The sequence below is a fragment of the Salvia miltiorrhiza genome, chromosome 5 (genome assembly GCF_028751815.1).
Source record: "Salvia miltiorrhiza cultivar Shanhuang (shh) chromosome 5, IMPLAD_Smil_shh, whole genome shotgun sequence".
NCBI classification, from domain to species: Eukaryota; Viridiplantae; Streptophyta; class Magnoliopsida; order Lamiales; family Lamiaceae; genus Salvia; species Salvia miltiorrhiza.
The window spans coordinates 7772933-7824075 of NC_080391.1; the positions used below are offsets into that span (position 1 = coordinate 7772933).

General features: G+C 33.9%; 6 protein-coding genes across 12 annotated transcripts; 5 read left to right on the plus strand and 1 right to left on the minus strand.

The window, feature by feature from the left end:
- Positions 1–1803: 1803 nt before the first annotated feature.
- LOC130985677 (transcription factor MYB102-like) lies at positions 1804–3271 on the plus strand. Its single transcript, XM_057908755.1, has 3 exons — positions 1804–1982; positions 2068–2197; positions 2317–3271. The coding sequence occupies exons 1-3, from the start codon at positions 1850–1852 to the stop codon at positions 3056–3058; spliced, it is 1005 nt and encodes a 334-aa protein (XP_057764738.1). The 5' UTR covers positions 1804–1849; the 3' UTR covers positions 3059–3271.
- A 9414-nt stretch (positions 3272–12685) lies between these two features.
- On the plus strand, positions 12686–13557 carry LOC130985678 (protein MOTHER of FT and TFL1-like). Its single transcript, XM_057908756.1, has 4 exons — positions 12686–12886; positions 12998–13059; positions 13216–13256; positions 13331–13557. The coding sequence occupies exons 1-4, from the start codon at positions 12686–12688 to the stop codon at positions 13555–13557; spliced, it is 531 nt and encodes a 176-aa protein (XP_057764739.1).
- A 724-nt stretch (positions 13558–14281) lies between these two features.
- LOC130985679 (uncharacterized) lies at positions 14282–19432 on the plus strand. Of its 6 annotated transcripts, none has more exons than XM_057908758.1 (7): positions 14282–14407; positions 14544–14667; positions 14943–16278; positions 17162–17431; positions 18301–18456; positions 18636–18952; positions 19139–19323. In XM_057908758.1, exons 2-6 carry the CDS (start codon positions 14660–14662, stop codon positions 18753–18755), a joined length of 1890 nt encoding a protein of 629 aa, XP_057764741.1. In that variant the 5' UTR covers positions 14282–14407; positions 14544–14659; the 3' UTR covers positions 18756–18952; positions 19139–19323. The 6 variants fall into 6 exon arrangements, with proteins under 6 accessions (XP_057764741.1, XP_057764745.1, XP_057764743.1 ...); XM_057908762.1 differs by having other exon boundaries at positions 14952–16278; XM_057908759.1 differs by having other exon boundaries at positions 14310–14667; positions 18636–18764.
- Positions 19433–30229: 10797 nt separating this feature from the next.
- On the plus strand, positions 30230–32286 carry LOC130985680 (putative cyclin-D6-1). The gene is made up of 6 exons (XM_057908763.1): positions 30230–30834; positions 30959–31045; positions 31145–31246; positions 31596–31797; positions 31868–31998; positions 32084–32286. The coding sequence occupies exons 1-6, from the start codon at positions 30661–30663 to the stop codon at positions 32228–32230; spliced, it is 843 nt and encodes a 280-aa protein (XP_057764746.1). The 5' UTR covers positions 30230–30660; the 3' UTR covers positions 32231–32286.
- Positions 32287–36319: 4033 nt separating this feature from the next.
- Positions 36320–39351, minus strand: LOC130985681 (uncharacterized). Of its 2 annotated transcripts, none has more exons than XM_057908764.1 (2): positions 38998–39351; positions 36320–38916 (listed from the first exon to the last, which is right to left on the minus strand). In XM_057908764.1, exon 2 carries the CDS (start codon positions 38906–38908, stop codon positions 36524–36526), a length of 2385 nt encoding a protein of 794 aa, XP_057764747.1. In that variant the 5' UTR covers positions 38909–38916; positions 38998–39351; the 3' UTR covers positions 36320–36523. The 2 variants fall into 2 exon arrangements, with proteins under 2 accessions (XP_057764747.1, XP_057764748.1); XM_057908765.1 differs by having other exon boundaries at positions 39002–39228.
- Positions 39352–39365: 14 nt separating this feature from the next.
- LOC131025471 (probable disease resistance protein At5g45440) lies at positions 39366–40481 on the plus strand. The gene has a single exon (XM_057955267.1). The coding sequence runs from the start codon at positions 39366–39368 to the stop codon at positions 40479–40481; it is 1116 nt and encodes a 371-aa protein (XP_057811250.1).
- Positions 40482–51143: the final 10662 nt, after the last annotated feature.

Genomic DNA, 51143 nt, shown 5'->3' on the forward strand with positions numbered 1-51143 from the left:
AAAAATAAAAATAAAATGGGAGACATCCAAAAAAGAAAATACGAATACTAAAATATGAGACGAAGAGAGTACTATTTATTAAATTATGCAATTATTCCCTATCATATTTCAAATGCTATTATTCTCCAAATAAAATTAATTCCAGCTAGCTGTGGCGGCAAATTAATGGATGTGATTTCTTCCATCTCTTTATGTAGAAATGAAAGTAATTTGACAAGAGGCTGATGCTCTTACATGTATTAAATTGAGAAATTGACGATGCACTAAATTTAAAATGGTAGGTCATTTTCTTTGGCGCCATATATATACGTTTGACCACATTAGTATTCTCCACTGTCGCTGATTTTTATGACACCTTTTTTTTTCACTTCCCCAAATTAGTTAACTTGTGCCGTATATGGGAAGATTTATTGCAACTTTTTAATTAATTCAATATCTAGTAGGCAATAGCTTACTGAAAATATGTTAGTATATATCATAAACATACCACACAAGTATGTTGCTTTGATGTATTAATAAAGGAAATATGAGATACAAATTGATCGAGAATGTTAGCTAGGTAATGTGCTATTGCAAAAGAAGCACGTACTTGTGTAAATTAAAAATCACGGGAGTTTGTTTTTGTTTAGTTAATATGATGAAGATAATACATATGTATACTATAAATGCGCCCATATTTCGGCAAAAGCCAAACTCAATTATTGTAGCCCTCAAATTAAATGCAAGCTTCAAGTCCTCCACCCATTTATTATTTGAGATAAAATGTCCAACCATAAAAGAGAGGACCACCTGGCATTTCTAATCCAAATATAAATAATTAATAACACAAATTAAAAGTTGAAGTCAATAATGCCCCTGCCCCCGTACGTCTACACAAATCCAATAGGTTTTGGAGATCCAGGCATGTACAGAATAGTCTTTTAATTGTGAGGGAAGCTACATGGCTCCATGAAGCTGGCTTCAATTTCAAGCCATGCAGTTCCATTGGTTTGAAAACCTATATAGCTTTATTTATATATATATATATATATATATATATATATATATATATATATATATACACACACAATTAAATTACTCCTACATTTATACTTTTGGTGGGGGTTACGTGTCCTTTTTTGTGTGTGTGTTGAAGACAGCTAATGTGAATCCAGAAAGCGAGGAGCCGAAAAATGATTTTTGTTCTATGTACTATACGTGACTAAACTTTGTGGTCAAAATATTAATTAGGCATAATAGTGCATCATTTAGCCATTAATTTTCATATAATATATATACAGAGCGATTTGGTGTCTGGAAAAATTATGTTGAACGGTCCTAATTTACAGCTAATTAACCTTCTTCCCTCTGTAGAAAGAACCCTAATTAACATGACAGATGAGAGTCATACAATTATATATTCCAAGAAATTTCACAAATTGTGAACATTCATACTGAACGCACTAATGCAAAATCATGTAAATGGAGTAGTATTAATATAATGTGAATGGACGGTAATCATAAATGTAATATGAAGGGATGGTAATTAAATTAAAAACCGAATAAGACGCGTATGGTGAAATTGGAATGAGAATGGAACATGTGTAATTAATAAGCACAGTATGCAATAGTTACGTAATTGAGAAGTACGGAAATGTTTTCACCAGCGGATTAATTGGTTTCCCTCAATTTTTTGGGACACGTCGACTATGTGAGTAATAGGGACGGCACCGAATCCTTTTGACTTCAATTTGTTCGCTTCTAACCTTCTATTAATCCTTTCTGACTATATATATACCCTTCTCCAAACCCTGTTTTTATGTTAGGGACCTACACACCTCTCTCCTACTATTTTTCGTACTCACTCGCAATGGGAAGAGCTCCTTGCTGTGACAAAAATGGCCTCAAAAAGGGGCCTTGGACTCCAGAAGAAGATCAGAAACTCATGGATTACATTCAGAAAAACGGTTACGGCAACTGGAGAACTCTTCCAAAGAATGCTGGTTAGTATAAATTCTACTCATTTTTACTGCTTTACACTCCAATTCAATTTCCAACTCAAACTCAAACTCCATTTTTCTAATTTAGGTCTGCAAAGATGCGGGAAGAGTTGCCGACTGCGGTGGACCAACTACCTCCGGCCCGATATCAAGAGAGGAAGATTCTCCTTCGAGGAAGAAGAAACGATCATCCAACTGCACAGCATCCTCGGCAACAAGTACGTTATTTAATTTATCATCAACTAGTAATAAAATACTCCTTAATTAGTTTTATACTCATATATGGAGCTTTCTAAAAGAGGAAAATTATTGATTTTATTGAAATTAATCAACACAGATGGTCCGCGATAGCTGGGCGACTTCCCGGCAGAACCGACAACGAGATCAAGAACTACTGGAACACTCACATTCGAAAGCGGCTGCTCCGAATGGGAATCGACCCCGTCACTCACAGCCCCCGCCTCGACCTCCTCGACCTCCTTAACTCCTCCCTCTACGCCCAACAACAACCCTCCAACATCATCCACTTCTCCAGATTACTAGGAATGCAGCCTTTCATCAATCCCGAATTAATAAGGTTGGCGTCTTCCTTCATCTCCTCCGACCGTCCAAACCACGCCTCCTTTCAAAACCAACCAATCACAAATTGCAACAATCAAGTTTCTCCATCTCCGACCACACTCGCTAATCACAATCAAGATGATCAGTTCCTTCAATACGACGCCCAGAATCCGGCCGGATTTGGGGACTGGCACCAAAATGACGGCTCGGTTTTTGATTATGCTGATCAGCTCCCCAACTATGGGTATTACGGTTCGGATCAGTCGGTGGTGGATCCGGCGCCGTCGTCGGAGACTTCGACCTTTCAGTCTAACAGTAGCAACAACAACTTCAGCTTCCAATCCGTTTTGTCCAACATCTCCACGCCCTCGTCGAGCCCCACGCCGTTGCATTCCGGTTCCACTTACAATATGACCGCCGCCGCCGGCAGCACCGAAGATGAGAGGGAGAGTTACTGCAGCGATATGTTGAAGTTTGAGCTTCCGGCGGAGATCTTGGATGTCGCCGATTTCATCTGAATTTTTTACCATCCGATCCGTGCAAAGCGATGCGGACTTTTTCCTTCTTCTTTGTTTAGTTTGTCCCGTGATGATCTTTCTCAAGTCTCAAGTTCCATGTTTCTTGTAAAAATCATTATCTGTGTTCTAGTATAACTTGTTCAATTAATTTTTCTAGCTAGTGCTCACTAGGCATCACCATCTTTCTTTAACAATTGATATGTTAGAAAATTATTATTACTGATCAAAAAAAAAAAAATGTTAGAAAATTATTATGCCGTCTCAGTTTCTTTTCTGGCTTTCTTGTCTGGATATGATCAATGTCATGATCCATCAATTAATCGAAATTGATTGGACTCCTCTTCAATTATTGATATAATTGTATAGTAAAAAAGAGGGAGCGAGGGGAATACATCGGGGAAAAATAAAAATGCGTAAAATTGATACATCCAAAGAGTCAAAATCACATTAGACTTTCTGTCAATTTATTTATTATATACACGTCATAAAGAACACGAACATTGTTTGTGCTAATATACTGAATTTGGTAGCGGATTATCTATTTAATTATCATGCTTCAATGTATTTCATATTTGCATGGATACCAAAGCGGAGACCACATCATTAATTATTGTGAATAGCTACAACTTTCTTGATAACATTAATTAGTATATCTTGTTATTTTTAGTAACCTCATATCTTTTATTATTAGTTCGCATCATTGTCTGGCAAACTTGCTTAAAGGGGCAAACTAGATCCATAATTTATTGATGACACTTAAACTTAAATTAATCCAAAAGTTGATACGTACAGAAAAAAGGAAGATAGATTTAGCAGCGAGAAGATGGTTTCATTCACCCCGACAGCGGAGTTGCGGCGGCGGTAGCCCAGCCGCCGACAGTGGCCATAGAAGCTGACGCGTGGAGGCGCCACCTGTTATGACTTTACTGTTTACGTAGTAATAAAGTAATGATAATATAATTGTGTAAACAATGTGCATGGGTTAAGCAGGGGTTTGACTAAAATAGGTGGGCACGTGTCAGATGCTGGGGTGGCGCTAGGGACCACTCGAAAAAAATAAAAAAGGGATATTTAGCTTTACTTAAAAATCATGGCGTGGCTCTTGTGCAATTTATCGTCTTTTTTGTCCTCCCACACAATAAATGAGGCGTTCGTCAAACCCTCGGTGACGACAGCGCCGGGACACGTGGTGCCAATGACAGAGACACTGGGCCCCACTCCCGCACGGGTCGCCGGCTGCCCCCACGGCCAATCGGCCACATCCGGTTTAATTTTGCCTCAGTTTTATCCAACTGTTTAACACTAAATTTTTGTTAAATTAAAAATTTTCAGTCATAACTTTTTACATTTTATTTAGTTGAGTCAATTATCTATTTTTATGTCGGATTAACATTTTTGGTGATCATCCACTCGATTTTCAGCTAGTCTTATCGGGGTTTTAGACTATTTAATTTGGGGTACCCCGATTAAATTTTTTTCATTTTAATCCTCCATCTTTTTATTCAATCTATTAATTCAAATCGATCAATCATTTCGAGCTATATATTAATTCACAACCCTAATTGGTATATGTGAGTTGATCTAAAATTCTTCATTACAAACGTTTTAATGTTCAAATCACAGTTCAAGGAAGATATATAATACTCTCTCCGTCCACTAATTGTTGTCCTAGGGGAAGTGTAAACCGTCCACTAATTATTGTCCTAGGGGAAGTGTTAAACAATTAGTGGACGGAGGGAGTACATTAATGCGAGTATATCAGAAAATACATTTTCTGTTTTATAAAAGCAGGAGACGTTAATACAGTATTTGGAAGATTTCGAATGACAAAATCCTCAGTTCTTAATTATTTTTGTACCTCAATGTACTAATTAACAATCATATAGATTATGATATAAATTACAGTAGTATGATGAATAGGTAAGAAGATATTGCTATCGAGGTGTGTATGCATTTTTCAGTAGTCAAAAATATTTATTTTAAAGTATAAAAAGTTTGTGCAGCCTTAACCATCCGAAGGAAGGTGAGAGGGTCTTTGCGGCCATTAAATTTGCGATGGACGTCATTTACATGTCACAAATGCGTCATGCATTGTACAATTTTGAACTTTTCCGTGCCATTCACTCGTGAGGTTGGGTTTCATTTACTCCATTGTAGATCAATATTCTATTTCGAGATACTTCACTTATATACTCATATTACTAATGTTTTAATAATATGGAGTAATTTTTAATTATATATAAATGTATCATATGTTGTCTTGAAGGTTAACAAGTAAATTTAATTACTATATCGTATAATATATCATATTTCTTTATTTGGATGTCCCATTTTAATAGGTCACTTTTTTATAATGAAAAAACAATATCTAACATACATTGCCCACATAACTCATATAATTAAATCTTTTTCACTAAAAAAATAAATATTTTTACTTCCTCTTACTTTTTTGACAAATACACTCTCAAAAAATCTATTTTTTCTCTCTTATTCGTTATTAACTATTCGTACTCAAGTCATGTTGCCTATTGAATTGAGATGGAGTATTATAGATCCTAAATTTCGTTAAATAATACTTCCTCTGTCCTATTAATAATGACTCACTACTTTATCTGAGCATATGAATTAAGCAGGAGATATTTAGGGTGTAAACTGTAACGTAAATGACTTGTAAGGAGGAGGTGTAAAGAAAATTTATGGTGTAAATTAAGTGAGTATCACTTGTTTAGAGTGTAATGTAAATTGGACACGAGAATTAAGGAGAGTTAAGGATCCTAATTATTTTTATTTTTGAACTAAGTCATTATCAATGAGACAAACAGAAATGAAAAGAAGTCATTATCAATAGGATGGAGAAAATATAAGAATGAAGTTTCTCCAATATAATTTTTTTTATATGAATAAAGTTAGTTATTTTACAATTTGCTGTAGTAATAATAAAGGGTTTATATGATAACCAAAATATATAATCTTAGATCAGGGAGAGACAGACTGAGACTATCAATCACTGAACTACGGAAGGAAGTTAATCTATACAAGCTAATCCTTCAGGTTGAGGAGATTTAGTTTGTTATTTTATGATTAATAAAATATATGATTGAGTATTTTTATCCTTAATTTATAAAATTTCTCCATTAATTCTACACTTTTAATGGAATATGACTAAATCAAAATTAATTCAAACCATAGGAATGACCATAGATTAACCTATTCTATTTTTATCTATTTAAATTAAGGGAACATTTACTTTTGATGATTAATTAACCTCGATAGATAAAAATAATAAGACTAACCTTGATAGATTCAGTGCCCCACAATTTTATGTGTGTCAAAATGTCCCACTATTATATCTAGTTATCTAGTATTTTAATACTACTATTTTTTATAAAAATAAAATTTATTATAATTAATAATATTAATCATACTTAATTTTTATTCTATAAAAATAAATTTTTAAAAATTATATACCATACTTTAGAATTTATTAACATATTATTAGTTAATAAAAGTAAAATTAAATTATAAAAATAATTACACACCCTAATTAGATGGAACAAATCCTAGTTAATAATCATAATATTAAATTAAAGCATGCAAAATTAAAATTAAAAAAAAAAAAGAATGCAAGAAAAATAAAATAAAAAATGAGACATCGAATGTGGTACACTGAATCTCAATTTTTGAATAAGTGAGATTAGAAATCTTACTCTTATGAATAAAAATATCCAATCATGCGTTTTATCAATAATACAAAATTAATACTCCTATATTCAAAAGTAATCGCCCGTGAATCCGTAAACACTCAATATAGGATGAAATATTTACCTTAATAGTACTCCATTCTTTAATGAACTGAAAATTGGGTGCAACTGTTTCTTCCGTTTTCTTATAATTCATTTTAAATTGGATAATCAATGTGATTTTAGATTATTAAGTTAATCGATTGAGGTGGGCAAGGTGATTAATAAGCATGATTAATAGGATTAACGTGTCGAAAAATACAGGGTCGAAAATGTAAGGAAAATACATGCAATAGAAGCCGACCATGATCCAAAAATGAAAAGTCAGTGCTTTGCTTGAGAAGGCCTTTCTTTCACTATCTGGCTCGACCGCCCAAAGAAAAAGCACTTTCAAAGTTTTGAATAAACTCGACGACTCTTAAAAGTGTGCTCGTGTCTTTTCCATTTTTCCCCCTAGCCTCGGACTAATTAATCTTGCTTTTTATTTTGTGTTTAATTTGGGTGTTTTCCCCTTTTCACAAAATCTTCGGTACACCTGAGTGTACCGTACAACCGGGTTGACCCGTACTCAGAATAGTATTATTTATATGGGTTGAGTTAGGATATGGGTTCAAATCAGGGCATGAGTTAAAGTTTAAATGAAAGTGTAAGCCCGTTGTACGGTACACTCGAATGTACCAAGACCACCTCTTTCCTTTTTGGCATTATTTAGTCCATCAACCCGAGAAATTGTGCTTAAAAGGATGGAGTTTTTCAACTAAAGAAAGTGTGAAATGGGGCCTGCCTAGTATTTTTATTAATCTTTCTGATTATTATGGTTGACTTTTGGTAATCGTTCTCTCTTGGGATAGCAAATAATTTGGAGGTGAGAATGATTGCAGTGCTGATTAGTTTTACAGGAGTTGTTGGTTGTTGCTTCTTTTGAGACTTAAGTTTGGCAAGACCTAATAAAAGGGTTAACAATTCTATATTTCTATTTGTGGTCTTTAAGTTGGGCTTGAACCTAAGCTTTTTTAATAGTTACACGTCAAGGCTTAATAAGGAAATTGTCGAGAGCAATTTCAACAAGTTTAAGACTAACATAAACGACTGTAAGCAGTAGATTTATGTTAATTAATTATTTCCAGCAAATTATCAAACATTTTATGGGTAGTTGTAACTTGTAAGCAGTAGATGGAAAATTGAAGGAATTAATGAAGATGAAAAGTCCTAAATAAAGTTATGAGTACTTAATTCATGTTTGATCAGTAGGTCCAAATTATGGCAAAAAGAATCACAGCAGTCCCTGCTGTGCCAAATACTGTGTCGTTTTGGACCAATTTGTTCATTATACATTTTATTCTTCAAAAACATAATAGATATAATCAAATCTTAAATAAATGAGTGCCTAGTGTGCGTGTGTTGACCTAGTGGTAGGAGGTTAATGCCCAAGATCTAAAGTTCTGGGTCCCAGTCCTCGATCGCGCGGTCTTTAAAATTTCTTTATTTACTTATTTACTTTATAAAAAAAAAAAATTTGAGTGCCTACAGAATTAAAATGTTGAAAAGATGAAATATTATTAAACTCTAATTATGAACATTCAACCCTAAAAATAATTAACTCAAAATCCTAATAAAATGATTTCTAATTTTGAGTATTTCAAGAGAAAAGAAAATTGTTTTTTAGTTAATCATTTTTATTAGGATTAATTTTTATAATTAGGGTTTAATAGTATTTTTCATTTTCAAAATTTTACTTTATATATGATTATTTATTTAATAATTGATTATATAATAATTATTTTTAATTTACAAGTAGATGGTTGTGCATGTTATTACGAAATTGGTGTATATATCATGGGTGTGTGACGAAACTCTAATTATATGACATGTTATTACGAAATTCATGTACATATATAATTTGCAGTGTGTGACGAATATCCCATAATATTTTTGGCATCATCCCCAATATAATAAAAGTCTTCCAAGAAACTCCACATTTGACAATATGACTATGACAGGCCTATATGTGATAAATATGCTTCTTCTTCTTTTATGATAAATGTGATAAATATGCTTAAAAATTGTAAAAGTCAGTAAAATAAATGTCTGTCAACTCTTTACATAAATAAACCAGCTAATTAGATTTTTGTTCCAAAGCATTTTTAGGTTCTGTTAGCTGGTTTGTGGACAACGTTGTCATTAAGAAATATGACATCTGATTACACAAGAAATTTTTAGTAACTAATTAATAGAACCAAGGAGAAATATTCAACTTTCTTAAACTTTATCTTCGACATGATGTCATGCATTGAAACACTGCCGACATTTTTTGCTCTTAAGAAATATTTAACTTTCTTGAAGTTTACCTCTGACATGAGTAGGACTGTTTAAATGGATATCGAATACCGGTTCATTTGATAATCGAATCTAACCGAATCAGTTGAACTAGAATTTGAGATAATGAGAGATCATTTCATAATAATATGAACTGAAATAAAAGGACTATGTTGAGCTAATGATGCATAATGTATTCCTTTATCTTCACAGTTTGTACCACAGTTCGAATATTGATCATAGCATACAACAATTGCTTTCTTTTTCTTTTTCTCGATTATTCGAATAAATTTTGGGTTCAGTTTCGATTACTAGAATTTATGAAATTTTGTGCTCGAGTAACCAAAATTTTTGGTACGAATAATTCGACACCTCTACGAGGCAGGCATCCATCATCTGTAAACCAAATTACCAATGCCCCTAGGGTCTCGAGACCACCTTATCGCTTTTTGTAATTATTATTACGAATGAACAAGTAAATTTGTTATGCAAAAATTAATGCAAAATCCACAAGGAGACTTTATACATAAGTAACGTACAAGAAGAGAAGCAATACACGATGTAATAGATAGTAGATAGTAATAGGTGAAGCTATGAAATCGGATTTTAAGCGATTCGATCTATATTTTAAAAGGCCCAAAAATAGTTTAGCAAGAGGAAGCCCGACTCTACATATTAGATTTAAGCCTGGCGGTGGCCCAACAAGAAAACTCGATGCTGAATGGACTTCTATCACCCAATTTTTTGGACTAGCCCGGCGGCCCGGCCTGCCCATCTGACACCTCAGCTGACATGCAGTCTATAAACGATTCATGGATTTCGTCATAGATTGGCAATGGGGGATTATCCTCTCACTTTATTTACTATAGTCTTTTATTTTAAAGATAATAAAAAATATTTATAAATTTATTGTCATATCCAAGTTAATCCCAAACCAATACACCCTCCTAAATGGTTATGTAAATTTTCACATTCTCAACAAAGTAACCATCACTGCCACCTCTGATTTATTCGATCGATTCTGTAGATGGTCTGATTGTTCGTTTTTTGTGTTATTGACCATATATTAGTATAGCTAAAAATATGATTCATTCCTCGATTATAATTTCAATATAACATCCATATTCTCTATATTATTTAGTTTGACCAAATGTTATTGACAAATAATGCAAATGATATATATATTCAATTAAGTCATGAAAATAAGGAAAGAAAAATGGTGAACTTCTCTTTTGTATAAAATGTGGGAAAAGAAAAGAGGCATTTAAATGCATAAATTTTTGTTATCCATCATTTTCTCATGATAAATTTATCCATCAAAGTAAATGCACCCTAAAGGTAATTGACTATGATCAAGTGGATCATATAATAGTAAAAATATCATGAACTTTCATAAGTATAAAATTGACACGGACTTACATTCTTTTTAATACGACAACATATAAGATCCGAAGTTTACATGAAATTTTTTAATTTACTTGGAATATTCCTAACGAAATATAAGAGCTCTCCTCTTCTGCGAATCCTAATTTTATACCAATTTTCTCTTATAAAATATTGTTGACAAAATCCACAAGCATAACGATACGAATTTTTTAAACTTTTGGAATCATAGAAACATAGGCTTGTACAGACATATAAATTATGTTGATGGAATTCCTTAACAAAGAAGACCAACCAATATTTCATAAATTATTCACTGGATTCTCACAAGTATGATAACACATTTTTTCTGCGAGAGAAAATAAAATTATCTGTTCGAGGCTAGGGTTAATAGGGGAAAAAAAAGAATTCATATTTATTTGGGAATACACTAGGGTCATGTTTGTTTGTCAGGAAAGTAATCTGAATTGGGATTGTTATTCCCAAGAAAATGATTCCATGGAAAATAAATCCTAATAGATTCATTATCCAATGTTTGGAAATATCAAAATTAATTGTTAGGATTCTGGATTGTATCATTAAATAAATATATTTAATTAATATATGTAAGAATTAAAGTGGTATTTACCCTTAATTTTCAATAATTCAGAATATAATTTTCGAGGTTTAAAAAATTATTTTCAATAATTCAGAATATAATTGATAGTGTGAAAATAGTTCGGGGTTTAAAGTGATATTTACCCTTAATTTTATAGTAACAACAAAGTACAAATGATTTATAATTCTGAAATTAAATTCATTTTTTTTCTTAGATAATAATAATAATAATAATAATAATAATAATAATAATAATAATAATAATAATAATAATAATAATAATAATAATAATAATAATAATAATAATAATAATAATAATAATAATAATAAGTATGATTCATAATTCTAAGAATTAAATTATGATTTCTTAAAATAATTCATGAATTAATTAATTAATTAATTAATAATAATAAGTATGATTCATAATTCTAAAAATTAAATTATGATTTTCTTAAAATAATAATAATAATAATAATAATAATTTTTATTTAATAAAAAAATAATATTGTATATATATGTAAGTAAGAATCCTGAGAATGAGGAAAAAGAATACCTAAGAAAAGCTAGGAATAAGAATCTTGGAAAGTTGTACTACTTTCCTTGTTTTCGGGATTATGATTACTTTCTCTATCTGACAAAAATTTAACCAAACACAGGAATTTAATATTTTGGAATCAGATTACTTTCCCAGGACAGAATCCGTGCCAAACAAACATGCCCTAGGTGAATTTAGATTTCTCATGTAATTTTTATATCAACTTGGGGTATTCCACGCCGTCAATTCAAGGCATTTTTGTATTTGTGAAAGTTTGGGCCGGGATATTTGCTATTTTTTTTAAAGTTCAAATCATTTTTAAAATTAATTTCAAAGTTTCAGATATTTTTTTGTATATTTTAAAGTTCAGCCCATTTTTACAAATATGATTCTAAAGTTTAGGTAATTTTTCACACTTTTTAAAGTTCATAGTATTATTTTTACAAATGACTTCAAACTTCAGGCTATTTTTTTACTGTTTAGGTCCTTTTTACAAATGTCTTCAAAGTTTGGACCGTACTTGAAGTGAGAGATTGAAATATATGGACTAGATTATGGTATATATATTTGATATATTAAATTTGGGTTTAATTAGTTAATTAATAGTTGGATAATTGAACTAATTAATTGGAAATCAGTAGCGAAAGATCGGTTTCTATCAGTGTACTTTTGTAAAAAAGAAAAAAAAAGAAAAATCGATATTGTACCTACGAAATCGGTTTTTCAAGCTACGAAACCACTTTTGAGCAAAAACTGATTTCTTGAATTTCAATAGTTTCTGCTAGAGTAAATTTTTACCATCAAAATTAACTTCATCAAACACTGTTAATTATGACAGATTTTTATGTAACATGTAAGGTGTAGTGATGGTATAACTGAAGAATATTGGAGTATGTAGAGAATCTGTGTCAACACTTGTCCGAACCTTTGCACCACGTAGTTCATCATCACCCCAATTTCACAACGTGTCTTCTCCTGACTCCTTATATCCTCTCTCTCTCCCATACCATTAATTTCACAATTTAGAAGTAATCTGCAAAGGGGCGATCGATCAAGATGCGTAGGGCGTCGCTGGATCCGCTGGTGGTGGGCAGAGTAGTCGGGGATGTGCTCGACATCTTCGTTCCGACGGCGGAGCTGGCGGTGCGCTACGCCACTCAAAAGATCAGCATTAACGGCGGCAAGCTGAAGCCTTCCTCCGCTGCTGAAAGGCCTAAAGTCCGTATCACCGGCTCTCCAAATAACTACTACACTCTTGTAAGCCCCTACTACACTCAAGTCACATCAAAATATTTATGTTCATAATTATAATTGTAATATATGCATGACTCATGATGATGACTTGCTTATTTTTGGGCACATGAGTAGGTCATGGTTGATCCTGATGCTCCTAGTCCGAGTGAACCCGCATTTAGAGAGTGGCTCCATTGGTAACATATTCCAAACTTCACCGCATGTTAAATTCGATCTCTTTATTAATTACAAGATGCTTTGTACGAATCATTACATGCAACACAGCTAGATGATTAGGTGCTCAACAATCAAATTTCATTAATTGAGAGTTGTTCGATCGGTTGTGCATGCAGGCTAGTCATAAATATTCCCGAGGGATCCGATGCCAGTGAAGGTAGTGATGGCGCCATGAACTTAATTATGTATTTTAGTGAGATGGGATACAGTAAGTAAAAATATATGTTGTAGGGAAGGAGCTAATGGCGTACATGGGGCCACAGCCGCCGATCGGGATCCATCGTCACGTATTTGCAGCATTCCGGCAGGCGGGGCTTATGGAGACGGTGAAAGGGAAGCCGGCGGAGCGAGGACTTTTCAATACGCGCCAGTTTGCGAGCGAGAATCAACTCGGTCTCCCCGTCGCTGCTTTCTATTTCAATTCTCAGAAACAACCTGCTGGAAACAAGACACGTTAACTAATTAACTACTCTCTCTCTCTACACTATATATAGTGTTTCTCTCTTTCGTCTTGTGACTTGTCTTGTGCGCCGCCATGTATTTTTTAATTAATACTTATATATTAATTACTGTAGTCCGGTTAAATTTAAATTTAGATACAGTCATTTTGAGCTCTATTCGAAATGAGAATATGTAATCGTTGTTCAGGGATATCTAATTCTCAGATATTATACTAAGTTCTCAATATTTTTGAAGTCACAATATTTTTTGTGTCAGTACTCCTGCCTCGCAATCAAATTCGTTAAAGAGGTAGTGTTTAGTGAAAAAGTGAAATGAAAAACTAGAATGAAAGAGAGAGTAATCATGTGTTTAGGAAAAATAAGGTGTAATTAGTAGCTTTAACTATTTCAAAAAGGGAAATGACTCAACTTCGTTGAGATGACCCAAAAACTCAACTTCATTGGGACAGAGAGAGTATAATATATTAAATTATAATTAATATTTATAATCAATGAGATTTACTTGTCATTTTTTATTTAGACATGTCATGTCTCAATGTCATGCATATGAAAGGAACATCTTAATATATATAGTGAGTTGGCCCAAGACCAAATGGGAGTTTGAGGTTCAACTTAACTTACACAGAGAACCATAAATAAATTTGAATATAGCAAATATTGCAGTAAAGTTTGTTTATTTTCTTCAAATTGCAAATCTTTAGGATATTTTATTAGTATAAGATAATTACAATTATTTTTCAATGGCAAATTAGCGAAACATAGGGCATGTGGATCTAACCTCCTCAACACAATATCGTTCTTCGTCTTCATCATCACAATCATTTCATCTTTCGCCGCATGCGCCTAGGTTAACTTAATAACGATCATTCCCCTAAATTTCTATCTATATCATTGGTTTCCATCTCTTCAGTTTCTATGCTAATGCATAAAATCTCGTTTTATAAATTTCTTATGTTTTTGTGGGAAATCTTGAATTTGTGAAGGGTGTGATTCGTATGGTCGAATCCTTCATTAATCGTTAGAAGATGCTCGTCGAAAACTTACTACGCCTCATGCGCGCGTCATTCTATCAGCGTTTCTTTGCTGCACAGTTTTCGCTATGTCAAGGTTCGTAAAGCTTTATGTATATTTATTGCATCACGTCATTTGTTGTTTTCGCGCGAGCATTTGATCATTCTATGTTTATTGAAAGATACATAGGTTATTGAAAAACAAGTTTTAGAATGATAGAGTTATTCCTTCTTTTATTGACATGTATTAATATGAACATCTCGCGTTGTTATAGTGGAATTCCACATTATACGCTGTTAAAATTTAGATTATGGAAACGTTGTTTGTTTATATTTCTCAAGTATGGGTATTTTGAATTCCATCTCCTTAAGATGTGGCAGATTGTTCGGGAAAGCATCATCGTCTCTCCGGACTTGTCAATCTGGCATGAATGCACATGGGTCAGCCTATGGAGCACCTCTCCGACTCAAGATATGTTCTTCTCGATACACATTGTACTTCCATTACTTGTTTCGCAGCAGAAGACGTGCTTGGGGTGCAACTTGTGAAAATGGAAAAGGTTTCTGTAATAGTTACTCAAGGAGGTATTCAACAAGTCCAGCTCGCAATACCGTAGCTTATCATACCCGGATTGTTTGGAAGAACATGGCAAAAAAGTCCATACAAAATGCCCAAACTCATCTCTCCATAGAGAAGATTGCTCAGGCTGTTAGCTTAGGCTTTAGCTATTCTTACATGGTTGTTCCGAGCATATTTGCTCTCGTGTGTGGGACCCATTTAGCATGGGCAGAGGAAGCTGCACCGACCACAAATACCGTCTACGATCCCAGGAATACTTTATACATGCATGCTCAAGACACCCACAGTTGTGTAACTGGATTAATATTCTCCATATTTGAAGGGATTTTCATGTTGATTAGAACTTTTTATTTGGCTGTTCTGTTTACTCCAAGCATCAGCATGGCACCGTTTGCAGATAGTTTGGGGCCCCATTTCAGGAGATTATGGCTTCAGGTTGTCCATCTAACTCTAGAAAGAGCTGGTCCAGCGTTTATTAAATGGGGCCAGTGGGCAGCCACACGACCTGATCTATTTCCTAAAGACTTGTGCACAGAGCTGTCAAAGCTTCACATGAAAGCACCCCAACACAATTTTGCCTATACAAGAAAGACAATTGAGAGAGCTTTTGGTCGTAAGATCTCTGAAATTTTTGATGATTTTGAGGAAGAACCAGTTGCATCGGGGAGTATCGCTCAAGTCCATCGAGCTTCATTGAGATCCCGATACCCTGGTCATCAGATCGATCCGATTCTAGTTGCTGTTAAGGTGAGGCACCCGGGAGTTGGGGAATCCATAAAAAGGGATTTTGCGATCATTAATGTTGTAGCAAAGATTTCAGGATTTATTCCTGGCCTTAATTGGTTGAGATTAGATGAAAGTGTCCAACAGTTTGCAGTGTTCATGATGTCACAAGTTGATCTTGCTCGAGAAGCTGCCCACTTGAGCCGCTTCATATACAATTTTAGAATGTGGAAGGATGTTTCCTTCCCCAAACCTATATATCCTCTGGTACATCCAGCTGTTCTGGTAGAAAGTTTTGAACACGGAGAAAGTGTTTCACACTATGTTGACGAATACCAGGGGAATGAACGAATTAAAAGATCTCTTGCCCACATTGGAACCCATGCACTACTGAAAATGCTCCTGGTAACTTAATTATATCATGCCATTTTCTCTTTAATTACTTTTTGCTATCTTCCTTGTGCATTTATATCAGTACTGCCTCTTCTCTATGAGTATGAGGAATTCTGGTTTCGTTACGTACAATGAGGCTAGCTCTACCACAATTATTGTATAGCTGGGGTGGCACATAATTGCAATTATCTTCCATCCATAAGCTTTTGATTCCATATATGGATGTTAAATGTGAAGTGGTAACTTAGATTATTTTGTTGATCCACACGGAGAAATTGTATTGTAGAGAACTTCTTTTCTTATGTATGATAGGACACTAATAGAAACATATATGGGACTTGAAGTTCACTCATTCATAAATAAAAAATTTGTCTTGATGCAAGACGCAACAATGTACTCCCTCCGTCCTTGAAAATTGTGACATTTCCTTATTTGGAAATGACCCCACAAACTTTCCCTCTCACTATTAACAAAAAAGTGTGGGATCCAATCTCCAATCAAACACAACTACCACATTTTTTCTTAAAATTAAAACATATGCCATATTCATTGGGTCACAGTTTTTAAGGACGGAGGAAGTATTTACTTGGCCAATGCTCTTGGTTTTGATGCCTGTTAGCTTGAAGCTGCCAATATGCTCATTTTTAGTTTGATAGTCTTTATGTGGGCAATGCAAATGTTTTGTAATGGTAATGGCTTTTATTTGTGTTTATCTCAACATGGTATGATATTACAATTTACACTCTAAGGAAACTTGCATTATTTACTTGTATGATTTATTCATATTTGAAGCTACCTTTCTGTGGGTAAGAGAATGCTTATTCCTATTGTTAACAAATATGATCACTTGCAAAGGATGATTCTGTTTCTTGAAATTTTGACTTTCCTTTGTTAGGTTGATAACTTTGTTCATGCTGACATGCATCCTGGAAACATCCTTGTTCGTGTTGCTCGGAGCAACTCGTCTCGCAAAAAGCTCTTTAAAGCGAAGCCTCATGTTATTTTCCTTGATGTGGGCATGACTGCTGAGCTTTCTAAAAATGACCAGATTAATTTACTGGATTTCTTTAAAGCTGTTGCTTGTAGAGATGGCCGAACTGCAGCAGAGTGCACACTGAGACTATCAAGGAAACAGAAATGCCCAAATCCAGAGGCCTTCATCCAGGTGAACAACTAGCATTTTCATGCAATCAGGTGCATTTTAGATACTGTATGATATTAGAAATTCTTGGATGTCTGATACGATCCGTATCAACGGTGGAGCAATTCGAGTCGCTCAAACTCCACAAATCGAGAGAGAAGAGAGAGATTTGATAACTATCAACCAAAATATTCATTTCATACTCAATAAACTTAGAGATTACATTATTTATACCTAATAATAAAAACCTAATGGGCTAATGGGCTAGAGCATAATAGGGCCAAGCTAGGGGATGGGCTGGGTGTATCAATGTCTCTCTTTGGTTTCGATATTTTCAATATTAGTTTGAACCCTCATATAAGGAAGATTGTAGATAGGCTCCTACTTTGTCCATTATTATATAATTATACTTTGGATTATTATTGATATTGTACAAAGTTCATCACAGCCACCACCGTTGTGGATTCAGCATGTGTAAATGAGACAAGCTAATCCAACTTTGCTATTATCACTGTATAATTGCATAAGCACTCGATAATTGATAGTTGCACTTATCTAAATGGAAAAAGAAGTTAAATGTGATTTTGTATTATGTTGCTTTATCAGGCTAAACTCGTTAGGAAGGAAACCTCTTTCTGTATCACCTCATAATTTGTGGTTGAACAACCCAAGTTTATGTTGGTTTTCATAGAGAATTGTATGATGCTCATATTCCATTCTCATATGGTATCCTCCCACTTGTGAAATGCATTCTCTAGGGAGATTTTAAAATTGTTGTGTTTTACTTTATCTTCTTGTGAAGTAGATGTCATAGCATTGTAGATGTTAGTCTTGTATGGTTAGAGATAATGAATATCTCATCTTGTAACACCTTTTGATTTCTATGGGTGCAGGAAGTGAAAGAGTCATTTGATTTTTGGGGTACCCCTGAAGGAGATTTGGTCCATCCTGCTGATTGTATGCACCAACTACTTGAGAAAGTTCGGCGGCATAGAGTTAATATTGATGGAAATGTTTGCACAGTGATGGTGACTATTTTAGTCCTTGAGGTAGTCTCTTGTTTAATTTTCGTATTTATGCCAAGGTGTGTTTGAGAGCTGCTAGAATGCAGCATAACATGTCATATGTGAATATTTTGATTTACATTCCTGTTGTATAGTTGAGGTTAATGGAGAAATATTGGTTGAGAGGTGATTTTGATTAGCTATGGATGATTTATATCTGATAGGGTTGGCAACGGAAGCTTGATCCAGGTTATGATGTGATGCATACACTTCAAACACTCCTCCTGAAATCAGATTGGGCACAATCACTTTCTTATACAATAGAAGGACTAATGGCCCCATGAGATTCCACAGTATATGGCTCTTCATTTTGTACATTAATTTATCTGCTCATTTATGTGATTTTTTGACATCTTCTGGTGGCTCCCGTGTGTGCCCAGTCACAATTTTGTTACATTTTTAACCACCTCTATTACTCACTAAACTGACCTGCAAAAACCCCTACTCAAGGAGGCTTACCTCACAGAATACTTTGTTTGAGGTAATAAATAAACTCCTCAACTTATTTATCATTGTTTTTGTTACATAATTTAGTCATGACATGTTGGGAATTTTTTCCCCCGTGTTTATATATCGAAGCGAGGCTCAAGAACTTTTCTGAAAATTATTCTACTTCATGTTGTTCCTGATTAATTTAACTAAATTCTATAGAATGAATTTTGTTCAGATTATTATCAAGACCTGGACCTGCTCATCGCTCTTCGGATTATTTGGAGCGCCAACAGATTCAGAGTCAGACCAGCTTTGTTGCTTTCCAAATTTTAGATGGAAAATTTTTGATTAGGTGGAAGAATTATGAGAAACTACACTATGTTTTTATTTATTTGTTTATTTCATTGGATGTTAGATCAGTGGAGATTGAACTCCGGACGTTACCTGTTCCGATGGAATGGGACAGTAAACTAAGTTAGAGTGCATATGTACATCAAGCTATTATTAATGCAATTTGGATATTATAGTATACCCAAGCCAAGCTCAACAATATCTCAATCCTCGAATAGTTTTAGATAGGCAGTAACTTCTTTTTGCCATTATAATGTTTGTCTCGAAGACTCTGAGCCACGTTTGGTTGGGTGTTTTTAGAGGTTAGAAAGGGATTCAATTAATTGAATCCATTATTTATAGTTTGGTTTGATTAATGAGTTAATTAATATCCTTAGAAGGCGTTTAATTTGCATGACTGATAAAATGGATGATTGAGTATTTTTATCCTCAAGAGTAGGATTACTCCAATCCCACCCTTTTGATGAGATAAGAATTAAGCAAAACTAGTTTGGAGGATAAAAATAATCAAGGGCCTTGGAATATCCTAAAATTGCAATCCATCAAAGTAAACAAGGAATTAATCTTAATATTTTTTATTAATCAAGGCTTATTCACCAAAGTAAACACTCCCTTACTTGAAAGTAACACACTCGCTCAATTTGTTACCCCTCAAAATACTGGGGGGGGGGGAAATCCCTTACTTCCTTTATTTGATTTGATTTCATTTCATTTTCATTCATTTACTTAAACCAAACAACCACGGAATATGATCGATCCCCCATGCTTCTTCTAAGGTTACTTGTACGAATGAAGATATAGTGCACATGGATTGTAAGTGAATTTGATCTCTAAGTCTCTTATAAGCTTAATTTGTAAGAAATCAATGCACATGCATGTAGTTTTTAAGTTTATTAATTATAAAGCATTGGTCAATCATTTGGCTCAATCCATTTTATATAACGAGGCAATAAAGTAAAGTAGGAACAATTTAGAATATTAATTCTTACTTCTTAAGGACTTTCTAAATAAAAAGACATTATTATTTATTACCTAGTGTCCCAATATTTTTTGTGTCAATAATTTTGTCTCACAATCAAATTTGTTATTTTAAAATAAAATTTATTATATAATATAATAAATTATAATTAACATTTATAACCGATGGCATTTGCTTGTCATTTTTTATGTAGTCGTGTCATGTATTAATGACATAGGATTGTACTTAAGTAAGTAGTTAAACTTCTGAAAAGGAACATCTTAATTAATATAGTGAGTTGGCCACGACTAAATGGGAGTTTGAGGTTCAACTTAACTTACACAAAAAACCATAAAAACTATAATTATATTTGAATTAATATAGCAAATATTCCAGTAAAGTTTATTTATTTTCTTCAAATTGGAAGTCTTAAGGATATTTTGTAAGTATAAGATAATTACAATTATTTTTCTATGGCAGATTAATAAATAATACAATTCTTAAGTGGACATATACATCTCAAAAAAGTACTCCCTCCGTTCCACTTTAAGTGTCCTTTTTTTTTTGACACAGTAATTTAAGAAAAATATTAATTAAATTATTAAGTGGTGTAGTGTAGAGTTGAAAACGTGACGCGAGTTCCAAATATTCTCACTTTTTGGGACTAACTTTTTCCATAAAGAGAAATATGACATTTGAAGTGGGACAACCAAAAAAAAAAAACAAGACATTTGAAGTGTAATTGACAAATGTATGATACCGTGTGAGAGTTTTATGAAACTCACCTCAAGAAGATAGTGAGTCATATTTTCATATATATAAATACAAATAATTACAATTAATAAAATAGAGAAAATAAAATAAATCTAATTAGCCCTGACGCTATAACTTCTAACTAATCTGACGATACATCTTCCTTTGTAAACGATATGTCTTCCTTAGCAGACAAGGTCTATTAAAGTGGGACGGAGGGAGTATTATATCTCTATGTTGATACATATATATGTAAATAGTTCGGTGGTTTTTTTTTTTTAAGACTATTTGGAAGAGATTGTGCATGATTACATTGCCTGTATGTAATATAGTTCATAAACATATACAAAACCTTCGAATCTTGAGCATTTATGCAGTAAATTTTTTAGCATTTATTACAAAATAGGAGATTAACAAATTGCAGATACGCTGCAACCGTGTTACAGAACCGCAACAACTGAACTGTACAATATGTTGATGGTGACAGGCCAGCTCAAAAGAAAAACGTACGCATCCAAACTAAAACAATGTAGAGAAAGTAACCCAAATCGAAATAATAATAATTTACATATAGGCTATCTTCTTCGAAGAAACGTTTTGCCCTGCGCATCTTCTTCCACAATACGCATAAGCTCATTGGGAGGAATGTGCCTCCAAATCTGCGGTTTCTTGAAGCGATGCCCCATCTGCGCGAATCTATGGGCAGCTCTGTTCCCCTCCCGATAAGTATGCGTGATGAGACAGTTTTGGAATTGCGGTATGATAAAATTGACGCGTTGAAGATGGGTTTGCACTTGGTGGCATTTGGGCTCCCGTTTCTGAGCAATAATGTCGACGAGGCTCTTGGAATCGCCCTCGAGGCACACGTGGGTCCAACCATTCTCGATGGCGATTTCAAGGCCTCGTACGAGGGCTGCCAGCTCCGCTATGGTGCTGTTGCTCTGACCAATGGACTGCGCGTAGCCTAGCACAAACCCGGCCTTATCGTCTCTGAAAATGCCTCCGATGCTGCATTTCCCGGTCTTGCATTTGCACGAACCGTCGTAGTTCAACTTGGTCCACCCTATCTGGGGCTTCTCCCACGTCACCTTGATTGTTTCCTTGTGAAAGCTTCTTGCCCAACACAATTTTAATCTTGAACTTATGCTCATCATCTCTAATTAATTTCTACCAGGATTTCTTAGATTTGAATATTTTGTTGGAGTGGACGATAAGGAAGCTGAGTTTGAGATGGAATTTGATTTAGACAAAGCCAACAAATTAATTCGAGGAATCTGTATCTTCATTTTCTGCAAGCAATCAATATTCTTGCATGCTCTTGTATGAATATATGCATGTTTTTGATATCTGGTTTGCTCCATTACTTTGTTAACCGTCCAAATAACTGTCCTAGTATCTTCAGATTGTACCGCGAATATTGGAGATTAACCGCCCAAGTATCAGAAGCCAAGAACTTAGCTAGGCGTTGGCAGTTTTTACCAATAAAGGAAAGGATACGCAACCACCTTATTTCTATTTATTTTTATTTTTAATGGGGGTGAGGGGATTGGAATTCCTATCATGCTCACTCACTCGCCCTTAAAAAGGAAAGGAACAACGCTAAGCTACAATGCTCTTATCATTGGAAATATCATTCCGTTATAAATATAAACAAATACAATCATATCCCCTTGCATGGTAGGGGATTTATATATTTGATAGGAAATTCAAGCAGAAAAATTTAAGATACACCGTGCTCAGTATATAATTAGGGCTTCTCAAGTCAATTGTTCCATTTCCATTGTTTCAATCTCTATAGTAAGAAATATATGGCCAATTACGTACATTCCATAGGTTAATTTCTTTCACATTTCAAATAAATCATTTGAGTAGTTTTCAAATACAAAGAAGTAATATTGTTTGCCAATAATAACATAATTTTGCTATTAACGTTGGTGTTGTTTAGCAATACAATCTGAGACGCATGCTGTGTTTAAATTATAGTAGTACATGGTTTCTTTTAAAAGACAAAAGAAAAACAAATAATATATATGAACCAGTAAAATATTAATGAGAGCCAATTTTTAAAAAAATGGTATCTTTTTTTAAAAAACTTTTTGGTTGTGCACGTCATAGATAACTTTCTAAAAATATTGACAAATTGATACTCATTTTTTAAGTTTTTAATTTTAATCACATAAGTGCATGAGGAGGATGTTTCAGCTGTGATCAAACTCCAAATACCAATATTCGAGCTTTCTTTATTTTATGTACAATACTTTTTTGGATCCAAAAAATAAAATAAAAAATGTACAATATATTTTCAACCACGCATCCCTAACAACATCAAACGCATTGTAATGTTAATGAACTTCACAAGATAATTGAAAATTATTGCTTCACAATTTGTTCTCCACACATAATTTAAGCACATTTTAAAAAATTATTTCCTAACAACTTGTTCGAAATTTGAATATTATTTATTCACAATTTCCTAATATAATTAAGCATATTATTTCTTCACAATTTGTTCTCCATAAACATTTAGTTATTAAAAACTAACCTCACACTTTTGGGCTTGTAGCTAAGCCCCAATCAAGTGGGTGAAAGATAAAGATGCCTAAAGCCGAAAGTCTTGGGTTCAAATCCCTTGTGATGCGACCTTTAAATTTTTTTATTTAATATTGTTAATTTATAAAAAGAAAAAATAAAGATAAAGATCAGCCCATTATTCTTCCATTTCTTAAGGCCCAAAATATACCATATTGACTGGCCCATTCTTAGTAGTTAGCCTTACCCATGCCTTTCTATTTCTATGGAATTACTCTACGTCCTCCAATAAGTGTTATCAGTCTTCAAAATTTGAATACCAAGAAAACAATTAATTTTATTCTTTTTATCCTCCAATAAGTGTTATCAGTCTTCAAAATTTGAATACCAAGAAAACAGTTAATTTTATTCTTTTTATCTTTATATCGTACTCTGAACATCTTTTTTTTTTCTTTTCATTTTGATTCATTCCTACTATGTTTTTGGAAACAATTCCATTAATAATTATCCTTAATCTTCACAAACTTCAAATTAGAGTCAGACTTTAGAATTAGGGGGTCCATTTTTTTTAAATAAAATTAATAATTAAATAAATAATAAAACTTAAATAAATAATAAACAATAATCATTAGCTTAATTTATAATATCATTTAAATTACATAACAAGTCAAAATATTTCAAAAATCACAACATTTCTCCCCTATTTTCATGTTTTAAAACCTCTGCATAATAGCTTCATTAGTAATATTTACAAATACGTCGTTTTCGATGTAAGATAATAAGCAATCATTCAAAATATTGTCTCCCATATGATTGAGAAGAACTCTCTTGATGATCTTCATTGCTGAAAAGACTCTTTCGACTATAGCAGTGGCAACTGGTAAATACAATGATAACTTAGTTCTAAGAACTTTTCATCCATGCGCACATCAACAATAAAGTTCTCAAGCTGACTTTCAAGTTTATATAAAGCAATTCAGAAAATTCATATGAATAAAACTTTGCAAAAATTGAGAGATTTTCAGAGGTTAGATTGAGAGATGCGAAAATTAACACTAAAATTATTATTTATTATTATTATTATTATTATTATTATTATTTTTAAACCTATTTTTTATTTTTATTAATACATTCATACATACATATATATATATATATATATATATATATATATATATATATATGGGGAGGGCTACGGTATAAACAATTCTTATCAAATAAAATACGAACTAGCTAAAATGTATGAATTCTATGTAATACACGTATAAATTCGTTGTGCAAATGTATGAATTGCGAAAAATAATTTTTTGCTACCTATGAGATTTGAACTTGGGACCATCGGGTAGACGAAAGTGGTGACTCGGAAATGACATAAGTATAGTAGTAAATCACAAGGTGATGAATCAACCGTAAATCTTGATGATTTAATGGTTGAAAATAATTCATACTATTTTATATGGGTGCGTTCTTTTTTGTTGTAAATTTATCATGAGAAAAGAAAGGATAAACAAAATTTCACCCTTTAAATCTTTTCTTTCTTTTTCCACATTTCCTACTTGGCCCCTTACTAAATCCTCATTTACACTACAAATGAGGAATAATATTATCACATCATTTTTGAAGGGATAATATTATCCCTTCTTTATAGTGTAAATGAGGAATGAGTAAGGGTCAAATAGAATATGTGAAAAAAGAAATGAAAGATTTAAAGAGTGAAATTTTATTTATCCTTCCTTTTTTCATGATAAATTTACCATTAAAGAGAACGCATCCTAAATAAAAATACTAAAATATTCCTGCGAAAATTACCAAATTCCAGGCGGGGTCCGCCCCTGGATTCACGGTTCGATTAATCGGACCTAACCAACCAGCAGTCAACCTCATGAAGATTTACTAAATTTTTTATTTTTTGTTATTTTGGGTACTATGTATACAAGAGTAATAAGCATACATTTTTTTATTATAAAGTTATTGTTGATATTAATAGGACAACTGTTTCTTTTGTCCCACATTTATTAGAAAGTGTACAGAAGGAATATAAAAATGCATTTCTCTCTCTGTCTTCTTTTTTTTTTTTTTAGAACCAAAAATGTATTTCGTTTGGTTTATTGTTATTTTACTTTTTGGATATAAATTCGGTCAAAACGAGCAAGAGGGTGTTTGGCCGAGCTTATAAGTTCTTTAAAACAGCTTATAAGTTGTTTAAGAGCTTGTAAGTTCATTCAAAATGTTTGACAAAATAAGTTCATAAACAACTTATAAGCTGTAAAAATAAGTTTCAAGAGCTTATAAGTTCTCCAAAAAATAAGTTCTTCTATCCCAACTTATTTTTCCATTATCTTATAAGCAACACTTATTTTATAAATTTTTAAGAGACTACATTTTATAAATTCTTGAAACATTTCATAAATTTCAAGGGCTTATAAATTCTTTAAAATAAGCTTAGTCAAACACCTTCTTAAGCTACGGTTGGAAAACTAGTTGCTTTACACGGTTTTACAGACTTGTCGGCTGAAGCAGAGCCACCAATGGGCAATGGACTCAAAATCACCAAAAATGGTGCGTAAAATTTTCGTTAGGAATTTTGTTTACTTTTAAAAGTGACTGCCATTTAAATAAAATAATTTTGGCTCAGTTTGCGAATTTTATTTAACTTTTAAAATATATCAAATAAGTATCTAATCTTTTCTTCTTTGTTAGCATTAACTCTCCTAAATTTGTTGAGGTCACAAAGTTTCAAAATTTCATCGTTCAAGACCTTTATTTTGAGAAATCAAAGTTTGAGCTTTACCAATTTTGGGAGAAGTTTCATTTTGACATATGGATTGATCAAAGTCCAACATTAGTGATGATGGCAAATATCGTCAGAGCAATTTCCTAATGTTAACGTTCGATTAAATGTTAAAATTATTCTCGATTAATATGTATCAGACACCGATCCATATATTAAAGTATTTATTTTTCACGAGCCGACTAAAATCCATTTCTATCACCCAATCGTTTATTATTGGATTATATATGTTGCTTCAATCTTGAAGAAGATGAAATCAGCTTCGCGGACAATTCCTTTTTATTAATTCCAATTTCAAATTTACTGCAAATAAAAATATTTATTTTGTTATATGCAATTTTTTTTGAAGAAATATGCAAATATATTCATAAGCTTAAATTTAGAGAAAGGAATATAATTCTGGCAGTTCAAAGACTAAAATTAATACTCCATATAGTAATTAAAAAAAATATTTATATAGTAATAAGTGAATTTCTCAAAATGTGAAGGTGGACCCCATAGAATGAGATTGTACTGGAAAACACAATGATGATGTTGTGTGCAGCGTGAATGCATATAGTCAAGTGTTGAATTCTCATTCTCATTCTCATGTGCGCGCACACACACACACGTATATATATATATATATATATGCTTCATAATTTCCTATCTTTTCCACCGCATAATATTATAGCCCAGCATTGGCGCCGAAGCATATCAACTATTTCCATTATTCCATATAAGCTATAAAAGATTTTGTATTACTCCCTCGCCCCCATTAATAATACTATGTTTTAAAAAAAATCACATTCTCTCACAAAAAATTATTGACACTTTTATCATTTAATCATTCTTTTTTTTAATAATGGTGCCCAACAATAATGCATTATTATTAATGGAGCGAAAGAAGTATTTATGAGTGCATTTTAAATTAATTCGATTTTGATCCCGAAATTATCTACTTAGTGGAAATTTGTATAGGTATACTAGCTGAAGAAACGCATAAAATGAAAGAAGAAAGCACAAATGAAATGAGAAAGAAAAAGTGAAAGTGAAAATTGAGATGAATGAGAGCAAGGCTTTCTCTCGCATCAATGAAAAAGCCTAGAATCCTTTGCAGAGCTGAAGATGGACAGTATTTAATTTAGTCCAGGAAAAGAATCTACACATTACTTGTTGATGGAGCAAAATAATGCAACGCTATCAAATTAAAAGTAAGTGTAGGCACGTGAATTTATCAAAAGAAAAAGGATCTGTTTTTATTATAATTTTTTAAAATTTATTTATTTTGAAATTTTATGAAATTCAAAATTAAATAAGATGCATTATTAATTAAGATATCGTCACATCTCAAATATAGAGATTAATATCTTTGACAACAAATTAAATTTTAATATAATTTTCAAGAATCAATGAAATCGCACTACATTACCTTTAGAACCATAATCATGAGGGCTCAGGCCCAAAGCCTGACTATTCCCACAATTATAAATAGAGGTCTCAATATTAGTTTTAAACACACAAAAATATTTGAAGAGCTTAAGAAATTGAAGGATAAATTCACCATTACAAAATCCTCTCCACCAATCAAGACATTCTATAAGGAAAGCAACATGTTTTTCATCAAAATCATCCAAGTCAAATGTTTGATTCAGAAATAAGGTGCAAATTTGAGTCAATGTCATCAAATTTAAAAACAAATCCAAATAGATCAAGAAGACGTACTCCCTCTAAATATTTCAAGAAACTCATAGAACATTAAAGAAACTTTCGAAGAGAAAAATTTGATGATCAAGTAGAGAACGATCAAAGATACGTTTGAATAGACCTTAAAATCTTCAGGGACTTATGCCAAGCCACATACTACAATGATTGATATTTGAAGATGTCATGGGCTACCAAGCCACATACTACAACGTATCAAAAATCGGACTACAGACGAGAGAGCACGACCCAAAACAAATTAAAATGCTGCGTAAAGTTAAAATTTGCACGCGGCCGTGTACCTAGACTGTGTCGCCAAATTTAGTGCCTTTTGAGCACGCACATGTGTTTGGTGCTCGGGCTGCATGTTTGCTAGTTATTTGATAGGTTTCGATGGATTTTAAGTCCAAATTTTGTTTTCACTTGAATTAATATTCTGGCTCATAAATACCTTTCGAAAGCTTCAATAAAGAAAACATACCCTTTATTTTCTGAACTTTTGCATTGTGGAGCTTTAGAGATGAGAAGAGAAAACAAGTTTTTTGCAGTCAAGGTAAAAGATAGCGATATTCCGTGATTTTCCCGAGTTTTATTATTGAATTATACTCCATCCGTCTCATTACAAATGTCTCATTATTTTTGGGCACGGATATTAAGAAATGTGTAGAATGTAGATAAAACGGGCTAGTGGAAATTATTTATATTAGGTATAGAGAGATAATATATTGTCAAAAATGGAATGTGACATTTGTAATGGGACATCCCATTATGGAAAGTGAGACATTTGTAAATTGTAATGGGACGGAGGGATTATTATTTTTCATTGTTCATAATTTGCTAGTTCACATGTTTATGTGTGGATAGTAATCTTTTATCCTAGAGTTAGAGAATATATGATGAATTTCTTAACTTATTTTGATTGTTATACATTTTCTTCATTTTCATATTCTTGATTTTATTGTTTGCTTAATTAATTGACCACCAATTTTACATGATTAATTGCATTGATTTGATATAGGGAGATGATTATTGATGTTTGATTGAGAACTCGAAACATGTTTTTCAATATTAACCGGGAGGACTTGAGATTAGTGTTAGGACTTATATTCTTAGAATCTATTGAGAGTACGTTGCATGTTTAAGTACAATTTCGAGACAATAGTCTTGCATGTAACTATGGTTTATGCACTACGAGAGTAAGTGTAAACTTTATCTGTGACTTTAATTCTAAGGATGAATTGAGTCCGAAAAAGTAAATCGATATGAATTTATTTGATTTTTTGAATCTGTTGAAACCAACTTTCTCTTTGTTCAAAATTTATGTATCTTAACCGTGCTTGTTTATTTTATTTGTTTTCTTTTAAATTTAAAACAAACTCAAATTATCATCAGTGCAAATAGAGGATAGTAGTTAATTAGGAATAATAGTCATTGCAGTTCTCAATCTCTTTGGAATACAAGTTTACTTGTTGTTTATACTCAATTGCGCTCGTACACTTACGATGTTAATAAATGAGCGAACACCTAGCTTTTTGATAATTCCAAATAAAATAAATACTAGCATTTATGTGATTTCGGTATATGGATGAAATTATATGATGTAAATAAGTATGCATAAACCTACCTCTCAAAAAAAGTATGCATAAACCTAGTTATTTTAGACGGAGGAGAAAAATCGTCCAAAATTACAATGTACAACGAAAGGGGCAGTGGACAAAGAAACATAAATATTTGATATGAAATGTCTCACAACCACACCAAAAATGTTGTGGTCACCAATCCTATCTCTCTGTATCTATTTAATCTTTACCCTAAAAACCTTGGACCAAGCAGATATTGGAATTCCAATTAATGCAGTCACGTGTGTGACACACTGAATTAGGACTGTGTTTTTATAAGCAAAAATAAAATAAAATAAAAATAAAAATAATTGGAAGAGAAACTCCACAAATATAGGATTATCCAGCTTGAACTGTACCAACTCCTGCTACATAAATCACGTGAGAGTCCCTACTTCCAGCTACGTTTAAAATTTTTGGTTCTATATATAATGTTATCTTCTTTGTATGTGTCAAAGAAGGAAAATAGCTTCATACATTAATCATTTTACCATTAAATTAATATATGTATACAGATTATTGTTTAATTTAATGTTATATAAATTTAAAATGATGTTGTTTCGGGAATTATTAAAGAAAAGAAAATTAAGCTTATAGTACTATTAAAGAAAAATCATTGGTACACATATATTTCCCTATTAAATTGGCAACGACCATACTCAATTTTTAAGTTTGCAAAATTTATTCAGATAAAAGTATGGATAGATTTTTTTTATAGTTTGAGTATTAATTAGTTAAAATCGATAAATTGTGACCGAATAGAAAAATAGAGAATAGTTTGGAATACATATATATAAAAGAATATTTTCAGGATAGTAGTAGGTAGAAAAATATAAATGGATATAATAGATTTGATGAATTTACTTTATCGGCGTTGAGATTTCTGCTTTAATTGATTGATCACTGGATCTTCTGGATGATCGACACATAGACTCTCGGTCAGGATGAAGGGAGAAAAAAATGAATAAATATGGAGAGTGAGTGAGGCGTTGAATGCTCATTGCTAGCTCCCCTCGCTCTCCTCTCTGCATTCTACTCCCTTTCTTTTTCTGAAAGGAAAGTGGGAAAAGAAAATGGAACAGGAATTGGATCTTCAGAATCCGTTGACGGTTTACGACGACCTCCGCTACGACGACGTTTCGTCTCTCTTCACCAACGAGTCCGACCACATGCCGCGTCTTCTCTCCTTTGACCCCTTAGATTTGCGCTTCTCTATTCGCCGGACTGCTCTCTCTCTCATTCTTCAAGTAAACTCAACATTTCATCGCTATTGTTTTTATAAACAAACTCATTAACTTCTCTCTTCTTTTTGTCTTGTGAACTTGGTTTGATTTCGTTTTCTCCCCCCCTTTTTTTCGGGTATCTCTGCAGGCGAAGTTCTCTTACGGTTTAGATCCGTTTCTAGTCTACCTCTCTGTCAATTACGTCGATCGATTTCTCTCCAACCAGGAATTTCTGGTAATTTTGATTTGAGATTTTCAATTAATTAATCATGTACAACCGGTCGACTGCAATGCTTCCATGAGAATTATGTGTTGATAGTTGAATGTGAATCAGGATAAAAGTCCGTGGATTCCACACATTCTGTTTGTTGCAAGTCTTTCACTTGCCGCCAAGATGAGAAATTCTGATTCTTCGGTTCTGCTCGCCGTTTTACAGGTTTTACACAATCCCTTAGTTTATATTAGCTTTTTTACGTAGATTGGAAAAAATAAAAAATAAAATTACGGAACCAAACTTTCTATGCTATCCATATATATTGGCTGAAATTCAATTTTATCCTCTCTATTTTGGGGAGCTGGAATTGGACCGGTCACCCATCATGTAAATAGTAGGATTTGGGAATTAAATCGAATATGATAAGATGGTCTTTGACTCTTTGTGAAGTTTTAATATAGAAATTGGGAGATGTACGGAGCATCCAGAAAAACTGGAGTAGAATAGAGTGCATAAACTAGTATATTTTGGGAAGGATATATTTGTGATAGTTTAATTCGTTGTTGAACAGAGGGAAGGTGGTTATGAGTTTGAGGCACAGTCAGTTCATCGAATGGAGAAGATTATACTAGCGGCCCTGCAATGGCGGATGCGATCCATCACTCCTTTCTCGTTTCTTCAATATTTCCTCTCTCTTCTCAACACACAAGACTCTTCTCTGACTCAATCTCTCAAGACCCGAGCTTCCGATATTATTTTCAACGTCCAACACGGTATTTCTATTTAATGCTACCCGATTTATTGCTATCTAATTTGTGACTTTGGTTACCTTTTCGCACGCAGAATTGAAGCTTTTAGAGCATAAACCATCGATAATTGCAGCTTCGGCACTTCTCTGTGGCATTCAGGAATTGAATCCGCTCACATTTTCTTCTTCCAAAATCACTCTCTCTTCCTGTGGATACGTCAACAAAGTAATTAAGGACTGTAATTAATATGTACCAATATTCAATAATTTTGTTTGTTCAACTTGAAACTTAAAATGGTGTATTATTGCAGGGCGCGTTGTTGGAATGCGTGGGTATGATGAGTAGTGTCGTGGAGAGGCAACGTACAAGCGAGGACGGTTTTCCGGAAAAGCGGCGCAGGCTAAACGGTTTATGCGACAATAGAACATTCCAGATCACTCAGATACAGCAGTGTTGACACCGTGTAAACACCTACTCAAATTTTGGAAAAATACATCTTTCAGTGGGCGATCATAACTTGAGGGAGGCTCATGATCGAATTTAATCCGCTCAATATTTTTTTTAAATCCAACTGTTTTCAAAGTATACTAACTAGCTAGTACTAATAATTATAGATATTAAAAGAAAAGAAAAAAGATTAACTGTTGTTCCAACCTTCCAACCACAGGAAAGTGAGAAAGAAGGAACCGTAGACCAGCTTTCATTTTGTTAACAACTGCCACACACCCATTGGTGCCATGCACGATCAGTATCGAAACTGAACGATATTTTAAATAAATAAATATGCATGATATATATTATTTAAATATAAATCTAAATAAAAAATTGAAATTATCCACGACATAATTTCAATAAAAAAAACATGAATTCGAAAATATATAAATTTTCAATTTTGTATTTTCAATTGTCAATTAATTGATTTTCATTGATAATGTGTATAAATATATAAATTCACAATCAAAAGTAAGTATAAATGATAATGAGTATCATTATATATCATATAGTAATATTCTAAGATGTTCAAAACTATTTATTTGCATATAGTTTAATATTAGTATATTTTTGGATTGCATATTTAACCATATTTATGTGGTCATTTTGTTTAAATACAAATTCTAAAATAAAGTTCCTATACAATAGAAAATAAGAAAAATGAATGAAAGAGAAAGAACCGTATAATTCAAAGAAATTAGAAAAGAGAAAGGAGAGATAAAAGATCAAAGAGAAAAAAAAATAATTTTATAACTTTAATTGATAATAACTTATTCATTTTAAATTTATTTTTTATAATTTTTATATTAAATTAAAGATAGTTTTGTTATCTTTAATTTAACATACATGTTGAATATCTTTTTATTAATCAAAGTTGACGATTTTTATAAAAGAATCAAAACAAAAAACAAAAAAGTGAAGAGAGAGAAATTTTGGTGGGAAAAAGTAGCCGTTATACTGCTATTTTATATAATACTATATAGATAAGCTCCCGAAGGAGATGAGCAAGAATAAGATATAGGAAATCTATCTACATATGATAGCAAAATACAGGATCATATCTAGTGTCCCACAATTTTATGTGTGTCACTATGTCCCATGCTTATATCTATTATTTTAAAAATATTTTTTTTATAAAAATGAGATTTATTATAATACTACTATGAATTATAGTATTTAATTTTTATATTAAAAAAAATATTTTTTTTAAAGTACTCCATCCGTCTCACGAAAACATGAACGTTTTTCCATTTTGGGGTGTCTCACAAAAATATGAATATTACTATTTTTGAAAATTATCCCCTTATTTTTCATCCCTCCTTTTTACACTTATTTACAAAAAAAACCATTATGGCCCACCACTATCTTTTTTTAATTAATTTATTACTCTCACAACACTTTTTAAAGTGAGACCCCTTTTCCACTCACTTTAACTCTCAACTAACATTTCTTAAGACCCGTGCCATTTCTCTGTCTTCATATTTTTGTGTGATGGATGGAGTATATACCATGACTTTGAATTTATCAACCTATTATTAGCTAATAAAAGTGAAATTAAATGATAAAAAATAATTATATACCCTATATTGATGGAATAAACCCTAGTTAATCATCAGAAAATTAAACTAAAGCATACAAAGTTGAAATTGAAGAAAAAATATATAAGAAAATAAATAAAATTAAAAGTGAAACACAAAGTAGGAAATAAAGTGTGGTACACTGAATCTCAACTGTTATATTCTAGCCATAAAGAATAATTCTCTATCCTACGTAGCATCCCCATATTATTCTACTTTCCCTTTTTTAATTTTGTTAATCTTAATATAATCAAGCAATCAATAAATCTGCATGTTTTTTTATTCTTGTATACATCTAAAATCAACATTTTATTCATTTTTAATGTATATAAATATAGATTGAATAAAAATAAATATCTATAAATATATATACACCAATTAAGTATATAATCAATAAACCTACATATAATATAAGCATATTTATGTATATATAGAGTGTACATAATTAGAGAATGGAGAATGACGAATAAATCAATAATGTTTTTGAATAAACCAATAAAATTCATGAACAGATGTATCTATCTAATATATTTAAAAACATGCCCCCTCCAGGATTTGAACGCATATGAAAATACTTGTTCATGCAAAACCCTTGATTTATTTGAAATATTATTAACTTATTCGGAAGGCCACAGATTCATTAATCTTCATTCTCTTAATATATAACATTTTCTATTGAATCTTTCTATATATACATATATATAGAGTTGGGTTCCGGTAATATAGTGTCATTAGGTAGTATGTAGTACCAAATTTGGATCACACATTTTGTACATATGGTGAGCTAAGAACATGACGTGTGACAGAGGGCTTCCAAAGAAAAATACACGCAAGGGTAAAACAAAAATAAAAGTTTTAGACATTAATTATTTTTTTATCTGAAGTATTTATAATACATATAATTGAACACAAAAATGCATGTATATATAAACACAAACATGCTTAACTTTGCACACAAAAATGTATTGAGGTCGTTGCACCTCTTGAGCTAGCGCCCGCCGCCACCCGGCACCTAACGGCCGCCTACCCTGCGTCTGCCTCTCAATACCACTGCTCATCGTCCGCTATGCATTTTTGTGTGTAATGTTATGCATATTTTTGTTTTCAAGTGTATGCATAATTTTTTTAATATCTAAACTTTTTATTCCCTTTTACCCCTGCGTGTATTTTGACTTGGAAGACATTTGTCACGTGTCACGTTCTTAGTGTGTCATATGAACAAAATGTGTGGTTCAGAATTGGTATCACATAGTACTACCTAATATCTCAATTATATATATATATATATATATGTGTGTGTGTGTGTGTGTGTGTGAGAGAGAGAGAGAGAGAGAGAGAGAGTTATACTGAGATTGTTATCTTTCGTAAGGAATGAGAATGATTGTATAAGCTAGATATAGTATTGCATAAACTGTAGTATAATATATTGCATAATTTATTTACCTAGGTTCGAATCCTGGAGAAAGCGAAAATTTTATCTAAATAATTGAATTTCGTTATGCAGTCATTGCTAACTTATGCAAATTACAAGCATGTTATGCAATATATATACTAGCTTATGCAATCATTTTCCATTCTCACCACATTTGTCCATTCTCATTTGATCTTCTCTCTATGTAATTAATAATAATCAATTCATGTAATTTATACAATTAACTTAATTTGTGTGATTAGCATAATGACCAAATACCATGTCATTATCTATCAAATATTTTTTTAAATACGTGTTGTTCACTAAATTATATATTTATCAGGAACGGATGAAATATTATATAGTACTCCCTCTGTTTCATTACAAATGTCTCATTATTTTTTAGCACGGAGATTAAGAAATGTGTAATTGGTAGATAAAGTGGATTTGTGAAAATTATTTAAATATTAGGTACAGAGAGAAAATATATAGTCAAAAAAGAAATGTGATATTTGTAATGGAATATCCTAATATGAAAAGTGAGACATCTATAATAAGACGAATAGAGTATTATTATATAGATTATTAAATGAAATTGTAAGTTGTTGGATATTTGAAGCCTTAATCCAACCGTCCTTAATTGCTTCTTCAATTCTTTTCCCAAAGAGACAGATAAATTATGATATTCATCCCATACCACATTTAGTTATAAGATTAATTTAGGCAAACGACTTTTTCTTTTTTCGTTTTCCGAGAGGGCAAATGATTTATTTTGAAAGGGCAAGCAAATGTTGATACACAATCGTATATTACTCCCTATATCCATAATAAAATTTTCTATTTTTTTAAGACGGTTATAAAAATGTTTCTTATTTTATTTTTTGGATTATATCCTATTATTTATAATATCTTATTTATTTTTATTTTTCATTTTTTCCCCTCTTTTACAATATATTTTGACCATTTTTAATATACTCAATAATCTCATGTTAAAATTCGTGTTAAGAAATGATATAAGAAATTTTATGATGCACGAGGGAGTATTATTTAGAGCTACAAGCAGAGAGAACAGCAAAGTGATATTGGTATTAACATTATTCAAAGTCAAAAACAAGAAGTTTGACATCTCTGTTTCAGAGAAGAAGAAACGGAAAACAGAGATGGAAGATACACGAAAAAACAAAAAGAAATGGAAGAAACAGCAAAAGCAAAAGGAAAGAGTTGTAAAACAAACTAGGGAAGGTGTTATTTTAGAAGGAAATAGGAAGAGCTACTTGTCGACAACGAGCTTAGCCCTTGTATGACCCTCACTGATTTGAAATTCCTCCCCTAACCCAAAGTGAGCCATGAGAAGCCAAACAAGGGTTATGAGCTCTCCTCCTTTGCTCAGTTGCTGCGCATGCGCGTTGGGTCTGCAACGTACAGCCGCGTACGACAGCATCTCAACCCAAACTCTGCTCATAATTCCCCATTTCTCCTCCTTCTTACCCATCAGCTCTTTCGCCAGCATGCAGCCGTCGAAGAGCACTGATTTGCTCCTATCTCCCTTGATGGAAACCGGCTCCACTTCCGTGTTTACGCCGTGGATCTTTTCGCAAGCTTTCACTTGTTTGGGATCCCGTTCTGTTTCCTCCCTCGTTAAGTAGTTGAGAAACTTCCCGACAACTTTCTTGCTCTTTAGGAAATTAATCCCTTTTCTCGGAATCAGAGGCAGAAACACGGTGATGAACAAGGAGAAGATGAAGGATAAAATGGGAGCAAACAGGGCAACTGTGAAATATTGGAGATAGCTGGCCAAACTCTTAAGAGCGTATTTCAAGACTCGCCAGGCGCGGGGCTTCTTCTCTCTGGATCCTTCCAGAAACTTCTTGGTCTCGGCACACGTGTCGCGGAATCGGATCTGGCCGATACCCGCCACTGCGGACATCATTGTAGGCTGCATGATGAGAAGATACAGCATGTAATCGGAGAGGAGCTTGGAGAATTGCAAGTGCTGCTTCACAGTGAATCCGTCGGTATCATGGTGATGAGGATCCAGCTGTGTTTCATCTTCCATGCACCAGCAGATCTCGGTGGCGATATGCCAGAGCAGCAGGCTCTGATCGTAGTCCACGCCGTTAATATATTTGAGCAATTCGCCTGGCGCTGCCCTCTGATCGCGGCCGTGTCCCACGCGGAGGGCCCAATCGCCTCGCGCTGCGCTCAACTCTTTTGCGGTTTCTAGATCATCCGCCAGCTCCGATTTCTTCTTCAGCTCCACGAAGATGAGATCCCGCAGGTCCGTGGTGAAGGGCTTGTTCGTCACGTACATGATTGCATCAAAAATGGCAATTAAGTTGAGGAAATCCATGATTTTCTCTTTCTCCGGCAGCCGGTGATTCAGGCAGTAATTTATGAGGTTGAAACTGGGGACGGTTCCGGACCAGCGGCGGTGCAGCAAGCGCATGAGCTTCTTCAATAAGCCATACTCAGCAATCTTGTTGAATAAGGCGGCGGGATCAAGCTTGGATGTGGATGGAGTTGTTTGCTGAGAAGTAGTCTCCAAGTTGACAGCAGGCAGATTATTGGTACGAACAACGAGCCAATTAGAGGTGATGAGCTTGAAAAAGGCAATGACATCCAAGGCAATGGCTCCGAAGAGCAGAGTATAGGTAATGGCTACATCAGGGATTTCGAAGTTGCGCTTGTCCTCTTTGTAGAAGAGATTGAGCGATGCAATCACCAAACCAAAGGCAATCAACCTACCCAGGTATCCCCACCGAGTGTACACCACGCGCACCTTCGTAAACAGCACGTCGTACATGAAATTCAGCTCGATGCTTATCACCTCGAAAGCGTCCTCCGCTGATCTCTCCCGGAAAAAGTCCCGACTCTTGTTGCGATCGCGGGAGCTGAAAATGAGGTCCACGATGAGGCCCTTGAAGATCTCGAAGTAGAGGTACGCATAGAGCACCGCTTCATTACCTTGGAGTGGGCCGGTTTTCACCACTGTCGTTGCTTGCTCTCCTCGGGGTGGCTCCTCGATCATCACGATTCTCGTGGGAAGCTTCGCCTCTGTCATGGACCGGTACTCATCCATGATCTTGGCGTAGTCGGGGCCCGGATCAGGATCCTTGAGCATGGAGTCCCGGAACCTGTTCAAGCTAGCACGGTAGAGCGACATGGTGCGCTCCGAGTACTTGATGAGGCCAGAAACGAGCATGCAGATGGTGGGGATGAGCAGTGGGTTGTGAGGCAGGGTCTGGTAGAGCACGTACCCCGCCGCACATGCCTGGAATATGAGAGCCAGAAGATGCCTGAGCCACAGCTCGTTGTCCTCGAGGGCGAAGGCGGTTATGGTGTCGGGGCCCCCAAGATGCACCAGAAGAAAGGGAGCCCAAAATGCCAGCAGATCTGCATTGTTGTACACACCTTTGGTGCTGCTGCACTTGCTGCTCTGGCTGTTTGAGATCAGCCCCACCGCGAAATTCGCTGCCCAATCCGCCAGCAGGTAGGCCGACCATAGAGGCAGGATCACCCAGCTTGACCGGGTTCGTTTTCTCAGAGGCGCTGCTAATATCAGAAATGACTGCAGCCACAAGCTCAGCAACACGAACCCTCTCAGATCCCAGGTCTCCCATAGATGCTTCAAGTACTCCACACCCGTAAATTTCATCCTCCCACCTTTAATTAATGTCACAACAGGATATACTTTAAATTAATGTAAACAAAAATACCATTCAACTAAAACTGAAGAATCCTTACTTACAAATTCAAATGTGTCGCCACTAGTTGCTAAGTAGGAGCACCGAGCACGAGTGAGGTATGAGGAAACTCTTTGCGATATTTAATGCATCAACGAAAAATGTACGATGCACTCTTGGAATAAAAAAATCATATATATCCAAGTGAAAAAAGAAAAAAGAAAAAAGGAAAGGAACACGACTGCCTGTAAAGATCAAAGAATCACCTCCAGAGCAAGCCAAGTACAAAACTGCATGGTCCTGCTTGCTATATAGGGCGTGTGCTTTTTGGGGTTCTCATCGTGAAACACGAGATTCCATTATTCCTGCACACAGATATTGATCATTTATCTGAAGCCATTTACGAAAAGATCTGTGAAAGTGAGAGCCATGGATGACATTGTAGAGGAGTTTCTGCTAGAGAAACTAGATAAGGAGATCGATGGTGCCCGTGAAGCTGAGAAAAAAAAACCACCCACGTGCAACAAGTTGATCTCCATTCACGAAGAGTGTCAAAAGTTGAGGGATTTGATTGCTGGTAAGAAGCCCGCGACTGGCGCTGCAGTGAAGGAGACGAGAAGAGAGAAGCTCTACTATCTCCTCAACCTCATCGAAGAGTGGCACGAGCTGATCAACAATCAGCCGAGGGCACTGCTTTCCGTTGATCAGATTCCTAGCAAGCTGAAGCAGGTCAGAAAAGAACTTGAAGATGCAACCGACAGCCACAGCGAATTCAAACAACCATCATCGCCAGAAGTGTACCGCTGGAGTTGTCACGCAATGAGCCTGGCTAAGACTCGTGGGTTCGAGGACAAGCTCATGATCATGGAGCGCCTGCTGCTCAACAAAGGCTCAAAGGCTATTGGGATTGTCGGGGTGGCAGGCGTTGGCAAAACAGCACTTTCCCAGCAGGCCTACAACTACCAACCGGTGCAGGAGCACTTTCTCCTCAGAATTTGGCTCTGCTTGTCCAAGCAACAAAAAGAATTAATGCCGGCTGAGCTGAGCTTCGAGGATCGGCTGAAGATGATGCTGAGCTGTCTGGGCTTTGAGGATCAGGTCATCCAGAAGGTCGCTGAGAAGAAACTACTCGAGGTGGCGGTGCGGCGCCACCTCAGCCGTGGAAGATACTTAATTGTCCTTGATGATGTCTGGACAGTGAAAGACAACGGCAAGGACGTGGTTGTGGAGAAGGAGATTCAAAGCTTATTCTCTTTCTTAACTGATCCACATTTATCCCGATATGATGGGGCGATCATTGTGAGTAGCAGATCGCCGGAATTGGAGCAAATGGTTGGCGCCAAGAATATGCACTGGCTTTTGCCTCTTGCAGATGATGAGAGCTGCTGGGATATTTGCACTGATTCGATTAAGGAAGATGGAACCCACCCACCTCAAAATTTGGAGAAGCTAAAAGGAAACATTGTGAAAAACTGTGATGGCCTGCCATTAATGGCCAAGATGCTGGGCAAAATCGCCCACCATGAACTCAAAAACCCTAGCTAAACAAGAAATCCCAACTCAGCAGGAAGCTTAGATAGCTTCTACTAATTATATATTCAATAATGTGCCTAGTGCATGCTGTTGCATTTGATCTCTTTTAATTGTTGCTTCCACTTATTAGAATAAATGTATGAAAGTGATTCTAGCTAGTGTTGTTTTATTCAACTCTAGATTTCACGGACATGCAATATATATGTTGTATTAATTCATATAATTCAAATTATTTCGTCATGAGAGAAAAGTTGTTATTGGCCACATGCATTGTCGATTGTTCTCTTTGTGACTTTCCTTAATTAAAAAAAGTTGTGTATATCACAAATCAAAGGTCACCCCTAAATTTAACTCTCATTTTGATTGCACGACCAACACTATGGTAATTGTTTATCGTTGTGTATAAGATATATTCGGATATATTTGGAAAAGCAAGACGCTAGAATATTCAAAGAGTGTTGAACTAATTATTTCACACTCTCTCTTTATCCTTTGGCCAAATGTCAAGAAACAATTATTCTCCTCGTGAAGAAAATGACACTAAGATTCTATAATGCAGTGTATAACAATACATCGAAACGTTTATCACGTACTACAAAGCATGGATTACTAATGTAATTTGATTGGAAAAGCAAAAGGGTTCATGATGAGGAGATAAACAAGTCACCTCTCGGAAATCTCATGTTTAGGAGGTATTGTTATGATCAATCCTTCACTATAGCAAAAGGCGTTCGTGTTCGATTTGATTAATAAGATTTGATTGATCAAATAATCTAACTTCATCAAATATTGATTTGAATTCAATTTGTGATAAATAACTCCTATGTGTACTGTTTCAATCATCGATCATGATTTATCCGTTCAAATCAATACTATATTAAAACAGCAGTTTTCAATTAGAAATTGATTTCAAATCAATTTCAAATTGATTTGAATGGCAATTTTGATAATACTTTTAATATGAAGGTTAGAAATAAATCACAATACAATCACTTCCCATTATCTCTCACGACGTGCATTAACTAATTCAAAAAAAACCTATTATTAAATTATAAAATAAAATCAAAACAATAATCTCAATCCATTAACCCACCCATACATACATGCACGGTCAAACAAAATAATTTAGCAAATAAATTATGTTATCCCATTAATATAAAATAAACGTCCACCCATTTCTCTTATACAATATTTATTTACTGATTAAAAGTCTAATTCTATAACTATTCACTATAAAATCTGATTTACTATGTAGTAGATCGATTTTTTATAAGATAAATAATCAACACACAATACGTACGTATGTATATAAAGTTGATAAATGTGGCATGCATGATAATACTAAAGTTCATACCAATTCAATTATTATACTATAAAAAATATAAATATAATTAAAAATACAAATATAGTTGAGTTTAATATAAGAAAAAAATTCACAATAATAAAAAACGATATTGTGAAAAAAATAAGAAAATTATAATTTTATTTTAATTTTATGTTTTAATGATTTTTTGTTGATAATAATTTAGTTTAAGTGAGTGGGATTTATAGGAGGATCCAAGATTGCCTTTTACGTTTCAACGGCGTCAATTTCCTCTTATTATTTCATAGGCAATGACTATCAACAAAAATCATGATCAATCTTTTTTACATGTTGGTTTATTTTTGCCAAAATCTATTTTTACACATGGTCAATTGTATGTTACTATTTCAAGAGTTGTAGTCGTAGTAGTTTGAAATTCTTCATTTCTGATAAGGATAGTACGACTATAATCAATGTTGTATACAAATAAGTCTTTCGGAATTTATAAATTCAAATCCAATATTTATATAATATTATTTTTATTTTTGTTATTCTTTAATGTTAATTATATGAAAGTACCTTACAAAATATAAAACATGTTAAACTTCATAAGCGTTGTGAAAACTATACATTTTATCATATAATCTACTATAAATATTTTATTTATAAAAATGTACTCCCTCTGTCCCGCCGAGCTTGAGGTGTTACTTTTGGAGACGGGAATTAAGGAACTATTGTTTAGTTATGTAAGTATGTTTGTAAATTTATGGTTAAGTAGTTATTTATATAATTAATTATTTTAAATTATTTAAATATAAAATTTAAATTAATTAAATCTGAAGTTTATTTATAAATTATTCAATTATTTTAAATATAAAATTAAATTATTTAAGTATGGTTGCAAAAAATATTTTTATTTTTTGAGAAATGAGGGTTATTTGGGATGATTAAAGAAAAATAAGGGTGCAATTAGTTTTGTTAATTATAATCAATTTACATAATTTTTGCCAAAAAGGGAAATGACTCAAGCTCGGTGGGACAACCCAAAAAGGAATACGACTCAAGCTCGGTGGGACGAAAGGAATATTTATTTATAATTTTTTTGAATATTTATAATTATTATAATTAATTTAATATTTATAATATATACAAAAAAAATTCCGTGCATCGCACGGGAGCAAATACTAGTAGATTGATTATTAATCGATCTAATACAAAATTCCAAAAATACCCTCACTAAAATTATTTTTGGTTCTCTTCGCCCTCGAATATTCTCAAGTGAATGCAAATTGGAGGAAAATGGTTTTTCTATTAAAAGACAATCTTGATATTATCCTATATTTTAATCACAATTCTTTAATTTAACCTACACTACATTAATAAGCCAATTCAAACACAAATTCAAATAATTTAATTATACTCTATACTATCAATATATATTACTATATCTTATTCACTAGTAAAATGTATACAATCAATGAAGGATGGAAGGGGAGGGGATAGGGCACAACCAGAATTTGGCCGAACACCGACGGAATATTCCGTCGGTAAGAATCAAAATTCCGTCGGTAAATGGAGATACCGACGGATTACCGACGGATTTCACCCGTCGTGAAAACGCTCGTCGGTAAATGATTTACCGACGGATTTTTTCTGTCCGTCGGTGGATACCGACGGATTACCGACGGACGTCGCCGTCGGTAAGTCTCCGGCACCGGCGTTGGCCGTGGTAGGTGGCGCGTTTACCGACGGAATTTTCCGTCGGTAAATATTTTTAATTTTTAAATTTTAATTTTAATTTTAATTTTTTTTATCAACCTATCTTCGTATTCTACAAGTATTTCGTATTTCTAATGTATTTTGAACTTAATTGCATATGATTTGGCCAACTTCCCAGTGGGTCACCCATCTTACTAGTGCTCTGAGTCAAGCACGCTTAACCTTGAAGTTTCTTTCGAGTGGTCGCCAATAGAGAACACGCGTATTATTGATATAACTAGCACCTATTAATTCATTTAAACTCTATTTTAATATACAATATCATTTATTCATAACCTTATAATATGTCGAGATGATATCTAAGACTTGTGGTGCCGGCGAAAAAATGACGGTAAATATATGATCGAATTTAAGATAATAAAAAAAATTAATATTATCGTTTATTAAAAAGAGAAAATATTATTGCTAAAAATAACTATCAATTTTAAAATATTTTCAATAATTTAAAAATAATAATAATATAGAAAATTAATTTAAAATAATTTAAAAAAAAATAAATAATAAATAATAATAATAAAAAAATCAAATAATAAAAAAATAATTTACCGACGGACTTTATTCGTCGGTACTAATTTTAAAAATAATTTAAAATAAAAAAAATAAATAAAAAAACAAAAAAACAATAAAAATACAAATAATAATATTTATTTGTCCGTCGGTAGTGATTCCGTCGGTAGTCCGTCGGTATTTTCATCGGAAATAGATGTCGGCTCCGGCGATGTTGCCGGATGACGGTCCGTCGGGGATCCGTCGGTATCTACCGACGGAAAATAGTCCGTCGGTGATTTCCGTCGGTGTTCGACCAGTTTTCTTGTAGTGGGGGGGCATTGGCCCACTGAAATTTCAAAAGAAAAATAGTAGGTATTATGTAGATTATGTATTTAATATTTTTAAAAATCAAACAGATCTAACAAACTCTTCATTTATGTTTATAAAATTAATTTAACAAACCATATCTTTATATTAATCGATAATTTATAACATCAAAATTATTATTTTTTATTAAAATAAATTAATTTTATTTGATTAGATATATGCTTCTATTTATTATAATTGTATTAAATTATTAAAATGCGTTTAGTTATTCAAAATGTGAATATTTGGGCATACTACAGAAGAAAATTGAGTTACGGACAATTATTATAAGTCAAATTTATAATAATTTAATATAAGAGTGGATTTTGAAAATAGCCACTTTGAAATAGTAAACTTAAAAATTGTCCACTAAAATAAAAACATAAAAAAATGGCCACTGTTACCAAAATACCCTTCCACATTAAAAATTAAAAAAATGTCCACTTTACATCACCCCTTTAAAAAATCCCGCAATTCACAACCAGTGTGAATTCACAACCAAATTTTTTTGGTTGTGAATTCACACTAGTTGTGAATTGAGAATTCACAACCAGTCGAATTCACAACCATAATTTTTTGTTTGTGAATTCACAACTAGTCGAATTCACAGCCAAAATTTAATTCACAACTAGAATTTTTTGGTTGTGAATTCACAACCAAACGAATTCACAACCAAAATTTAATTCACAACCAGATTTATGTTGGTTGTGAATTCACAATCAGTCGAATTCACAACTAGAATTTATTTTGGTTGTGAATTCAAGTAGTTGTGAATTTGAGTTTTTAAAGTTTGAATTCATAATTAAAACTGTAATTTATTTTGATTGTGAATTTATAGATTTGGTTGTAAATTTAAGAATATTAAGTTGTGAATTCATCGAGCTAGTTGTGAATTCTTAAATCTAGTTGTGAATTCATAAATGTATTCTTAAATCTAGTTGTGAATTCATAAATGTGGTCGTGAATTCAAGAACATTAAATTGTGAATTCATAAATTTGGTTGTGAATTTAAGAACATTAAAAAAATTGTTGTACAACACCAAAATACAACAACTCAACAGCTGCAGGATCTGAAATGTTTATCTCTTTGTAAATTAATTTTGAAATGTTTATTGAGTTATTCACGGTAATCTAATTCCTCCACAACATCAATTAAATAGAAAGGAATGTCAACAAAATACATAGTCACAAATGTACCAATCCACAAATGTGTTCGACAAAACGACTGAACCAAGTCAGAAAACCCAAAAGCCAAGCTTGGCAAAGACGTGAAACACTCAAACTCCGGTAGATCCAAACCCGCCGCTGAGATCCATTTCCCCGGAGCTGAGATCCATTTCCCCGGACGTGAATTGGACGTGAATTCACAGCGACGCTGAGATCCATTTCCCCGGAGCTCATCAACAGCTGCAAGATCTGCTCGTCGTCGTCGGAGACTGGGATCTGACGCAGCACCGCCACCGCCTCCTCGCAAGCCCTAAACGCAACGAAGTAGAAGATGGCAGAGGCGACGAGGCCGGGGCGCTTCGCGGCAGGGGACGAAGCAGGAGATGGCGGAGGCGACGGGCCGAGGCGGCGGCGCTTCGAATTTCAAGCCCCAAGCCGCCTGGAACCCTAGATCTACCACGCCTGGATGTCTGGAACCCTAGATCTGCAACATCCACCCAAGGCGGCAACAATCGCAACAATCCCTGAGCTCCGTTTCTCTGTGATTTCTCTGTGGTGGTGGCTCGCTGTGCGGCGGAGGCGGTGGCCGGCGACTGTGCAGCGGCGGCGAGGACGAGAACAGCAGTGCAGCGGTGGTGGTCGGCGGCGACTGTGCGGCTGCGACAGACGAGAAGGAGAGGAAGAGGGAGAGAGAGAGAGAGAGGTGAAGAGAAAGAAATAAATGAGTGGCCATTTTTTTAAATTTTTAAGTGGGGGGTAATTTTGTACTTTTACACAAAAACTGGCCATATTTTTATGTTTTTATTTCATAGGCTAGATTTTAATTTTACAATATGAAATAGGCTAGATTCATATATTGACACTTAATATATTGTAAATATATTGATGTGGATGATATTCCAGACTTCTCTCTTTTTACAAAGAAAGAGCCCATACTAAAATATAAAAGCTCGTAAGACTGTAAGAGGCCCAATTAAGATAGTCTCCATCTTGAGAGGATCGCCTATTATTAGTATATGAGAACTTTAAAAGTAACCAATTTGATAAATGGAGATTTATTTTCGAGTCACCAATAAAAACGTACTATATATTAGTCATTTTAAATTTTAATCTGCAAAGACAATAAGCGTGAAAATAGAATATGCCCTTTTTGAAAGATGGAACATAAAAAGCAATTCATTTTTTACAAATCAATATACCCATTTGAGACCATTTGACCCTTATGTACCAACTAAATATATATTTATTAAAATCATAAAAGTAGATAAAATAGCCAAAAAAATACTCCCTCCGTCCCATGAAGCGTGACCCATTTCTTTTCGGCACGGGAATTAAGAAATTGGTATTTTGTGTGTTAAGTGTGGTGGGTGAAAAAGTAAAAATGTGAATAAAGGGTAAATTTTTTGCTATTTTTAGAAACAGGTCAAGCTTCGTGGGACAACCCAAAAAGGAAAGTGGGTCACGCTTCGCGGGACGGAGGGAGTAATAATTAAAAAGAACAACAACAATCGTCCATCTCTTAAAAAGTAAATCTAGGGATTTACTTTTCGCTTTCATTGCCTCTCATTTCTTCACCATTCGTCCATCAATCGTCTTGCTGCCAGTCAGTATTTCGCCGCCCCACCATCCATCGCGTCGTGTTGCGCGTCTGATAACTTAAATGTGGTAGTGATGTGGTTCGCCAGCACGCACCACAAATCTTCTTGTTCAATAACTTTAACGTAACATTTTGTAACAGTACAAAACTACGTTGTTTTGCACATATTTATAATTAAATCCATGAAAATGAAATTAAAACCCTAATTTCTCTAAAAAAGTATTCTTCATCTTCTTTTTTGTCGTGTCGCGCTTCTAAGCAATTAGGGGGAACCTTCTTGTTCTTCTTCTTCTGAGCTCCGGTCGAGCAATTTAATTAAGCATTCATGATCCAAGTGAGAAGAACACAGAAATGCCTAATATATTCAGGTAACTTATTTAGACTGAATCCAGATCCGAATCTAATATTCGAAGCCCCACCCAAAATCCAACTGACTTAATGAATGGAACATAAAACATGCCTCGAACGTCTTCTCGTTTTACCTACTGCAAGATTGTCAAGCACCACCACCACAATCGTGCTCTACCGCCAATTTATAGTTGTACTGCTGCTAGCACCAAGAGTTCATGCATTTCTTCTTATTCTTGCCCCTTCTTTAAATTGGATTGCGGCAATTCATTTTCATCCAAACACAATTTGTACTTTCGGGAATCAGGATGTTGAATCGTAGGTGCCTTCGGATAAACACATGTCTCCAATTTTTAGTTCAATTTTGTTGTTTCTTAGGAAAATTATTTGTTGCCTTAGGGAATTTTAGGGTTTATGAATGTTAATTAGATTATCTTGAAACGATGTTGTTTCATTTGTAAACGACGCGGTTGCGTATTTACACGTGTAAAATTAAATCCACATCAGTGCCACATTAATTTTAAGTTCATTGGAGATGAAAATTGTGGTAAAAATAAATAATTGTGAAAGTTTTTGATAAAAAAAAAAAAAAATTTCCAATTGTGGTCAAAGTGTGATGATGGTGATATTTGACGCTAGAAGTATTGAGATGAAACATAGATCTAAGACCACTGAAAAGAGCAGAATGAAAGGACATCATAGCAGATCGAAGAAGGATCCCCGCTTCGAAGCAAAAGATGCAGATATGAGCTTCCTACACAAAATGACAAAATAGTTTGTTATGATTGGGCACGTGAAAATCAATGATTTGCACTTCTCAGATACGCTGGCAGTAGAGATGGCAATGGATCCTAGATCCGGTCCAGATCCGCATATTCATATCCATTTTTTAGGATTTGGACCTTAGGAAAAATGGATCCAATGGATCTGGACCGGATATGGGTTATTCCTATAATTTCCGGATCTGGATCTGGAGCAAAAAATCTGAGACCCAGATCCGGTCCATGGATCCATTTATATATAAAAATATATATAATGTTATTTATTTTTATTTAACTCTAATCTAATATCTATGACTAATCTATATATCTCTTTTCATAAATAATATATGATGCAATTAAAGATAATATTTTACTTTTGTTTTAAATTTAAATTTTAGTTTTCATTATTATTATTATTATTATTATTATTATTATTGATAACATTAATTTTCTTTTTTCTATGTAAAATAGAGGACACATTGTTCCACTGTTATTTAGTACTTAATTATTATATTCTTATTGTTATTAAACTTCGATAATATTTTTATAGAATATGGTTAATTCATTTATTTTGAATAATTGTTGAAAATCTAGACAATAATTATAATTTTATTTGGGATTAATTTAAGATTTATAAATTTAATTTAGAAGACAAAAAGTATGGATCCGGGTCTGGACCCGAGACCCTGTGGATCTTATGAATCTGGATCTTGATCTCATTTTTTTGGATCCATTGGATTTGGACCGGATCTGGGCCTAAGTCAAAAAATTCGGATCTGGATCTGGACCAAGCAGGAACCGGTCCAGATCCGACCAATTGCCATCCCTAGCTGGCAGGAGACCATTAGAAGAAGATCCTCCTCAACAATGACAGACTAGGTCACTCGTTCACACCGAGTACGTGAAGGACCTGAACAGACGAAGAGGCCCCTCATCATAAAGAAGCGTAGATCTGAAAAGACTATTTTACTCCTCACTTTGTAAACTATATACTCTCTCCGTCCCGCGCAAAGTGGTGCGTTTCTTTTAGGCACGGGATTTAAGAAGTTGTAGATTAGTGTTTTAATTGTGTAGGAGAGAGAATGTAATAAAGTGATAAAGTAGGAGAGAGAATGTGATGAAGTAGGAGAGAGAATATAATAAAGTGATAAATAGGAGAGAGAATGTAATAAGGGAGTGATTAAGGAAAAATAAGAGGTGTCTAATTTTTGCCGAAAAAGGAAATGTACCACTTTCGGTGTGACAACCCAAAAAAGAACACACGTCACTTTTGGTGGGACGGAGGGAGTAATTAGCGTTCGAATTTCCTTGTACAATCAAGTTGATCATTTTGAATACACCGAAATGCTATTCATTTGATATTTCACTCTATAATTCTCGTGCTTAGTTTAAATTGTTGGAATAAATGGCTTAATTAGTCCATAATTACTTTGTAATTAATGGAATTAAATGGCATATTTGGAATCTACATTTTGAGTAGATTAATTTGGTATATTTACTTGTTCAAATCTATTAAGAATTGAATGAGTAATTAAATGCCAAAAGATAGCCACTGAAAATGGAAATGTGGAGTGTCATCCCACATTGGAAAAATAAGGAAGTTGAAAGCTATTTATAAAGTGCTCTCCACCATAAAGGAACAATCAAGTGTGCTTCTCTATGGTGGACCATATGGTGCACCCAAGTGGGTTTTGACTTAACCTTTTAAGGCTAAAACTCAAATTCCTACGAGGAAGGTGCGAGCATGTGCACGTCGCACTTGTCGCAATGGGCGCTTTGTAGGCGCACTTTGCACTTCGCTCGGTCGCGAGGAGCTTTGAGGAGCCTTTAGTTTTGACAAATGAAACGGTGGCTCGTGTGACGTGGCAGTGACGTGGAACATGTGGCTCGGTGACGTGGCACCGCGTGGCGGATAAGGATCTGGGTGGATGAGGTTGCTGACGTGGCAGCGGTTGGATCAGACTGGTGAGGTGGGGGTGGTTGGCTCGCACCCCTTTGACCGAACCAATGCGATGGTTCGGACCATTGCTTGGTTCGAACAGACACCCCCTGACAGACACCTCTTCATAGCACCCTTCCTTCTCCTATAAATACAGCCCTGCAGAATGAGATTAGACACACCAAAAATTAATTCAGATAATTATTTTACTCATTCTCTCTTCTAGTTCATACTCAAGTCCCGAGTATTCAGTAGTTCGCTGGAAGTTCGAGTTCCTAGTACAAGGTCTCGTACTCATTAAAACCGTTGTATCTTGGGGACATTTGCCATCGAACCGTGTGTACTGTGCGGGGCAATTTTATCTTACGGAGAAAGAGTCCAACTCTTGCCTCGGTTTCTACATTCTCATCGTTATTCTGTCCACATTTCTACACCCGTCAATAACATAAATTCCATAACAAATCCACCATGTTTTCATTGTTCCGACGTCTTCTCCGTTTACTGTCACACACATGTCAATTGTAGTCAATCTTATTAGGAATTTGATGTTGAACCTAAAAATCAACTCAACAAAATGTATTTTGACAATTTTGTAATTTTACATACATTTAACCCAAAAGGTGAAGAAATTTTAGTAGAATTTTGAAGAATTCTGGTCAATTCAGGATTTGTGGTATTGATGCATCTAGTTGTCCAGTTAAATACTTGTCGGTGTGGAGATAATGAGTTCATAAGAAGTTTTGAGTTAATAGGTTTTCTTGAGACCTAGTGAAGATATAAAAATATATTAATCAATTATCATAAACCGTACAAGATAAATTATTGTTAGATTAATTACATTAGTTTAGTGCAGTTGATACATTCCCTGAGATAAGTTTTTCATTCCTGATATTTTTATATGAGTTTGATTATTAGTGTTTTTATA

Excerpts from the sequence above, each read along its gene's own strand:
- LOC130985681 (XM_057908764.1), bottom strand. The coding sequence starts at position 38,908 with ATGAAATTTACGGGTGTGGAGTACTTGAAGCATCTATGGGAGACCTGG.
- LOC130985678 (XM_057908756.1), top strand. The coding sequence starts at position 12,686 with ATGCGTAGGGCGTCGCTGGATCCGCTGGTGGTGGGCAGAGTAGTCGGG. Across the intron at positions 12,887-12,997 it reads CAAATAACTACTACACTCTT|GTCATGGTTGATCCTGATGC; the intron begins GTAAGCCCCTAC and ends GCACATGAGTAG. Across the intron at positions 13,257-13,330 it reads GGGATCCGATGCCAGTGAAG|GGAAGGAGCTAATGGCGTAC; the intron begins GTAGTGATGGCG and ends TATATGTTGTAG.
- LOC131025471 (XM_057955267.1), top strand. The coding sequence starts at position 39,366 with ATGGATGACATTGTAGAGGAGTTTCTGCTAGAGAAACTAGATAAGGAG.
- LOC130985677 (XM_057908755.1), top strand. The coding sequence starts at position 1,850 with ATGGGAAGAGCTCCTTGCTGTGACAAAAATGGCCTCAAAAAGGGGCCT. Across the intron at positions 1,983-2,067 it reads AACTCTTCCAAAGAATGCTG|GTCTGCAAAGATGCGGGAAG; the intron begins GTTAGTATAAAT and ends TTTCTAATTTAG. Across the intron at positions 2,198-2,316 it reads CACAGCATCCTCGGCAACAA|ATGGTCCGCGATAGCTGGGC; the intron begins GTACGTTATTTA and ends TAATCAACACAG.
- LOC130985680 (XM_057908763.1), top strand. The coding sequence starts at position 30,661 with ATGGAACAGGAATTGGATCTTCAGAATCCGTTGACGGTTTACGACGAC. Across the intron at positions 30,835-30,958 it reads CTCTCTCTCTCATTCTTCAA|GCGAAGTTCTCTTACGGTTT; the intron begins GTAAACTCAACA and ends GTATCTCTGCAG. Across the intron at positions 31,798-31,867 it reads TATTTTCAACGTCCAACACG|AATTGAAGCTTTTAGAGCAT; the intron begins GTATTTCTATTT and ends TTTCGCACGCAG.
- LOC130985679 (XM_057908758.1), top strand. Across the intron at positions 16,279-17,161 it reads CACTACTGAAAATGCTCCTG|GTTGATAACTTTGTTCATGC; the intron begins GTAACTTAATTA and ends TTCCTTTGTTAG. Across the intron at positions 18,457-18,635 it reads TGACTATTTTAGTCCTTGAG|GGTTGGCAACGGAAGCTTGA; the intron begins GTAGTCTCTTGT and ends TATATCTGATAG.